This window comes from Polypterus senegalus, chromosome 10, assembly GCF_016835505.1.
Source record: "Polypterus senegalus isolate Bchr_013 chromosome 10, ASM1683550v1, whole genome shotgun sequence".
NCBI lineage: Eukaryota > Metazoa > Chordata > Cladistia > Polypteriformes > Polypteridae > Polypterus > Polypterus senegalus.
The window spans coordinates 150044001-150116089 of NC_053163.1; the positions used below are offsets into that span (position 1 = coordinate 150044001).

Consider the following 72089-nt stretch of genomic DNA (forward strand, 5'->3'; position numbering starts at 1 on the left):
ATGTTCTTCTTTCAATCCTCTATTCTATATACAGTACAGGTCAAAAGTTTGGACACACCTCCTCATTCAATGTGTTTTCTTTATTTTCATGACCATCTACAGCACTCCATCCCTCTCCTTCTTGGTCAAATAGCCCTTACACAGCCTGGAGGTGTGTTTGGGGTCATTGTCCTGTTGAAAAATAAATGATCGTCCAACTAACCTGACTTCTGCACAACACAACTGCTGGTCCCAACCCCATTGATAAAGCAAGAAATTCCACTAAATAACCCTGATGAGGCCCACCTGTGAAGTGAAAACCATTTCAGGTGACTACCTGCTGAAGCTCATCGAGAGAATGCCAAGAGTGTGCAAAGCAGTAATCAGGGCAAAGGGGGGCTATTTTGAAGAAACTAGAATATAAAACATGTTTTCAGTTATTTCACCTTTTTTTGTTAAGTACATAACTCCGCATGTGTTCATTCATAGTTTTGATGCCTTCAGTGAGAATCTACCAATGTAAATGGTCATGAAAATAAAGAAAACACATTGAATGAGGAGGTGTGTCCAAACTTTTGGCCTGTACTGTATATAAAATTCTTTTCGTGTTTGAAACGGAAATTACATATGACCACAGAACATATTATAATGCACTCGCGCACTCACGTTTGAAACAGAAATTACGTTTGACCACAACAGTCAGGTTACACAGAGAAAGTGAGACAGAAGCAGATCGCGAGAGAAGGATCAAACACCCGAACAACGTGCTGAACAGAATCAAATTCGACGGATGCAGTATTCACAGGGTACCACGTCACAAGGCGTCAGGGTCTGTATATGGAGGGATTCAATTATAACATTGAAAAAGATTATTGCCTACATCCTAAAGTTACAATAGGAGAAATCGACATCGCGTGTGAGTACTGCCAAGCACAGAGGGGTTACATTTGAATCACGAGGGATGTGCTGTTCAGACGGCAAGGTGAAATTAATACCTTTACGCCATCCACCTGAACCAGGGGTACGCAAAGTCAGTCCTGGCGGGGTTTTTGTTCCAACCCAGTTGCTTAATTACAAAACAATCCTTGGCAATACTTACATTTCATGGCTTGGTAGTGCTTTAATTCTTCTATGTCAAGTCATTCTCATATCCTAGATTTTTTTTCCATTCTAAGGATATCATCCAAATACTTTGAAGTGTAAAACGGATGGGTGATTCTCAGTCCTTCACTTTTTTCTCTTCTCTTTCCTTCCAAGTATTTAATTAAACGAAATAGTGCACGATAAATACACACAGGTGTAAAGGGTAACAAGCAAAATGGATAACTGCTGGTTTCTTTTGTCATTTGTATCTTATTGCTAATAAGGAGCAATTAAAAACTGAGAATGCGGCTCTTTAAGACTTAAAAAAGCAATAAGGGTTCAAAATCTAAACAGCTAAAATGAAGCAGAAGCATTTCTAGAGCAATAAGTTCATCTTATTAAGCAATTGGGTTGGAACAAAAACCTGCAGCCACTTCGGCCCTCCAGGAATGACTTTGCCCACCCCTGACCTGAACCGTTGTTGTCTCTTATTTCTGGTGCAAATCCACATTCAACTAATTTTCTACAGAACATTAGGAAATACAATTTGTGTTTTCAGATGACGTCGTTTGGCACCACGGCTGCTACCGAGGAGTCTGGCTTTATGCCGACATTTAAAATGCGGGGGCAAATCTATCATAGAATTGGGTCATTAATGCCGTTACCTCATGAGAGCCACAAATTTTCACTCAGCCAGTGAAACCACTGGGTAATCTCCTAGTAAATAAATAAGTAAATGATCTAATAAAACAAGTGATAAGTGGAGGTTTAAATGTCATCCATCCATTATCCAACCTGCTATATCCTAACTACAGGGTCAAAGGGGTCTGCTGGAGCCAATCCCAGCCAACACAGGGCACAAGGCAGGAAACAAACCCCGGGCAGGGTGCCAGCTCACCGCAGGGCATACACACACCCCAAGCACACACTGGGGACAATTTAGAATCGCCAATGCACCTAACCTGCATGTCTTTGCACTGTGGGAGGAAACCAGAGCGGAGGTTTAAATGTCCATAAATAATCAATAAAAATGAGGTTAAAACACAGGCAGTGTCCATTCTCTTAATGCCATCACTAGCCATGGTGCCCCTCTCTCTCTGTAATATCTTTGCTGTCACCAACCAATAGGTGTCCACAGCAAACAGAGAAGCCTGCCAACAAACGCAGTCATCCTTTATCCAGGCTTGGGTCCCCACCATCCAGCCCTTCGGTGACTTTGAGCCTCGCTCCATTTCCAGTCCACTATCACCTCACGGCTTTATGGTGGTTTATTGGTCCCTCCTTTGGGTGCTCAGCAGAAGAGTGACCCCTCTGTCTGATGAACACTTTTTAACCAGGTCTAAAGTTAAGAATTCATACCACTTTGGACATTTGGTGTACAACCACAACAAGGAACGGGTATCTGAAGCAGTTACTGAATTTGTGTTTATTTAATCTCACGCCTTTCGTTGTTTTCACAAACCCTTTTACAAGCCAACTAACAGCTTTAGGGTGTACTCACACTGGCAATTTGTTCTGTGCCAGAGCACGTTTGTCTGGATGTAACCTCACAAAGTCTAGTTAATTTGATTAGTGTGATTGCTCCATGCCCGGCCAACCATACTGTGCCCTGTCCAACTTGGAGGAGGTGGGCCCGATCACAGTTCAGTAGCATTTAGGAACAGTGTGATCGCTGAACGTGCCCGAGAGTGGAAAACAGACATGACGTCAATGATGTGACAAGTCAGATTGTAGTTGGCAGGAAAAGCTGCAAATTCCTTCCTCAACACCATTTGTAAATTTTCTCGTACATACAGCACGATTAACAGCAAAATGCTGCACTGCACATTAAATAAATCTGTCAGAGGGTAGAGTGTTATCCCACTCTACACGACTCCAAAACAACCACAAAATAAATAAAATCATTTTGACATGCATGGTGTCACTCCGTGTTCGGATGTTGTTTAGGCTTTACACGAAGTCGCAAAGTCATGATGAAAGTACGCCCAGGCCCAGAACGTTAAAGCAAAGTGTGAGTGCAGGCCAGCTGGGGTCTAGGGAGGTAAGACAGTCGGGCACGGTACAGAAGAAACATGCCTAGTGTGAGTACACCCAAAGACAGGAACACAAAAAGGCCAACACACCCAAAATGCAACACAGTGACAAAGGACGATAAGGCAATAATAGCATGACAAAAATTCAATAATTTCAAAGATAAGAAGTAGAAAGTCCTCGGACTGGAAGATAAAAATGTGTCAAGATGTCATCAGTCTTTCATTACACTATATTTTCCTGGTCACTTGGTAACTGAAAATGCCCACAATCTCTCAACTTTTATTTTGTGGCACCTTCCATTACAGAAGAACATAAAAAACTTGACAAATGAGAAGAGACCATTCACTCCATCAAGCTCGATTGTTTAGCTAATAGCTAAGCTGTCCCAACATCTCATCTCGAAGTTTCTTAAAGGTTGTCAAGGTTTCTTCTTCAACTACATGGCTCGGTAGACACTCTCGATCTTCTCCCGGGAACATAAATTGTAGACTTAAAGGCATTTGTTTTGAATCATTTTCATAATCCTCCACACAACAAACAGAAATAAATAGAAGCCCACAAAAGACGGCCCCAATAAGTATCGGATTTTCGACGATTGGATCCTGTTTTCTCGGTAGGCCGTGCGAATCACATAGACGCTGAAGGTTGTGTTGAGACTGCAGAAACTGCAATGAGAACAGGAGGAGTCATTCATTTTTATTGCATATAAGCACCTGCCGTGAAACGTCACATAACAATGTTAACATCAAGACATTTACAGAAATACAGTAGTGGTCAATATGGTGTGCTACAAGTCCCAAAGCCCATAAATCCCCAATAAGTTCCAAATATACTTCCAAAAGTGACCACTAGAGGGGGGTATACCACCAAACTCCAGGTAGATATTCACACACCGGCCACTTTATTAGGTACAACTTGCTAGTACCTGGTTGGATCCCCCTTTCCCCTTCAGAACTGCCGTAATTCTTTGTGGAGCAGATTCAACAAGGTGCTGGAAACGTTCCTCAGGGATTTTACTCCATATTGACATGACAGCATCACCCAGTTGCTGCAGATATTTCCGCTGCACATCCATGATGCAAATCTCCCGTTCCACCACATCCCAAAGGTGCTCTACTTGATTGAGATCTGAGGGCTGTGGAGGCCATTTGAGTGCAGTTAAACTCATTGACATGTTCAAGAAACTAGTCTGAGATGATTTGAGCTTTGTGACATGGCGTGTTATCATGAAGGAAGTAGCCATGCAGAACATGGTCAGCAACAATACTCAAGTAGGCTGTGGCATTTAAATGATTCTCAGTTGGTACTAAGGGGCCCAAAGTGTGCCAAGAAAATATCTCTCACACCCTTACACCACCAGCAGCCAGAACCATTGATACAAGGCAGGATGGAGCCATGCTTTCATGTTGTTGATGCCGAATTCTGACCCTACCATCTGAGTGTCGCCACAGAAACTGAAACTCATCAGACCAGGCAACGTTTATCCAGTCCTCGATTGTCCAATTTTGGTGGATCTTTGTGAATTGTACCCTCGATTGTCTGTTCTTAGCTGACAGGAGTGTCAACCGGTGTGGTCTCCTGCTTCCATAGCCCTTCAGCGTCAAGGTTTGACGTGTTGTACATTCAGAGATTCTCTTCTGCATACCTTGGTTGTAACAAATGCTTATTTGAGTTACTGCTGCATTTCTAGCCACTCAAACCAGCCTGGCCATCCACAAGGCCCAGATAACTGCCACTCACTGGATGTTTTCCCTTTTTCTCTGTAAACCCTAGAGATGGTTGTACATGAAAATCCCAGCAGATCAGCAGTTTTTGAAATACTTAGAGCAGCCCGTCTAGCACCAACATCCATGCCACGTCCAAAGTCACTTCAGTCACCTTTCTTCTTCATTCTGTTGCTCAGTTTGAACTTCAGCAGGTCGTCTTGACAATGTCTACAGGCCTAAGTGGATTGAGTTGCTGCCATGTGACTGGCTGATTAGATATTTGTGCTAACAAGCAATTGAACAGGTGTACCTAATAAAGTGGCCAGTGAGTGTAGACCCAGGCCGAAGATCTTCTATTCAAAATGGGCTACGGCCTACATAGTCACAAATGGGGAAAGCCCAGAAAGAAGACACTTCTTATACTTTAGAAAATCAAATTATTAATTAATATAGAGAGACCACATATTAAAACGTCTAGCACCAACAACCATGCCACGTCACCTTTCATCCCCATATTGATGCTCACTTTGAACTTCAGCAGGTGGTATTGACAATGTCTACAGGCTGAAAAGCATTGAGTTGGTACCATGTGATTGGCTGATTAGATATTTGTGCTAACAAGCAGTTGAACAGGTGTACCTAATAAAGTGTCTAGTGAGTGTAGACCCAGGCCAAAGACCTCACCGTTTTTACTTGTGTACCCCGCACCCTCATGTAAGACGCGCACCCTAATTTTTACAAAGAAAATCACGAAAATCGTTTTGCCCCGTGTATGACGCGTGTTGTGATTGTGTATGAAGCATTTAGAGAGAGAGCGCGCAAGTGAGCGAGAGAGAGAGAGAGTGCGAGTGCGCGAGTGAGAGAGAGAACACAAGCGAGTGAGCGAGCGAGCGAGTCCAAGCAGAAGAAGTAAACATTACAGAATTACATTTTCTCGTGTATGACGCGCACCTGATTTTCTAATGATAATTTTTGGGAAAAAATGTGCGTGTGGTACACGCTTAAATACGGTATATTCAAAATGGGCTACAGCCTACACAAACACAAATGGGGAAAGCCCAGAAAGAAGACACTTTTTATACTTTAGAAAATCAAATTATTAATTAATATAGAGAGACCACATATTAAAACGTCTAGCACCAACAACCATGCAACGTCACCTTTCTTCCCCATGCTGATGCTCAGTTTGAACTTCAGCAGGTGGTCTTCACAATGTCTACATGTTGAAATGCATTGAGGTGCTGCCAAGTAATTGGCTGATAAGAGATTTGCGTTAACAAGTTGGTAAAAAAAGCTTCATAATCTGGGTCTGTCCACATCGTTGTGTCTCAGGATCAGGGACTTTCCAAACCAACAGGCGTCAGGTGGTTAGAATTGGAGATTGTAAATCATCCACACTGGTTCTGAACACAGGCACTCACAGGGTTGTGTGCTCAGCCCAGCACTCTTCACGTTATTCACACACGATTGCTCTGCCATCCATGCCACAAATATGGTTGTGAAGTTTGTGGATGATGCAACCGTGGTGGGTCTCATATCAGACAATGATGAGACTCACTACAGAGAGGAGATACAACACCTAGCACTATGGTGCTCAGCCAACAACCTCATCTTGAACACCAGTAAGACCAAAGAGTTCATTGTGGACTATAGGAGGTCCAGAAGAACAGAACATGCTCCTATATTCATACATGAGGAGGCTGTAATGTGTGTGGACAATATCAGGTTCTTGGGTATCCATATCACATCAGATCTGACCTGGTCTTTGAACACATCTGACCTGATAAAGAAGACCCAACAAAGATTCTTCTTCCTCAGGCAGCACATCCCGGCCAACACATCCAAGACGCTAGATGGCGTCTTCCCTGCAGCATGGAGGTGCTCCGGATTCCTGCAGGGCACCATGGGAGACGGAGTTCAGCTTCACAGCCCTGCTGGGTGCCGCGGGTGCCATCGTGGAACACTGCAGGGAGGCGCTGGATTTTAATTTTCCCGGTAGCCCGGAAGTACTCCCAAGTCACGAGGACAGAGAAACTGAAGTACTTCCAGGCTGAAGAAAAATATAAGTCTTCATCTGACCCAGAGGTGCTATGGAATCACATGGACAGAAGGACAGGTGCACTTCCGGGTCAAGGACTATTTAAAAGACTGGTGCAGATCCAGGAGGCTGAGCCAGAGTTGGAAGATAGAGTGACGGAGCTGCTGGGAGGAGAGGAGGATTTATTGTATTTGTATTTTTGATTAGTTTATTGTTTATGGTGGTGGAGGTGCTTTGGGGCACTTTGGAGAAGAAAATTAAATGACTTCTTAGTGCTTTTAAAACAGTGTCTGCATCTGTCTGTTGGGTTTCACGGGGCAACAGCGACCCCTAGCGTCCACAACGTTGATGTTGGCGTAGTTGGCAGGATTCTGGCTATCTCTTTTAATCAGAAAACCTTTAAAATTAACACGGACGCAAACCCAACAGGCAGTGCTATACATCGGTCCGGGGAAGAAATCCACGAAGAAGAATGGAAAAGCCCACACGGAGCAGACTCTAGATGACAACGCGCGTCTATGGACATATCTGGTGTGAAGCGAGGAAGACAGGGAAGCGACCGACGCCGAGAGGACCCGAGCTTTATGACAGTGGGATGGTCATCAGATGTCAGACACAAAGGACAACGTCTACTTATTGGGAGACCTCTGTCGGAATCCTGAAGTATGTGCCGAAAGAGCGCCCAATTCGCTGGGACCTTATTTTAGTTATTTTGCAGAAGCCTGTCTCATTGAAACTAACGATGAGTCAGAAACATACTTCCCACCTGAGCAAGATGGTGGTGATGACAGAGTGTGTTGCCGATCTAGGAATCTGAACCTTGGGACCCTATTCGACCAGAGTAGTCACGTGGACTATCCTGCAGCAGGCTGGGGAAGACAAGATGATGACAAAGTCACCTGACCACGAGCGTTTCATTAAGTTTGTCGAAGCGGGAAAGGAAGGATTATGGGAAGGAGAAGGTCAGTGTTGTCCTGTAGGTGAGGTCGTCGTTTCCCCGATGGAACCAAAATCCGAGAAGGAGGAGGGAGAGGCGAGCGAAGCAACACCCACCACAAATGAAGGTAAAGATAGATGGGGTATGACTGAACGGGCTGCCGCTAAGTTAGAAAAGGCGGATCGCAATCAGCCGGTGGTGGCACCCCGGACTTCTGTCATTCGAAACTCCAATTCCCAAGAGCCTGTGTGAGTCCCAACGGAGCATGCGCCAGAGATGGGCATGCTCATTGGCTCACGGCCGGGAGGTGCGGCTGATGATGGCCCGAGCCCATCTCCAGCTGATTCAAATAATAACATTAATGTATGGCCCCTTTGGCACGCAGCATCTCTCTCGGATTTGCTCAAATAAATCGGTACCGCAAGTGAACTATGATACTTAGCTCGATGAGAGAAGTTGCAAAATCAATCGGAATGTTCAAGCAAATTTTAGAAAAAAAACCCCGCTCTAAATTCATTAAGTAGTTCTCTCGTGAAAAGTGGACAGACATACAGACAAACAGACAGACGTTGGATTTTATATATAGAGAGATGGAGACATTTGTGAGATTCGCTGCTCTTTCTCGACAACTCAGGTCTGCTGAAGAATGGTGTCTGGTGATGCCACCCCTTGGGTGGCCTCAAATCTCAATCCACATTCTGGTGGAACATGCTGTCTATAATTCTACATCATCCCCATGTGCTTAGTGACTGGAGTGGACTCTAAATTAGCGTAGTGTTACTGTGCCCTGCGTAGGACTGGCCTCCCACCCAAGAAGAGTTCCTGCCAGAACAGTCTTCAGTCCCCTTATGACCCTGTAATGGAGTAAGCAGGTTCAGAAAAAGAATGGATGGATATTTAAAACCTTCTCTTACCTGTAATCTGGATCCACCACAATAGCCTTAAAGATCAAGATTCCGTTGTATTTGGGAAACTTCACTTTATTCCAGTAGTCTTTCTTCAGAACTTCATAATGCACATCTGGATGAGTGATGGGAGGGCCGTTTGTGTTTCTGCAGTTCCTGTAATTCTGCACAATAAAAACAGCAAAAGTAGTCTTAGCCCTCTAAATAACACAAAACAAAAATTCAACAACTGATTTGTGTTCATCAAAGCACAGAATATGCAAGAAAAGGCCAAAAAAATACACAGATTAAATTAAAAGAAAATAAAACCTTGTGTCTGTGGGAGAATTGTTAGGTCTGTGTATACATAAGGGCATAGGGGCACTTCAAGTTGAACCACGTGTCTTTGACAGAGCCGCACCTATTGGCATATTTAGTATAGAGGGGGTTTTCCATCCAAATGTGTAATGTATAGTGCCTTTCATGTTTACCCATCTCACCATAAAGGATTATCCCTTGAGGGGTTTCAGCTAAGGGTCTGATACATAGAGAGACTGACAGATTGAAATGAAATCCACTATCTGATAGATAGATAGATAGATAGATAGAGTGGGCAACCTTGTTAATAGTCATCATTTTCCTGTATAAATCATTGGTTGTTACGATAAAAAATGTCAGTTAAATATACTATATAGGAGACACACACAGTGATATTTGAGAAGTGAAATGAAGTTTATTGGATTTACAGAAAGTGTGCAATAATTGTTCAAACAAAATCAGGCAGGTGCATAAATTTGGGCACCGTTGTCATTTTATTGATTCCCAAACTTTTCGAACTAATTATTGGAACTCCAATTGGCTTGGTAAGCTCAGTGACCCCTGACCTACATACACCGGTGAATCAGAGTATTTAAGGGGGTCAATTGTAAGTTTCCCTCCTCCTTTAATTTTCTCTGAAGAGTAGCAACATGGGGGTCACAAAACAACTCTCAAATGACCTGAAGACAAAGATTGTTCACCATCATGGTTTACGGGAAGGATACAGAAAGCTGTCCCAGAGATTGAAGCTGTCTGTTTCCACAGTTAGGAACATATTGAGGAACTGGAAGACCACCGGCTCAGTTCAAGTTAAGGCTCGAAGTGGCAGACCAAGAAAGATTTCGGACAGACAGAAGCAACGAATGGTGAGAACAGTCAGATTCAACCCACAGACCAACACCAAAGACCTACAACATCATCTTGCAGCAGATGGAGTCACTGTGCATCGTTCAACCATTCGGCGCACTTTACACAAGGAGATGCTGTATGCGAGAGCGATGGAGAGGAAGCACAAGCACATTTGGACAAGCCAGCTTCATTTTGGAATAAGGTGCTGTGGACTGATGAAACTAAAATGGAGTTATTTGGGAATAGCAAGGGGCGTTATGCATGGAGGAAAAAGAACACAGCATTCCAAGAAAAACACCTGCTACCTACAGTAAAATATGGTGGTGGTTCCATCATGCTGTGGGGCTGTGTGGCCAGTGCAGGGACTGGGAATCTTGTCAAAGTTGAGGGACGCATGGATTCCACTCAGTATCAGCAGATTCTGGAGACCAATGTCCAGAAATCAGTGACAAAGCTGAAGCTGCGCCGGGGCTGGATCTTTCAACAAGACAACGTCCCAAAACACTGCTCAAAATCCACTAAGGTATTCATGCAGAGGAACAAGTACAACGTTCTGGAATGTCCGTCTCAGTCCCCAGACCTGAATAGAATTGAAAATCTGTGGTGTGAGTTAAAGAGAGCTGTCCATGCTCGGAAGCCATCAAACCTGAATGAATTCGATATGTTTTGTAAAGAGGAATGGTCCAAAATACCTTCAACCACAATTCAGACTCTCATTGGAACCTACAGGAAGCGTTTAGAGGCTGTCATTTCTGCAAAAGGCGGATCTACTAAATATTGATTTCATTTCTTTTTTGTGGTGCCCAAGTTTATGCACCTGCCTAATTTTGTTTGAACAATTATTGCACACTTTCTGTAAATCCAATAAACTTCATTTCACTTCTCAAATATCACTGTGTGTGTCTCCTATATGATATATTTAGCTGACATTTTTTATCGTAACAACCAACGATTTTTACAGGAAAATAATGACTATTAACAAGGTTGCCCAAACTTTTGCATCCCACGATAGATAGATAGATAGTGTGAACGATAGGGGGGCGCTCTCGCTCCCTTGAACCCCTGTCCATGACTCCAGACACCAGGTAAAAGTCCAAATGTTGACTTTATTTTTCTTCCACAGTACACAAAGCACACTCTCCACCACAATACTCATATAAATCACAATAATTATCAATAAACCAATCCTCCAGCTCCCAGACGCGTTGCCACCCTTCCACCCAGCTCAGCTCGTTGTCTGGGAGTTCCCATAGTCCTTTTATACTCCCTGACCCGGAGGTGTTTCTGCCCAACAGTCCACAAGTCCTTATTCCTTCCGGGTCAGGGTAAATAGTCCTTTTCTTCAACCCGGAAGTCCGTCGCTCTTCCTATGACGAACCTCCGGGTCACAGGGCACGAAGAAGCCCTCGGTCCTCCCTGCAGCTCCCTCCTGTGGCCCCCACGGCATCCAGCAGGGCTTTGCATAAAAACTCCATTGTCCATGATGCCCTGCTGGTCTTCTGGGGACCTCCATGCTGCAAGGAGGGCTCCACCTGGCAGCCTGGGGGTATTGGCCGGGATAAATGGCCGGCCATCCTTCACAATAGATAGATAGATAGGAAAGGCACTATATACTTGATAATGCACTCTATGATAGATAGATCATATCTTATCTATCCATCCATCCATCTGTCAAAAATGAGAAAGACTAAAAAGACAAAATACAGAAGCAGATAGCCAAGCAAGACGTAATCCTGAATATGGCCTAATATGTTGTGGAAATTCAAAGAAATGTACGTCACTACAACCTAGTGGCCAATTTACTGGTGGGCAAAAAAGTTTATGTAATATAAACATGGCCCCCATGTATTGGCAATCTTCCAGAATTCATAGTCAAGTGTAGGTATTGTGTTTATTGATTATTACACACTGAACTTTATTAAATTTAAATAAAAGATGGTAAATGACCTGTGATCGTGTGATTACAGCAAACAAATGGCAAAACCAAGGCGCCTGGAGGATTATGGAGCCCTGGACTACAGCACTTTCGTCACAACCGGGAGTGCCATTGGAAGATCATTACGAAGCACGTGGAGCACATCTGGGGTGTTATAAAACAGGCTGCCTCACTCCATTAGTCGAGGCAGCGTCGGGGCAAGGGAGACGAAGCTTGCCAGAGAGGAGTGGAGGAGAAAGAAAAGATTTATTATAAGAATTGTGTGGTGCTGTGCTTTTTGGGACTGTGTTGTGCCTGTGGGTATGGGGAAGGCATTGCCCACAGGCGAAGAAAAGAGAATAAAAACTTGTGTTTTTATAAGTGTGCCTCTGGTGTCATTCTGTGTCAGGTTGGGTGGCTGGCACGCCCCATTGTGGTCTTGTTACGCTACACAGCAACATTTATCAAGTTGTATGGTTGCGAGTCGTATTCACTTGTACTTAGCATATTGTTATTATTTATGAATATTATCAATAATACATTATTTAAAATGTAACTCAACTCCTTCTTGTCTTTTACTACACCTAATCGCCTGAGGTTATAAATGTAAAAGGGAAGGATGGGAGAAGTTATATGGTACAATACCTGATAAACAGTGGTAAGTCTGTGAGATTTGAGGCATTCTGACAAAGGCTACACAATAAAAAATACAAAAGGGGAAAGTAGAGCAATATATTACTCTACCAAGACAAAACAGTCACACACCCCTGTGCCACGTGAGGTTTCAGTTACCTTTCTCGTCCAGGCGGTGTTTGGGTTGGGAAACACTTGTCTGTTCAGCATTTCCATCCAGTTCTGAGGCTGCGTCACACACTGAGATGTCCCGACAGTTTTCAAGTAGCCAAAATTGAACATGCCATGGGTCTCAAACAGCACAAAATCTGCGGGCACGTATTCGACAAACTTGTCGTCCTCCCACCTGCAACACAAACAGGAAGACGCCTGTCAGGGTGTTCGTGTTTCTGCTTCATTCTGTAAACCTGACCATTATTCAGGGGATGGGCAGTCCGGGTCCCGGAGGGCCGCAATGGCTGTAGGTTTTTGTTCCAGCCCAGAGATGTCAATTATTGCTGATGAAGATAGATAGATAGATAAAAAGGCACTATATGATAGATAGATAGACAGATAGATAGATAGACAGATAGATAAAAAGGCACTATATGATAGATAGATAGATAGATAGATAGATAAAAAGGCACTATATGATAGATAGATAGATAGATAGATACTTTATTAATCCCAAGGGGAAATTCACATACTTCTGCAGCAGCATACTGATAAAGAACAATATTAAATTAAAGAGTGATAGCAATGCAGGTATAACAGACAATAACTTTGTATAATGTTAACGTTTAGTCGCATAGTGTGGGGTCTCTTCAGTCTGTCAGTGGAGCAGGACGGTAACAAAAGTCTGTCGCTGAAGCTGCACCTCTGTCTGGAGATGATCCTGTTCAGTGGATGCAGTGGATTCTCCATGACTGACAGGAGTCTGCTCAGCGCCCGTCGCTCTGCCACGGATGTTAAACTGTCCAGCTTTATTCCTACAATGGAGCCTGCCTTCCTCACCAGTGACATTTTGATGGTTCACTTTAATGGTCTCACTTGTTAAGATTCCCCACCTTTAATGGCTTATTTCAGTCTTAAACAGCTGCATTCCCGGTTTGTAATGGCTCCTTATTAGCAATAAGCAGTTCTCTATCTAACTTGTCTCCATTTACACCTGTGTGGATGCATCCTGCACTATTTGGTTTAATAAAACATTTAAAGAGAAAAATGTGACAGACTGAAGATTATCCATTTTAGGCTTAAAATCATTTGGATGATATCCTAGGAAAGCAAAAAATAATCTACGATATAAGAACCGAACATTGCAGACTTAACAAGCCATTTAATTAAACTAGGCTCACCCGCCTTTTAAGGCGACCAACTTTTAAGCTGACCACTTCTTAAGGCAATTCAATATGTAGATCAATTTGATATTTTATACAAACGCATTAATTTGGTTATATTGCATTTGAGCGGTATTACTTTGATACTCGTAGTTTCTGTTATTTTTGTGATGAAATGTAAACTTTTTTTCTATATTGAGGTCGCCCTTTTGAACCCCCCTGATATTTACTACGCGGTGAGGCATTTGTACTCCATCAACATTCATTATTTCCAGAGACATAATTTTGTCTAATTTTCCAGCGCATCGCGCACAAAAGCAAGGGAACGATGGGAGCACCAGAACTCTGCTCACATCATGTCGCTTTGTACCGCAAGCTGCAAGTAGTAAGTCTGTGATAAGCGGAATACCGCTACGCTTTCCACCCCTTGGACGGAAGGACAATCCCGACTGCTTTTATATAGTAAGAAAGAAGAAGAAGATATCGCACAGTCTGGAGTAGAAAATCATCTTTTACCTGGAAAAACGAAACTACAAATCCCATCCTGCATTGCAAAATGGACGGGGCGTGTGTGAAACTCCGTGCCTGCGTAGCACTCACAGGACGGAAGGACAATCCCGACCGCTTTTATATAGTAAGAAAGAAGAAGAAGATATCGCACAGTCTGGAGTAGAAAATCATCTTTTGCCTGGAAAAATGAAACTACAAATCCCATCGTGCATTGCAAAATGTGTGTGTGAAAATCCGTGCCTGCGTAGCACTCACAATACGGAAGGACAATCCCGACCGCTTTTATATAGAGGGATAAGCTCTGAGATTGGCAAGGATTGTTTTCTAATTAACAATTGGGTTGGAAATGAAATCCTGCAGCCACTGTGACCCACCAAGGCCGAGATTGCCCACCCCGATATAGAAGAGGTCTGGCACCCTCTAGTGGATTCCTTTGCATGTCTCACCCAGACTTTTAAATGTGTTTTGCATAGCGCTCTTCATGCATGCAGGTGTCGTCAGATTTCAGGTTTGATGTCATTTTTATTCTCTTATGTACGTGGAACTATGTGCATCATTCTTTATGTTTGGCTTTATCCCTGTAGGTAAGCTGCCTTTGTTAGGTTCCATGTGTTTTGTGGGTGCCCCCCGCCAAAAGGTGGGTCCACCTGCAAATCACCACCAGGAACTTGTAATAAGTGTATATGTTTAATATGTCACTGTACTCTTTACGAATTATAAATCTACTTTTCTTTCTACTCACATGCACAGCTAACACAAAGCCAGATTTAGCACAGGGGCTCATCAGGGACAACTGCGAAATGGGCATTGCGTACTACTTCTGTGTGTCAAAGTCAGCATGAAACTGTCTCCTCTTTGCCTTGATTGGAATGGCATGATTCACCGAAGTGGGGTCCTGCACATGAAGAAAGAGTTTAAAGCCTTGGAACATTGCCCGGCACACCTTTGAAACCGATGGACGGATGGGGACTGGGCGGTCTCATGGTCTGGAATCCCTACAGATTTTATTTTTTTCTCCAGCCGTCTGGAGTTTTTTTTGTTTTTTCTGTCCCCCCTGGCCATTGGACCTTACTCTTATTCGATGTTAATTAATGTTGATTTATTTTGTTTTCTTATTGTGTCTTTTATTTTTCTATTCTTTATTATGTAAAGCACATTTAGCTACTGTTTGTATGAAACTGTGCTATAGAAATAAATGTTGTTGTTGTTGGAAGATGCCGTCATCCGATCCTGAAAATCATTGCAATGCAGTGACGAAAATGGCAGACTCTACACATCGGGCCCTCACTCCTGAACTGGGTTCTTGTCATGGCTTCCTTCGTCTGTTATGCCGCGTAAACCATCATTAAAGAAAGCAAAGTTATTTTTCCTATGTGATTTCTTACCGCCGTATCACTAAGGGAGGGGTATCACCTTTTTATATTATATATCTATATAGTCTCGGGTTATGTAACATGTCGCAATTAAAAGAAAACTCATTCCAACAAAGGAGCTAGTGCCCCCTGCTGGATACAGAATTGCCCTTTCTTCTATAATGTTGTGTTCCATTTGAAGTGCCGAGTTAGAATTTCGAAGTTCCTAGTCAACTGGTATCATCATCAGTCAGTCATTCTGTCATTTTCCAACCTGCTATATCCTAACACAGGGTCACGGGGGTCTGCTGGAGCTGATCCCAGCCAGCACAAGGTGCAAGGCAGGAATAAATCCCGGGCAGGGTGCTAGCCAGCCCACCACAGAACACCCACACACACACACACCCACACACTAGGGACAATTTAGGATCACCAATGCACCTAACCTGCATGTCTTTGGACTGTGGGATGCCCCCTCAATTTGGATTTCCAACTCAAAAACTCGAGGTTGGTCTGTCAAGTTCAAATTTGTCTGACATCAATCCAAAATGGCAAAGTACACCTCAAACTTTAGTGAGAGCTGTAGTATTAAACTGTTTATGAGCACTTCTGTCCATTTGTGAGTCGTACACACAGTGCGGTCTGTGGACATGCTGCTACTGTGTTTGGATTCGCACAATAGCGTGTACAGTAATATGTTTTCTGGTAGTGTTGGATCAGTAGTAAAAATGTTGACTTTTGTTTCGATACCAGCATTCAGACTTCAGTACCATTACCAAAATGGCTCCAAATCAAATAACAGATAACTCCAAAACCGCCATCTTACTCCAGCCTCACAACTGCCTGCCTGCCTGTTGCACTGAACCATTGCACCAAACTACACACCCCTTTCTTCTTTATAGCTGTGATGTTCCAAATGGCATCGAATCAAGAAAGTGTTGGGTTTCTTGTGACATTCTGATTGTTCGAACCATACAGTATTATTTCATGAAATTTACGAAATGGATATTTTTCCACAACTCGAATTGTGTGTGTTGAAGGGTTTGGAATGGGGGTGCAGATTTGAGAGGAAAACTGACGTTTACTTCTGGTAATGAAAATCCTGAAATGCTGGTACTGTACCGTTACTAAAATTGTAATATTTTTGGTACTTTTCCAGTACCTGCATACTGTACAACCCTAATTTCTGAACAGGCCAAGTCATGTCCTGACCTGATTTGTGGGACTTTTAGAGGCCTCACATCTGCTTGCTATTTTTGACCAACACTCATCCTCTCATTCTCTATCTCTCTATCTGTATAAAGTGCCTTACAGTTCCAGAAGTGGAATCCAGGGTATCTTTGAATTCACCAGAATGGGGCAGCCATATTTTGTGTAGTTGTAATACACAGATAGGTCTTCTGTAGCTGATCCACTACGAGAAAGAAACTCAGGATCATAGACGTTTCTGCATTAAAAAAAAAAAAGTCACTTAGTCAAAATGAATTTATACAGGGACTTACATAATTAAATCTATATTTCACCTTATACAACCCCAAATCAGAAAATGTTGAGACAGTATGGAGAGTACAAATTAAAAAAGATAGATAGATAGATAGATAAGGCACTATTTAATAGATAGATAGATAGATAGATAGATAGATAGATAGATAGATAGATAGATAGATAGATAGATAGATAGATAGATAGATAGATAGATAGATAGATAGATAGATAGATAGATAGATAGATAGATAGATAGAATGATAACAATGCAGGTATAACAGACAATAACTTTGCATAATATTAACGTTTACCCCCCTGGGTGGAACTAAAGATAGCATAGTGTGGGGTCTCCTCAGTCTGTCAGTGGAGCAGGACGGTGACAGCAGTCTGTCTCTGAAGCTGCTCCTCTGTCTGGAGATGATCCTGTTCAGTGGATGCAGTGGATTCTCCATGAGTGACAGGAGTCTGCTCAGCGCCCGTCGCTCTGCCACGGTTGTCAAACTGTTCAGCTCCGTGCCTACAATAGAGCCTGCCTTCCTTACCAGTTTGTCCAGATGTGAGGTGTCCCTCTTCTTTATGCTGCCTCCCCAGCACACCACAGCGTAGAAGAGGGCGCTCACCACAACCGTCTGATAGAACATCTGCAGCATCTTACTGCAGATGTTGAAGGACGCAGGCCCTCTAAGGAAGTATAGTCAGCTCTGTTCTCTCTTGCACAGAGCATCAGTATTGGCAGTCCAGTCCAGTTTATCATCCAGCTGCACTCCCAGGTATTTATAGGTCTGTACCCTCTGCACAGTCACCTCTGATGATCACGGGGTCCATGAGGGGCCTGGTCCTCCTAAAATCGACCACCATCTCCTTTATTTTGCTGGTGTTCAGGTGTAGGTGGTTTGAGTCGCACCATTTAACAAAGTCTTTGATTAGCTTCCTGTACTCCTCCTACTGCCCACTCCTGATGCAGCCCATGATAGCAGTGTCGTCAGCGAACTGTTGCATGTGACAGGACTCCGAGTCGTATTGGATGTCTGATGTATGTTGGCTGAACAGGACCGGAGAAAGTCCAGTCCCTGCTGGCGCTCCTGTGCTGCTGACCACAATGTCAGACCTGCAGTTCCCAAGACGCACATACTGAGGTCTGTCTGTAAGATAGTCCACGATCCATGCCACCAGGTGTGAATCTACTCCCATCAAGTATTGTGGTTCTTAAATGTACTTTGAGTTTTATTTTTATTTCTAGCCACATCACTAAAAATCTCTGGATCAACAAGAATGGCTTCTTTTACAGTCAGTTTCAATGAGTGATCATACTTTTCAGCTTCTTTTAATTATTTAAAAAAACTCCTGCTTGAATCTCTTTATTTGGACATTTACTGGTCGTTGATCTTTCACGCATAGGCGACGTCGCTTTGCTTTTGAAACTTCCATTTTGTTCAAGTGGGAATCAAAGTCTAATTCTTCATTTGAAAAGGATGATCCTGAGTTCCCAGTGCTTAGAGCTTCATCCAGTGGTGGTGCTTCAGGTGGTAGTAATCCCTTCATGTGAACTGCTACATCATAGAGTGCCTTTTTTCCATTAGCAATCTGGTCAATGCTCAAGAAAATCTGGCTCATTGGATCAACAGAAATAGCAGCTAACAAGATTTGACTATCCAGTAAGAGACTCTCTCTTTTCTTCATTGAAGATACAGTGCCATCAGCTATTAACCCTCTACTTTTGTTCAGGCAATATATCAAGCTCTTTCTTCAATTCCAAGAAAAATTTACCAGATGTTAAATCTTCATAAGGTGGCGCGGTGGGTAGCGCTGCTGCCTCGCAGTTAGGACATCCGGGTTCGCTTCCCGGGTCCTCCCTGCATGGAGTTTGCATGTTGTCTGCGTGGGTTTCCTCCCACAATCCAAAGACATGCAGGTTAGGTGCATTGGCGATTCTAAATTGTCCTGTGGTGGGCTGGCACCCTGCCTGGGGTTTGTTCCCTGCCTTGCACCCTGTGTTGGCTGGGATTGGCTCCAGCAGACCCCTGTGTTAGGATAATGGATGGATGGATAAATCTTCATATTGCAACCTCTTGGTGAAAGTAAAGGGGTAAGAAAGTAAACTTTTTAGTTCTTTTATTTGTGTCCACTGGCTTTCAGTTAATAAAACATTTTCATTGTCCAGTTCTTCAAGAAAGTCTTAGTTCAAGCAAACGCTTTACCATCAAATAAGTGCTTCCCCAGCGTGCTGTTTGATCCAAAATGGCTCCTTTTCCTGCACGTCTTTTCAAAATGGCATCTGTTTCAGGGGCCCTGGCTGCAACAGTTACTTGCCTCAATTTGACAATTCGAGTAGCTGCATGACGATCTTTCAATCCATCTCTTATTGCAAGATTGCAGAGTATGAACAGCACAATGCATATGTTGAATAGCAGTAAGCTTAGATGTTTCTTCAGCAATGTTATCCAAAATGTCACCATTCTCTTCAGTTTCACTTACTCCAATACTTGCAGAACTGTCTTCCTCTAATATGTTTGTTACTTTCTCCATCTACTTTATTCATTTTCTCAATTGTGCTTAACATATTAGAAGCATTACCTGTTGCAATACATAGAATCTGTTCCTTTTTAATTTCAAAATCTTCTAGAACAGGTGGTGTGCAAATTTATGCCAAAGTTCAGCCCTGGGTGGGAGCAAATGTGGAGAACGCAGACAGAACCCCTGAACACACACACATCAGGCCATAGCACACACCTCCACCTACATCATTACACTTGTTTATACTCAAATGAATTTGTTAAACGCATTATATCTGGGGCAGCAAGGTGGCGCAATGGTCCTCCCTGCGTGGAGTGTGCATGTTCTCCCCGTGTCTGTATGGGTTTCCTCCCACAGTCCAAAGACATGCAGGTTAGGTGCATTGGCGATTCTAAATTGTCCTGTGGTGGGCTGGCACCCTGCCCGGGGTTTGTTTCCTGCCTTGCGCCCTGTGTTGGCTGGGATTGGCTCCAGCAGACCCCCGTGACCCTGTGTTAGGATATAGTGGGTTGGAAAATGACTGACTGACTGACGGACATTATAGCCATCTATCCATTTTCCAACCCGCTGAATCCGAACACAGGGGTCTGCTGGAGCCAATCCCAGCCAACACAGAGCACAAGGAAGGAACCAATCCCGGGCAGTGTGCCAACCCACCGCAGGACACAAACACACCAAGCACACACTAGGGCCAATCGCCAATCCACCTAACCTGCATGTCTTTGGACTGTGGGAGGAAACCCATACAGACACGGGGAGAACATGCACACTCCACGCAGGGAGGACCTGGGAAGCGACCCCAGGTCTCCTAAATGCGAGGCAGCAGCGCTACCACTGTCCAACCGCGCCACCTGACTGACATTATATCTGAAATAAAATGAAAACACTTTTTTGTAATATACCATAATCCAGATTACAATGTCAGGTTGTTTAATCGCTCAGCTGAACTTCACACTAGTAGTAACACGACTGTGCACTGGGCTTTATTCTTACATCAGAGAAGTGCTTAATTAGGACTATTGTTTGTGAAATGGGACATTTGAATTTGCTGTATTTTTTTTCCATTACAAATGAAATTAATTAGGGGTTGGAGTCGGAGTCGGTACAGTTTTGCCAACTCCAACTCCGACTCCAGGTACCCAAAATTGTCTCTGACTTCTCGACTCCGACTCCACAGCCCTGGTTCCAGGTGTCATTTTGTCCCATTCTTCCTACAAACACGTCTTAAGATGTTTAGGGACCTTCAGAACACGACTTGATTTTTAAGAATTAAATGGAGAGGACTGGTGAGCTTTGTTGGGCTGAATAAATGGCCTGTCCTCATCCAGATTGTTTTATTGTCTTACCCGCCCTCCACTCAAGCTCCCCATTCACCCCATTCTCACTATGATTGCCGATACCTTGTCTAGATTGTTCTAATATTTTAAGCTTCAGGGCCCCTAATTCCAGTAGGGGCCCCTGAAGTGACTTTTATGGATTTCCGAAAACAGGCAACAGAGCACAGCCCCATCTACATCAGCAGCTTTAGGTTCCTTGGAGTCACCCTCACTGATGATCTTAAATGGTCGAGTCACACTGCGGCAGTAGTTAAGAAAGCCCAATAACGCCTCTACTTCTTCAGGAGACTGAGTAAGGCCCAGATGACCCTGTGCAGATTCTACAGGTGAACTGTGGAATCCATCCTGACAGGACGCATCACATCCTGGTACAGCAACTGCTCAGTTCAGGACTGCAGAGCCCTGCAGTGGGTGGTGAACACAGCACAGCAGATCACGGGCACACAGCTCCCTGCGATCCATGACATCCACACTACACGCCGTACCAGGCGGGACCCCAGCCACCCTGCACTGTCACTTTTCACCCTCCTCCCATCTGGGAAGCAACTAAAGTCCATTCGGACGCACACCGCCAGGTGCAGGAACAGTTTCTACCCAGCTGCAATCAGACTCATGAACAATCAATAAACTTGTGTCACCTCCACTGCTACCTGCACATACACTTCTGTCACAGTCTCTATTTATTCCTAAGATTCTGGTTTTATTTATTTACTTATTTATATTCATTTATTATTGTGTGTTTATTTTTTTTTTTGTCTCTATGTTCACTGTCTGCAGAGGCACACACAAGCAAGCATTTCATTGTACATGGTACTTGTCCTCATACACATGACAATAAAGAATTAAAATTTAAATTAATTTCCATCCCCTCCTAACTCAAAACCTTTAAGGTATAGGATATTTTTATTAACACTTGTGACTCTCATATGTCCGATAACCCAAAATGGAAATTCGGATCAAAATCAGGGATGTGTGGCATAGAAGAGAAGGCTTTGGACTTCAAACCTTAAGGTTGTGGGTTCAGATCCCACTATGGACACTGTATGCTCCAAATAGAAAACCAAAATAAATGTAGCCAACTGTTTCATAAATGTTGTAAGCCACCTTGGATAAAGGTGTCAGGAAAATGTAAATGGTTACGTTTGAAAAAAAAAATCATGGTGATCTATCATGGATAAAAAAAAAAAACCCTTTGAATAAGATAATGGTGGTTTCCCAGACATTGTGGTTGGTTGTGAAATGTCCCTCATAACAGTTCAAACTTCAAGACCCCAAAAAATGTAGGTCCGCCACTGCCTTTTACTGTATAAAATTATGAAAAATATAATTATGATACTCACTTTGAAATTGTGTAAGTGAAATTGTTGGCCAGTTGGTAGGGACTGAAGAGGTCCTTCTCGCACACAGTGAAGTTGCTATATTTTTGGTTATAACAGAGAACAAAGACAGTGTCAGCATTTCAATTTAAAAGCCCAGAAAACATCCATATCCAGTATCTATCTATCTATCTATCTATCTATCTATCTATCTATCTATCTATCTATCATATAGTGCCTTTCACATCTATTTATCTATTATATAGTGCCTTTTACATCTATCTATCTATCTATCTATCTATCTATCTATCTATCATATAGTGCCTTTTACATCTATCTATCTATCTATCCATTCTCTATACACACTGACATAGCACTATAAAAAAATAAATTGCAAATATTTCATCGAAGTTAGCGGAACACATGCAAATCTTATGGAAGTAAAAATGATAGGAAACCACGACACCGCACAAGTATCATACCTTTGTTAGTTGTATCATGGATTATTCTCATCGATCTTATATTATGCAGGGGGTGCAGAATTATTCCAGGTAGAAAAGTGGGGTCGCGAAATGCGAAAGTTTAAGAACCGCTGTGTTAGGCTCAGTCTTGCGACACTATTGTTATGTGCATTGGGATTTGACAGTATACGGGGTGCTGCCCCCAAACCTTTTCATTCTTCTTGCCTCTTTATTTACAATACATTTTTCCTTGATTCACATTGGCAATCCTCAATTGTCCCTGGTGTGAGTGTGTGTGTGTGTGCCCTGCGGTGGGCATGCACCCTGCCTGGGATTTGTTCCTGCCTTGTGCGCTGGGATTGGCTCCAGCAGACCCCTGTAGCCACTGAAGTGTAAGGTGAGTTCAAGCACGGATAAAACGCGTGCCAAAAGAAATCTCTTCAGTCCAAAAGTTCATTTTAAAATATTTAGTGAAAATTAAAAGAAAATAATCCACACAAGAATAAAGAAAAAAGTTGTTAGAATTAAGATTCAAAAAAAAGGAAAAATGTATCTTTTCGAAACTTAGCTTTTCTTGAGAAACTTTAGTTATTTCTGTACTTAAAAGTTCTTAAATTCTTCTTCTGTACGCTTTAAGCATACGGCGCGGCACTTAAAATTAAGTGCTTTGTCTTACATATTACTTGACACACAAAACACGCACACAAGGTATGCAATTCTTAAAAGGCTCGTAAGGCACGAAAGGCACAGTTTAAAACCGCGCACCCTCTACACCTTACACATGGCAAGGCTGATCACTAACTAAGAATAATGTTTAGTCAGAGAAATTAGAAACAGCTAGAATACTGTATACCAATTCTGTTCAATTGATGGGGGTTTTAGGAACTTCCCATAGATTATGCACTATCATTTAGTACAGTGGTTCTCAAACTGTGGGGTGGGCCCCCCTAGGGGGGCGCAAAGTAAAAAAAGGGGGACGCAAAGATGTGAAAAAAAGAAAACAAGAATCGAAAATATGAAAAATACATCTATTGAAACCAAAGCAAATTAACTTAAACTACATTCTGATACTAGAAAAATAAATATAGAGTTAGATAAACGTCAATTAAAATTAAGTTGGTATAATAAATTATGCATCTATGATATATCATTAATTAAAAAAGAACAAATTGGTATTAGTGGGCTCCTTTCAAAAAACGTGTGGGGGGGGGGCGCATTTAAAACTATTATGAAAACTCGAGTCGCAAATACTTAAAAGGTTGACAAAACGCTGATTTAGTAAAACATTTATGATTCTTATGTAACTAGGAAATGGCTCTTACAGACCCCGTGACCTTATGTTAGGATATAGCATGTTGGATAATGAATGACTGATTAAAGTGCACATTGCAGACTTTCATTTAAAAGGATTTGCGGACATTTCGGTCACACCAGGTAGAAATGACTATATGAATAATGCAAGTGATTTACTTTGTCAGGAATTTAAATCTGAACAATTTACCTTGAAATCCGGATGTATTTACTGGGTGGACATCCAATGCTGAATTGGACATACTAAAATCCAGAAGAAAAGAGACAAAAAAAAAGCTGTAAACCAAATAATGTAAAATCTGCTTAATTCAATTCAGAGATGCGGAGAGCTGGAGACCATCCTGGCAGTAGGGGGTCCTGTTCTGCTATTTGAACCAGCAAGTGAATGCAGTCTGGCAAAAAAGTAGCAACTGTGAGGACAACAGCCTTGGTGTCAGAGAATGGAATAAGGCAAAGTCGAAGTTAATAACAAAATAAAAGTCATAGCCAGAAGGAAAAAATCAAATCTTTTAGAAGAGCACTATGAAGTTTTCATAGCTGCAAACATAGACAGTGAATGTGCTCAAGAGACCAGCTTTTAAAGTGTTATGTTAATGACCAGTTGATCTACGCTCTGTGGCCACTAGAGGGCTCTGCAGCTCCTCAAACCCACAACACAAATGCTGTCACACAGTCATGTGGTTTTATTTAATCCAATACCTTACAAAGTAAGGTACCCATTTCGCAAGATTTTCCTCCATAATAAATCCTCCATTTCTTCTCCAAGCGAGCTCTGTCTACTTCCTCCTGACTCAGCTTATTTGGATGAGGTCACATGGCTCCTTTTATTTCAGGACCATAAATAAATGGAGGAGCAACTGAAGCAGTTCTTGCATTGTGATAGCTCATAGAGAAGCATCGAGAAAAACAGAAAGGCCTGCAAGAAAGGTGGTGTTTCTTGATTTGCAAAGGCTGATAATAGAGCGTCACGTCAAGAGGTCTGAAGTTGCATGTCCAGGATATGTATGAGGGAGTGAGCACTTGTGTTGGGATAACAGATAAGACCCCAGTCAGAGGAGGTCTGTACCAGGACCAGGGACATTCTCTAAGTCCTTACCTCTTTGATCTGGCTAGGGATGTGTTGAGTCCTGGGATAAAAGACCAATCCCCCTTGGTACTTCTTTTTGCTGATGACGTTGTGTTGCGTAGCACCAGAAAGGAGGAAGAAGAAAGGAAGTTGGAAGAATGGAGATGGGCTTTGGAAGATAGAGGATTGAAGATAAATAGGAAGAAAACAGAATATGTGAGGTTTAATGGTGATTAGGATTAAAATGTTAGCATGCTGGAGGAGCTATTGAAAATATGGAGAAGTTTAAATATCTAGGATCAGTGGTAGACCAAAATGGAGAATTAGATGCAGAGATAACTCATAGAGTGCAGTGTGGATGGAACAATTGGAAGAAGGTATCAGATATTGTGTGATCGAAGAATTAGGGTGAAGGTTAAAGGTTAGGAAGACTAGCAATGAACTATGGAGCTGAGACATGGATACTAAAGGGAGCAGCAGGAGGACGTGAAGTTGGATGTGGCAGAAATGAGAATGTTGAGTTGAACGTGTGGAGTTACAGAGAAGGAAAGAAGAAGAAATGAGACAATCAGAGGTAAAACAAAAGTAGGAGATAGCTAAGAAAGTCCAGGAGACTGAAGTGGTATGGCCATGTGATGAGGAGATACGAGGAATATGTGGGCAAAAGAGTGATGGAAATAGAAGTCCAGAGGAAGAGAAGCAGAGATGGATGGATAAAGGAAAAGAAGAACTGTAGAACAAGGGCTTGAATGGCAAGAAGGTGCAGGACTGAGCTGTTTGGAGAAGGTTGATCAAGCACGCTGACCCCAAATAGAAGTTGGAAAAGATAAATTGGAAGGAGAAGAAGAAGCCTTATTTATTTAGATGTTTTAAAGTACACATTGTCATAGAATGTATTATTTATGAATTATAAAATAAGTCCAACGAACTATCTTAACCTTCAGTCCAAATGGAAGGAGCTATTAGGCTGATTAAGTTGTGCTGATTATTGCCTGGTTTTATTGGTTCCAGCACAATACATGCTAATATAGGCAATACTGTACAGTAAATAACATACAATTCAATTAAACAACAACAACATACCATGTCTGCGTTTGTCTGAGTCTAAGTGAAGTGAAAGGAATCGAGTGATTCCATTTGGTGTTATCTGCTCTCCAGTTGCTCAGACATGGGTAGCACCTGCACCGTGCTGTTTCGGGTCAGAAATCCCACCATGGACAACCAAAAAAGTTCCATGGTTAACGTTCTCATTGCCAGGGATAGGACTGACCTACTGTCTCGCATTCAGACCCGCACCTTTAAAAATTTTCACGGTCTCTCTTTTAGTCAGTATTGCCATTTTACCTTCTCCTCTTTTTTACAATGAGCCTATTTCATCCTACGTCACAATCCAAACAGAGGATCCCATTTCCTGTAGTGTTAAATTTGAATTTTTGTGGGTCTTGACTTCTGAGGAATTCATTTATGACTTGAAATTCTCAACTGGAATTGAATTAACAGAGCTGTAATTTTTACTTTCTCGCATATGAAGTAAAGGGAAAGTATTGGAATCATTTAAAGATTCGATGTGAAGATTTTGATGAATCTCGACGTTTTAGACCTCCCCGACTTTCTCGTATACAAAGTATAGGGAAAGTATTGGAATCCTCCAAAAATTCCATTTCGAGATTTTGGTGAATCTCCATGTTTTAGACTTCCCTGAGTCCGAAAAAAACAACTTTTTTGGAATTATGTCTGTGTGTGTGTGTGTGTGTGTGTGTGTAAACACGATAACTTGAGTACGCTTTCACTTTGGTCAACCAAAATTTTCCATACAAGTATTAGGTACAAAATGTAGACTTCTATCAATTTTTGAGCTATTTCCGTTAACCAGAAGTGGCACTTTTTAATTCATGCAGCTTCAGTGTCCGATTTATTCAACTGTACATTTATAATAATTGTTCAAGATATTATTAATTTAATTTGATTTGTTGTTGATGGTTCTTTAATGTACATAATATAAAAATATAATCATTGTCTTGCAGTTTACTCCTCAGATATTCATCCCCATATGAGTATACAAGAAAGTCGAGGGGAGACTTGTTAAAGTTGTTGTTTTCTGTGTTTACACGATTGCGTTTGGAATTCGCCACTTGAACTCGCTTGTCACAATGGTTGCGATGATATGAATCTGGCAGCATTTGCACTGTGCATCATCCCTCACTTGATAAAAGCAGCCTTTAGCGTTACTTGGGTTATTTTTCAAGTTGGCCCAGCGGTAGGACAGGGCTGGCTTTTGACTTTCATTTTGCCTTCGACTCCTGATTATCGCATTGCCCTTTCATTCTCACTTACCCGGCACAGTCTCGACCTTCTGCTTTCCCTGAGCACATTTTGTGATTCATCTCCCGGTCCTTCTACTCTCACAATAAATCCTCAGAGACACATTTGTGTTTCTTAACATTTCCTGATTGTTTGCTTGTGGCTTTCTTCTCTGCATCAAGCATAACAGTCTCTCATTATTACCTTCATCTCTCTTAAAGCAACTTTTTGTAGAGCTTACCAAAGGCTGCTGCCTCAACAGCTAACTTGGTGAGAATCAGAAGAAACCATTTTTCAAACATCCATTAATCATGTCACTTACCTGAGGATAGGAATTTCTGCAGCGGATGTCCTTCTCTTTGAAGTCCGAGGTGAGGGTCACAAAACTTCCAACAATAGTGCTGCGGACATGACAGTCTTGTTAATTGACCTTCACCTCACTCCATCTACAGACACGTGGAATAAATGACCAAGTAGCATGGAGGAGAGCAGGACCTTAAGAGCCTACAAATCTCGACTTGATGTTACTTAAATGAAAAGGATGGACAAGCCTGTTGGCCTGTTCTCGTTACAGCTGTCCTAATGTTCTAACAATCATCTTGTTATCAGCTTGCCCTAAAATTAAATAAATCCAACCTCAGGTTATAAGCAACACATGACAGATTAGCCCTCATGTGCACAGGCCATGTGTGAAAAAGGACGGGAGGTCCGACTGCTGATTCTGTAACTTGGAGAACCAACCAATTAACAGCAGTGATTTAAAGCTACTGATTTCTGTACGTCTCCTCCATTATATTGCAGGAACGTTTAGCTGACTTCTCATTACACCACTTCAGCTGATCAATGTTTGGGGACTGCTTTGTAAGGGTCCCAAAGAGTATCTCAGTGGCGTTGAGGTCTGGCCACTTCAGATCTCTGAGTTGCAACCACATGATGGTCTTGCTTTGGATGAACACGGCAAGTCGGCCTAATAAGGCTGCACAAGGTGCCACGTGTTAGCTAATTAGATGTCTCTGCTCAATATTACCGTCAAGATCACTACCCACTCTGCCGCTGATCAAACAGACCCCCGTTACCTGTTATAAAGGCTTGGGTCCTTCTTTTTTTCATCTTGCTCCAAGGACACATTAATTTTCTGCAAAACACAAAACAGTCTGTGATGAAGGGGAATCAGTAAATGTCATAGTAATCGCAATTAAAATGGATGACTTGATGTCTTCTAGCAAATTTTGCACAAACCAGGCCCGTCGCAACAAGGCAGGCAAACCAAGCAATTGCTTGGGGCCCCGAGCTGGCCTGGGGCCCCAAGACAACGACTGGTTAAGAATAAAATGCAGCGACAAACTGTGTGAGCGCCTCATTGATAGTGAATGCAGTAAAGTGCAATGACACTGTTATCGGGATCCCCCTCAAGGGGGCCCCCCTCGCTGACAGCAGCCAGCCAACCACACGATCTCTGCTGCCGGCAAAATACAAAACTTCCTCGGCAGTCATGAAGTGGAATTATGCTTCAGGAAGCCAAAAAAGAAAGAAGAGAAAGGAAGAGGAGGATAAGAAAAAACAAGACAGTGGTAAGTGATAAAATACACACATCAAATAGCTTGACTTGTCTGGTACAAATGGTGCAATTTTGCAGCAGGTAGGCTAGCAGAAATATGTTTATGTATCATACATAAATGACATGACATTGCTATAGCTTTGTAATAGGTTTTGATGAAAGTGGCATAGCATGCTATACTAACTATTCCACTGTGATAATCTATTTAGGAAAACCACACAATAAATTCTGTGCATCAAACATTAGCTTGGGATGTTTTTAAGCATTGGTAGTCGACTCACAGCACTACTAATAATTAGTAAACATCCATCCATCCATTTTCTAACCCGTTGAAAACGAATACAGGGTCACAGGGGTCTGCTGGAGCCAATCCCAGCCAACACAGGGCACAAGGCAGGAACCAATCCTGGGCAGGGCACCAACCCACCGCAGGACACACACACGGGCCAATTTAGAATCGCCAATCCACCTAACCTGCATGTCTTTGGACTGTGGGAGGAAACCCACGCAGACACGGAGAGAACATGCAAACTCCACGCAGGGAGGACCCAGGAAGCGAACCCGGGTCTCCTAACTGCGAGGCAGCAGCGCTACCACTGCGCCACCGTGTCGCCCTAATTAGTAAACATTTAATTATAATTTCATTGTTTGTTAACAGTAAAAAGTTTATTTATATAGCACATTTAATACACAATGGCAATTCAAAGTGCTTTACATAGAAGAAATTAAACTAATAAAAAGAAATAAGAATAATTGGCCTCTGGTGAGAGGAGCTTTTCAGCTTTGAAGCTGATAAAAAATTACATGAGGTCCACGGCGGGCCAAGAAAGGCTCACAGGACTGGCACTTATGTCAATTGAGCGGGATGTTCGCCAGTCTTTGGACATGGAGGACATTCTGATTGCCTTTGCAGAAAACAAGGCTCGCAAACAGCAGTTTTAGATAATTTGCACATGTTTGAGAGAACTGAAAAATGTTAATGTGAGTATGTATGTGTGTGTGTGTTTTTAAGTATGTTGGATTTAGTTATTGTGCACTTTTTTAATGTATATTTGATTTTATGGTACAGTGGTGTTTTTTGCAAATGTTCAATTGCTGAAAATTTTATGCACTTTATATGCAACAGCAGTATTTGCACTCTAAACATTTTTTATTTATATAAAGTGTGAGTGAATTTAAACTGTATGGCTATGCTGTGGTTCCTTTGCGTGCGTGCGTGTGGGGGGCCTTCATGTCCATTTTGCTTGGGGCCCCCAAATTCCTTCAAACGGCCCTGGCACAAACATTAGGGAGTTTTTCTTGACATAAAGAATGATAGACACTTGGAATAAGCAACCAAGTAGTGTGGTGGACAGTAAGACTTTAGGGCACATCGCTCGCAAGCTACCGGTAGCTTACAACCCCTTTCCAAACAGCTCGCCAAGGGGTTAATGAATCCTACATAAATTTAAAAACTTGATTAGTCAAATTAGCGGTGGGCGATCTTTCCAAAAAATCATATCACGATCCTTTTAACACAAAATCACGATCCACAATCTGAATTGCAATCTCTCTTTTCAATGTAGCATAGACTTAAGAGAATATCTGGACTCAAACTCATCAAGACCTAAGTAACACTTTATTTTAAATATCAAATAAAGTTCAATTCAATTGTTCTCTCGTTTGCTTGCTAAGCGGAGTTAAGGAACACAACCCAAAGCTGGCGAGTGAGTGAGGAAGCCACCCCCGGATTCACACAAATAAATTGGTACGGCAAGAGAACTCTGATACATAGCAAAATGAGAGAAGTCGCTAAATATATAATGTAATAATATTCAAGCAAATTATATATTAAGTAGTTCTCTCGTGAAAAGTGGACAGACATACAGAGAGACATTGGATTTTCTATATTATATATTACTAAACTGTGGTGGGTTTGCACCCTGCCCGGGATTGGTTCCTGCCTTGTGCCCTCTGTTGGCTGGGATTGGCTCCAGCAGACCCCCGTGACCCTGTGTTTGGATTGAGCGGGTTGGAAAATGGATGGATATATTAGTAAACCTTCAAAGTAATGTGCAGCTAAAGTCTCAACAGCATTCTCAGCATTTCTGGAGCTTAGTAGAACCACAAAGCTAGAAGAATCTTCACCAAGCAGAGCTGAAAATGTCTGCTTTGTTTGGGTCTCCATACCTCTGTGAGTCTGACATGAATGTCATGAAATCAAAGTTCAGAACAAGACTGACAGACGAACATTTAAATGACTTCATAAGAGTGAATGTGAGTGGCTCTAGTCCACCAGACACCTCAGTGCCACTCACCTGACTAACTAAATAACACATCATACATGTGACTGGACCTGTGAATAAAGTGACACAGTGACATGTGACAAAATGACAAATGAAAAAGTCAGATCTGTGGATTTGGAATTGCATCATTTTGTTTTGACAGCATCCATCCATCCATTATCCAACCCGCTATATCCTAACTACAGGGTCACGGGGGTCTGCTGGAGCCAATCCCAGCCAACACAGGGCACAAGGCAGGAAACAAACCCCGGGCAGGGTGCCAGTCCACTGCAGTGTTTTGACAGCATTCATGTTTTAATCCAATAGTGTGAGATACACTAGAAAATGCATACAGACATACAAAATGCACTTGCAGGTGAACTCAATATTTTTTGTGATGTTTTAATGCAAAGTGTGAGTTGTGGACACCAACATTTTGTAAATGTTCAGGCAGAAAAAGCTTATTCAGTTTGTCTGGGTTGAAATAAGCGATGAGAATAAACGTTAGAAAACACGAGTAGCTCTCGGCCATTTTCATTTTGTTAAAGTAGCTCTCAGGGGAACAAAAGGTTGGAACCCCTGCTTTAGGGACTTTCAAAACTCAACTTAATGTATTTATTGGAAGAAATAAGTGGATAGGACTGGCGAGCTTTGTTGGGCCGAATGGCCTGTTCTTGTCTAGAGTGTTCTATTGTTCTAATGTTCTAACTCAGTCCTCTGATTTCCCATGAGGACACTCCATTACAACAAATTGGTACAGTAGCTCCTGTACTGTGTCAAAAAAACAAGTAGTAACCTACGAAAGAGTAATGCATCCCATCCTCGCTCTTGAAGTCCTTCTCCATTGCTGTGTTTGCTTTTAACACTTGTGGATTTGTTAAAGCCACCTAAAAGAAGACAAAAATACATTTATATTAATTTCATATAATACTGGACTTATCATAGATGCAGTCTCCCTCCTTGAAAAATCCATTCATGTGAGGGTAACTAGAAATGCTCAGAAAACATTAACTGACCCAAGCTTTACTCAGCTGTCACCAAACATATAGCAACAACAAGCATAACCTCAGTAACAGCCACTTCAAAAGTCTTACAGGCTATTGTTTTGAAGTGGGGAAACCAAAATTTTATAACTACAGACTCTATATGTAAAAGCAAACTGTAATCAGCCATACTTGTTTGCTTGGACAACTGTGATGAACTGCTTTAGGACTCCTGATAGCAATTTACGGCCTAATCACATCTGTGGATCCTTTCCAAACCAGCATTACTGACCCAGTGAATCCTTTCCTTTTTTTTGTTTATCTAAATACTTTTGTGCATCTTTTGAAATTAGAGACCTGCAGGAACAAAATCAGACAAGTTCTGGGGGTTTAGGGCTGGACTGGAGGAATGAGTTATGGCGAAACAAGGTTGGTCACCGAATCTGGAGAATCACCACGATGCCTCCATTGATGCCCTGAAATGTGAATGGAAGCCAAAGGCCTGCCATTAAGTTTGCTGTCTTGGTCTCCCTCTGTCTGTCTCTCTCCATCATCCCTTTATCTGAGGACCATGCCGAAGATGACTCATTGCTTGATCGAAAAGCCACCCGGGACAATATCCTCTTCTGACATCGCTGCAAATCTTCAGTGAGTTTTCAAAGACTATACAAGTCCAGATTTTTGTTATCCATTTATATTTTCTATTACATTTTCTTCTACTGGTTTCATTTTATGTTAATAAATGCAGGGAGATTCACTCGAAAGAGGCCCCAAATATTCTGTTGTAACTCCCATTAGGATGAAGCAGTTGAACCAAAAAAAAATTTGCTATATTCCTTGACGTATGTGTAATCGATTGCATTACATGTGTTATGGTGTATAAAATCTGTACATTTTGGTTTCCATTATATTTTGTTCAAGACAAGACAACAGAAGAACTAAGACAAATTAAAGCAGGTTTTCTTCCCTTACACCTTACTTTTGTTCATAGCTTAGTGCTAATTTGGTTTATTGCCTGGGAAAGGATGCTGAGCTGGTACCTCAGGCTATTGATCACTTTATGGATGGACATCTGGAACAACAAAGTTTAGTTTATAGCCTGGGACTGATACTTCAAAGTACATCAAAGGTTTTGTTGTGTGGGAAAACGGACATTGAATTAATTCATCAATCATTTTGACAGCCAGCCAATCAGGTGCATGTGTTGTGAAACCAAGGCATGACATTTCATAATAAATATGCCTTGGTTTGAAAAGCAAGAGAGAGAAGCAAAAGAAGAAGAAAGCGAAGCAAAGGGAGTAGAAGAAAGAAGAAAAGGAACGGACGAAGACAGCCCTGGTCGTCAGAAAGGCATCAAGAACATCGATTGCTAAATCAAACGCCTCCCTGGGACATTCATCCTTGTCATCTGTAACTTTTTCGTAAGCTTTTTCTAAAGACTATATATACTCAGACTTTCCTATCACTACCTATTTTCTAGTATTCTTTGTTCCAGTGGTATTATTATTATTCTTGTAATAAATACCATGCTGCTTTTAACTTTCAATGTTTTGTCTTAAAGTCTAGAGTGATTGAAGTAATAAGTTAGATTTCTTTGAGCACCTGGTGACAGCCGGATTTTTGCCATTATATCTGTGCTGAGGTTTATATGGCTGAGAGTGAAGAGCGCTATACTCAACAGAAGGGACAAATACGATAAAGAAGGTATTCTTGGCTGATGAATGGCCTATAGTCAAGAGTGCTGAGTCTTTGTATGTTTAAATGTATTCTTGTAGACCAAAAGTAATATTTAGGTCTGAGATATCACTAAAACATCGTATTGTTGTTCGTGCCAAAAATAAGTAAGTCTCTTGAAGTGCTGAATGACAGGCTGTGTTATTCCTATAGCACTTGTGTGGTTTAAAGTGCTAAGGGTTAATCAGCGTGTGCGTGTCATTCATGGAGCACTGTTGTGGTTAGGGTCTGTGTGTGTGTTTAGCTATGTATGTGTGCGTTCATCTTAAAGTGCAACAGTAGACCAACCCGATAACGAACTTGACGAGAACACTTACCCTTGAGGAAACAGGTAAAAGGGCAAGTGGAGGGAAATACCACGATAATACAACATGCGATGCTGGAAGTGGTTTGTGTTTTCTGTCAGACACATTTCGATTGCGCTTGTGGCGGATGGCCGGGGGGCCCTTGCCCAGCCGAGACGCCTCTTCTTTGAATAGTCCGGGGAACAAGCATGGACAGAACGGTACCTCCCCCGGGACGCTAGATGGCAGCCCCCATGGGTGGCAATGGTGCCACAGGGCTCCATAGGAGAAGGAAGTCTCTACAACCCTGTTGGTATCTGGGGGTGCCACCAGGAGGTGCTGCAGTGTTCGTGAGCCAAGTGTGGGTGGCTCTTCCACCACACCCTGAAGTGCAGCCGGAAATAGGTCATCAAACGCCTGGAGCACTTCCTCGTGGGCTATAAAAGGAGCCAGCAGCCATCACTCCGGGAGCCAGAGTCGGGAGGAGGAAGACAAAGCTTGCTGGAGAAGAGTGGAGGAGAAAGAAAGAGAAAGTATTGTGATTGCGATTGGGATAGTGCTTGTGCTTGAGTCTGTGTTGTGCCTGTGGGAAACGAGGAAGGCGTTGCCCACAGAAAAAGAAAAGAAAAATAAAACAGCTTATGTTTGTATAAGTGTGCCTCCCGTATCTGTCAGTATCGGGTTAAGCGCTGGTATAGTGCCATCCTTTGTCACGCGCTCTATGATCCTGAATGTACCGGTAAGCGACTCAGAGGGAATAGCAGAAATTTCACGTGATGTTTTCGGCTTGTTCCGATGGACTTTTCCTTTAAGCAGACCCCAAAGGGAGAAGGCTGGTGGTGTCAGATCCAGCAACCATGGTGGCCAAAGCCCCTTTGAAAGGACCCTGTTGCCAAAGAAGGATTCAATTTCTGCCGTGCTCCTGGCTAATGTGTGACACGTTGTTCCATCTTTCTGGAAGTAACCTTCCGTTAACTCACGATCATCCAGTTGACTCTGATATCGTTTAAACGAATTGGTGACCCAGTAAGTTTGCACCATGATGACGCGCTGCTCAATACTGTGCACCACCATCCTGATGAGAAGTCGAGTGACTGGGTGAAGTGGTCCGGGTGGTTTGCACCCAGAAGTTGCAAACGGAGGTTAAATGTCGCGACGGCTGTCTGGCACTTACCTCATCGCTCCGACTCAGGGCCATCCCGGCTTGTTCGAAGCTCCATATATTGAGGAGCAAACTGCACATTGTTTCATTCAGATTGCTTCATCCTAGCGAGAGTTATTACAGAATTTTCAGGGCCTCTTTCGAGTGAATCTCCCTGTACCATGTCCCATGCAGCTAGGATGAGAATCAGCACTTCCAGGTCTGAGGTCTTGGTTCTCTCTTGGAAAAGAGTGACTTGCTATCTCCAGGGATCTCATGTATGAAACTTTGCAAGAAAATCAGATTTTTAAAACCTGGTGTACACACATTTCTACACAATGTATCCTTTTAGATATCCAAGAGGACGGTTGGGTCTCCCGCTCAGGATGGAGGTGAAATCCTTACCCAGCCGAGATACCATAATGGAAGGATGGAATAAGTGGGGGCAATACCCGGCCTCAACGGATTAATGTCATTCCTTATGATGAAATGAACATCATTTTGATAAAGTATTATTAACTATTACTGTTAGAGAGACAAAATCTGCTCACCAAAGGAATCAAGTCAGTTGACAATCTGGAGACAAAGTTCATGGTCAACAAAAAGGATCTGGTCTTGTCGACATAAAGAGTACTTCCATAAAAATCACTTTCTAAATCATCTATCTGGAAAAAAAGAGAAACATTATTGGTTCATTTTTTAATTCCACTTAAAACCTGGGTTCAAAGATATTGTAGGGCTAGAATGGTCATCCCAGCCAGGGAGGAGAATGGTTTATTACCCAGATGGGACAGACGAATGGACGGACCAGCTGAAGCCGGGAGTCAGGAGCAGTTCAATCCCCCATACATCATGTGGCGGTGGTCCTCACATGGGAACCCAGTCGAGACACCCGCAGGGGTGTTTGGGATATGGAGTCCATAAGTGCAACCCTGTCAGGATCCCTACGTTCCAACAGAGGTGGCAGTCTGGGGAGGACCTCCCTATTTTCATTATGGCCCGGAAGTGCTTCCCAAAAGATGTAGTGTGGCTCCGGAAGCATTTTAGGGTACGGCCTAAAAGGAAGCCCACTGCCCACTGGATGAGTCGATGATTCCTATCCAACTATGAATGACGCCAATTTAACCCAGAGCCTCGCCTTTCAAGTTCTGTTCGGAGTACCCAAGGCTAAGATCGCCGCCTGATTATGTTGAAGTCTTGTCTACAACTCAGAGCCACAAACTCGACAATATACGTTATTTTATTATTAAATACTCAGCGCACATCACAAACAGGAAATTCAAGTCACATGGGAGAGCCTTTTTCAATTGGAAGATCCACTTCTATCCATTATTGATTGGTCCAGAGCACATGTGGGCAAAGTCAGTCCTGGAGGGCCACAGTGGCTGTAGGTTTTTGTTCCAACCCAGTTGCTTAATTAAAAAACAATCCTTGCCAATAATTTAATTTCATGTCTTGTTATTGCTTTAACTCTGCCATGTCCTGTCATTCTCATATCCTAGATTTTCTTCCCCTTTCTAAGGATATCATCCAAATGATTTGAAGTCTAAAACAGATGAGTAATTCTCAGTCCTTCACCTTTTTTCTCTTCACTTTCCTTTCAAGTATTTAATCAAATCCAATAGTGCACGATAAATACACACACAGGTGTAAATGGAAACAAGCGAAATGGAGAAATGCTGCTCTCTTTTGTCATTTGCATGTTATTGCTAATTAGAAGCAATTAAAAAACGAGAATACAGCTGTTTAAGACTAAAATAAGCAATAAGGGATCAAAATCGTAACGAGCGAGACAACTTTACTTGAGCAATAAGGGCTTCTTATTAAGCAACTGGGGTGGAACAAAAACCTGCAGCCACTGCGAACCTCCAGGAATGACTTTGCCCACCCTGGTCCAGAGTCTTATTTTTAATTGAAAGGCACGGTATTATGGGACTGCGGTGGGTTGGCACCCTGCCTGGGATTGGTTCCTGCCTTGTGCCCTGTGTTGGCTGGGATTGGCTCCAGCAGACCCCCGTGACCCTGTGTTCGGATTCAGCGGGTTGGAAAATGGATGGATGGATGGTATTATGGGAACACATTTCCTTTTTATGATGTGCTCTGATATTTCTGGAAGTAAAATTAGAAGTACAATTTTAGCAAAAAATGCATGTTTTTTGGCCTATTTTGAACTGGATGAAAAAATAAAGGAAAAGTGAAAATTACGGGTAGAAGCTGACGTAATGATACATGTTCCGCGATGGCTTATGGGTAGTTTGAATACGCACAGCTGTGTGTGATATACTGCAGTAGACAGGAGTAGCATATGGTGTTGCCCATGTAAGCTCTGGTCACTTAGTCTGCTAGTTTGGCTTCAGTCCGTTCTGATGTTTTACTTGCTCTGAGCCAGTAGGTGGCACTGGTGTGAAAACTGTAAACCACAGGGGAAAAAAAAACAAACACTGGGAACAGCCCCCCTAGGAGTCAAAATGTTTGGTTCCAAAGTAGTCCGTCTCGTCCAAATGGCCCTAGAGAGCAACTATGCAAATTTGGTCCTCATTGATGAAAGGGTGTAGGATGTTATAGGGAACAGACAGACAGACAGATGTTTTTTATACAGTGTGATGGACGGCCAGGGCCCTTACCTGGCCTGCAAGCCTTCTTAAAGGAAGGACCGGGGGAGCAGATATGCACAGTACCAGACTGCAGCGGGACCTTGGAGTTCCAAAGGGCTCCATGGGAGATGGAGTTTGGCACAGCTCTGCTAGGCTGTGTAGAGGCAGCCAGGGGGAGCTGCAGAACCTTAGTTTGTTGGGTTTCTGCTACACCTGAGAGTGTTTCTGGACCTCACTAGCGAGCCACCTGGAGTACTCCTGAGTGCAGCATGAAAGGAGCCGCCTGCCTTCATTCGGGGAGCCAGACTCAGGAGGAGAAGGAGGAGGAGGATGAAGCCTGCTGGAGGAGGAGTGGAGGTGAACGAGGCAGAGAGAGGAAGAGAAAGAAGAGAAGAAAAGCGCTGTGTGTATTTGTCTGTTGGTGCTTTGCTGTACTGTGTTGTGCAGGTGGGAAACAAAGGGGAAGTGTTTCCCACATCTAAATAAAAGCTGTGTTTGTGGTTGGCCACTCTCCACGCTAGTGTTTAGATGTGGACGGTGTATGTGCCCAAAAAGAAGTCTGACTGCATTCTCGGACCATTGCTCACCTACTAAAGTGTCAGCAGGCATTTTTTCGTGGCATTACACGTGTAATTTGTGAGTATGCCCTTGTCGATCAAACACAGGAAGCTCTGGAGTCTACTTGGAACTTTACGCTGTTGGAAAATAAGTAAATAAGTCAAGGTAAATAACATCTGATTTGGCTTTTATATAGTGTAAGTAACATATAAATGTTTCTTATGTAAAGACCATCACAAAATATAATCACAAACAGGAGTGTGCACGATACGTTGGCAAGCTCTGTAAGCCGTGCTGTTTCTTTGGAGGACAGGTGTGGGGCAGATTGATTGGCAGGATGACAGCGGACCTCGTCCTGTATCCAAACAGTGCCATCTTTCATCTTTACGTCTGGTGCAGCTGCATTGTTCTTATGTGTGAGTGGACATTTCTTGCGGAGAGGGCTTTTGTTCCCTTTCTCCGATCTGAGTTCACCTCTCTTATAGCTCGTCTTTATTTGAAAACAGCAGTGTCAGATCGGGGCGAGCGTGAACACGATTGAGAGAATAAAACTGAATAAAAAATGCTAACCTTTACAAGTAACATACATTTATAAATCAAATCTATGTTTTTCTCTGGTGGGCTGGCGGCCCCTTCCCGGGGTTTGTTTCCTGCCTTGCACCCTGTGTTGGCTGGAATTGGCTCCAGAAGACCCCTGTGACCCTGTAGTTTGGATATAGCGGATTGAATAATGGATGGATGTATGTTTTTATTGTATAATAGTAACAATAAAAGCAGCTCACTACTCAAAACGTTTATGTTGAGAAGCAGGAAGGATCAAACCAGCAACCCTTTGAATAGGAGTCAGCAGTTCTTACCGCTGTACTACCAAAGAAGTCACAATAATAAGCCACACTAACTTCGATTATAGTCTTGGAAATAAAGTGCATTTGTTCTGTTATATTTGTACCTTTTGTGAAAGTGCTTACTTGATATTTGGATTTCAGTCTTCACACATTATATACTTTACTTCATGTCAAAATTTTATTATTAATACTAAAACATGGAAAAAGTTTGTCTTTTAAGTATGTGTTCATCATTTCTGTCATCCTACACTTACATAGATCTTTGTAGACACGGAAGACACGTGAAATGCACGTGTTCCAAATAATTTATTTTTTTAGCCTATACAGGTACCTGACTCCCTGATAAACAAGGCTTGGGGACAGGTTTCTGCATTTTCTGTGGCGGTGGGAGGATGGGATAGTAGGCTGCTTGCTGCTTGGGCTTATCGACACATTTACAAGACAAAAGACGCTGACAGAGAGGTGCGAGCGGATTTAAGGTGGGCCGGATTTACAAGTTTTTTCGTAAACTTTGGTAATTCTAGTGTTAATCTTCTTGTTGTATCCTCACTTGCCCAATTCCATCTTTGGTTATGAACTACTGATGAATTGGTGATGGCCATGGCTGTGGGCACAGAGCGTCACAGTGTTCGTTCACTCAGGTTCCCATTCTTTAAAGCTTTGAGGCCATTCATTGTGTAAAATATGCATAAATCAGCAGGGTGGAGGGCAACGACAGTACTTTATCAAAACACACAAAAGTCCCTTGAGCCAAGATTATTCAAACAAACATTACATAGTCTTGTCTCAATTTGGTGATTCGTCCTCATCACTTACCAGACAGACGTCAGAAGCATTTCCCTTTCCAATACTCTGGTCAATTATGATAGGGCAGTGCAAGAAATCCACAACGTTATCCACAGGTGAAGAAATGGCTTTGATGATCAGGAGATCTCTTGACGGGGTGAACATTATTACTGACCCATCTTGGATATCTGGCTGATCTTGCAGCTGGGAACAATATTTATTGGTTATTAGCATCAGAATAAAGAAATCACTTCCATGGCAGATATCTTTGAGTATGGTTACCAGATACCTGCGAACCCAAAGGAGGGCACCGAAGGTCATAAAGGAGGACAAAGAAGAACGCATCATGTTCTATTAATGACACACAGTATGAATGAAAGCTTTAAAAACAACTAATCTGACAGGTCAGAAAAGGTACCCTTGTTTGTATCGGACACGTAAGAATCACAAACCAAGCATTTTGCTTCGCATTCAGTGCGTCCTTCACCAAAGCACGGATACTTCATTTTCATGTTGTCCGAGAATTTGCATTTCTTCTTGTTAGTGTTACTTCTGGACGACATTTTTAGATAAAATAAAACTGCATATTTGTATAGAGAGGTGCAGGGAAATGGGAAATTGTGGAACTAGGTGTTGGCGACCCTGGGGTGTCAGCAGTTGTTTGGGACCAACGCAACCTCATTTTGAACCCTCGCCATTAGTAATAATGGAGCAGAGGAGGAGGGTGCAATGAGCGTTCGCTGTGAAAGCCTTTTATAAGAATGGTGATAGTTTGACTGCTGCACAAAGGGAATTTCAGCGTCATTACCAGTTAGGACGTCATGATCGTATCCCCTCTGCTCATGCAATTACAACATGGGTGCGTAATTTCGAAGAAACCAGTTCAGCCTTAAAAGAGAAGTCCCCAGATGGAGCTACTTTGCATATCGATGGCAGGGCCACCGAGAGAAAATCCGGGCCCAAGTGCAAAGAAGGTGTGTAGGCCCTCGTGTCTCAGAACGCGACGACTACGTGATGTACTTGTTAGCTGGCTGATGACTTCTTTCTCACTGCGCCCGGAATCCCCTCCTCCTCGTCACTTCCCACCAATCAGGAAATACCCTCGTAGACCACGTGACTTCTCTCCCAGGGCGGCCTTCATGAATGTCTCTTACATCGTAAACTGTTGACTGCTGCTAAGTGCCCTGTGACCCACGTGCCTTTTTAATTTTGAAACTAAACAGACTTGCAAAATCAAAAAAAAAACACAATAAAAATTAACTGAACTAAAAAAATAAATGTTCAAATTATAATAGAAATTATGGGACGCATTGGGCTTAATGGGCCCCCTTGAGCTTAACAGGCCCCAGAGTGATGTACTGGCTGCACCCCCCTCCCCTCGGGCCTGATCGATGGCAGCGATTCGCCGACTGTTTGTAAGGCGCGTCATTTTACACAATGCTGACAATTCCTGGGCATTTGAGATCCCCAGATAACACTGTGCACACGTCCTGCAACCATTGCTGAACTAAAAAGGAGGATTGAAGAGGAAATCGCTGGCATTCCTCCTGACATGTTACCTCGAGCAATGCAGAATTTCCATAACAGGCTGTCAGAATGTGTGCGGAGAAATTGAAAACACCTTTGTGATGTTTTTTTCAAAACATAAAATGAATACTGATTGATTACCATCATTATTTGCATTTCATGCATAATACATTTCATCATTCAATGTATTTTGTAATGTGTTTTTTATTCGTGCATTGAACATCAATTGAAAATTTCCTGCTTCCCTACACCACCCTGTATAACAAGTACGAACAACTGTGGCGAAAACACAGAGATGATAGCGTGTGATATCAGCCAATAACATTTTCACCTGTGACGGAGGACACAATGCTGAAAAAAGAAAACATGTCCTCCTTTTTCCGGATGTCTGGTAACCCTAACTTTGAGAAACCTCCACCGTTCCAAGTGCCATAACCGAAAGAGGTAGAAGTTTAATCCCTAAGGTCCAAAAAGCTGAAAGTCTTAGGGCCTCAATTTAGATCCACTTCGCAGTGCCTAGCTGACTTGTGGTGTGATGTGTAGGGGCACTCATGATGCTGCGCCATTACTTAGACCCACAACACAGAATGGCTTAGATAAGAACATAAGCTACTTACAAAAACATAAGCAAGTGCTTAAGAGGTGACTGCGGGTGGCCTGACACTCCCTAAAGGATGCAATATGTTACTAAAATAAATCTCCAATCAAGGGCACATCTTCTCCTGAAAAGCTTTATTTAAGGACACAGCTAATGGGAACACGTTATCACACATGCGCATCAGAGGATCTTCATACAGGCTTTGTCAAGGCATGTAATAATACTTCAGAATGAGAGGGGGCGCCAGTTCTAACAATGTCATCTCTCTCTCTCCGCAGAGATGAGCAACTGACTCCGCCCCTTTCTGGTACACTCTCCTGCCGGAAAGGAGCTCCTGTCAAACTGACGAAGCATCGGAGGCTAACCAGTAGATATATTTGGAGAGGCTAGTACACCCAAGGACCTGGAAAACTTGGAAAACATTAAATGGGATGACCCACATTTCTCATTTTTTTGTGGAGCTGTCTTTACTGCACCCAGTTGCACCCTGGTTTGAATTGCCAAAGCGGGTGACTAGGTAATTGTAAAAAGAAGCTCAACTTTATTACCTGTGGAGTTTGTGCTCAAGTTTTCATACTTTACCTTCTGCTCTTATGCTTAAGGGCTGAAGCTGATATTTTATTATTCACAATGATAAATGCATTTTAGTTATTTACAGCAAAGAAAAATAAATATATCTTCTCATATAATATGCTACCATGGCTGTTCGTTTGTCTGTCCAGGATTTTAAATCACCTGTAGCTCACAAACATTTTGAACAATTGATCTGAAATTTGGTACACATACAGTGGGTACGGAAAGTATTCAGACCCCCTTCAATTTTTCACTCTTTGTTATATTGCAGCCATTTGCTAAAATCATTTAAATTAATTTTTCCCTCATTAATGTACACACAGCACCCCATATTGACAGACAAAAAAAGAATTTTTGAAATTGTTGCAGATTTATTAAAAAGAAAAACTGAAATATCACATGGTCCTAAGTATTCAGACCCTTTGCTCAGTATTTAGTAGAAGCACCCTTTTGAGCTAATACAGCCATGAGTCTTCTTGGGAAAGATGCAACAAGTTTTTCACACCTGGATTTGGGGATCCTCTGCCATTCCTCCTTGCAGATCCTCTCCAGTTCTGTCAGGTTGGATGGTAAACGTTGGTGGACAGCCATTTTTAGGTCTCTCCAGAGATGCTCAATTGGGTTTAAGTCAGGGCTCTGGCTGGGCCATTCAAGAACAGTCACAGAGTTGTTGTGAAGCCACTCCTTCGTTATTTTAGCTGTGTGCTTAGGGTCATTGTCTTGTTGGAAGGTAAACCTTCGGCCCAGTCTGAGGTCCTTAGCACTCTGGAGAAGGTTTTTGTCCAGGATATCCCTGTACTTGGCGCATTCATCTTTCCCTCGATTGCAACCAGTCGTCCTGTCCCTGCAGCTGAAAAACACCCCACAGCATGATGCTGCCACCGCCATGCTTCACTGTGGGGACTGTATTGGACAAGTGATGAGCAGTGCCTGGTTGTCTCCACACATACCGCTTAGAATTAAGGCCAAAAAGTTCTATCTTGGTCTCATCAGACCAGAGAATCTTATTTCTCACCATCTCAGAGTCCTTCAGGTGTCTTTTAGCAAACTCCATGCGGGCTGTCATGTGTCTTGCACTGAGGAGAGGCTTCCGACAGGCCACTCTGCCATAAAGCCCTGACTGGTGGAGGGCTGCAGTGATGGTTGACTTTCTACAACTTTCTCCCATCTCCTGACTGCATCTCTGGAGCTCAGCCAAAGTGATCTTTGGGTTCTTCTTTACCTCTCTCACCAAGGCTCTTCTCCCCCGGTAGCTCAGCTTGGCCGGACGGCCAGCTCTAGGAAGGGTTCTGGTCGTCCCAAACGTCTTCCATTTAAGGATTATGGAGGCCACTGTGCTCTTGGGAACCTTAAGTGCAGCAGAAATTTTTGTAACCTTGGCCAGATCTGTGCCTTGCCACAATTCTGTCTCTGAGCTCTTCAGGCAGTTCCTTTGACCTCATGATTCTCATTTGCTCTGACATGCATTGTGAGCTGTAAGGTCTTATATAGACAGGTGTGTGGCTTTCCTAATCAAGTCCAATCAGTATAATCAAACACAGCTGGACTCAAATGAAGGTGATCTCAAGGATGATCAGAAGAAATGGAAAGCACCTGAGTTAAATATGAGTGTCACAGCAAAGGGTCTGAATACTTAGGACCATGTGATATTTCAGTTTTTCTTTTTTAATAAATCTGCAACAATTTCAAAAATTCTTTTTTTGTCTGTCAATATGGGGTGCTGTGTGTACATTAATGAGGAAAAAATTAATTTAAATGATTTTAGCAAATGGCTGCAATATAACAAAGAGTGAAAAATTGAAGGGGGTCTGAATACTTTACGTACCCACTGTATACTATGTGACAGACACTATCCGCTATCAGGGGGATGATTGGCCACCTTGGTTGTGTCTCTTTTTATTTTTATTTTATTGTAGAATCAACTCTTGAAAGCCGGCCAGCAGGGCGTATAAGCGCCGTTCTCATCCCTACCACCTTCCCCTACCTCTTCATATCTTAAATCATTCTTGAGGCAGATTGAAGACTTAAGCGCCAGCATAAGTGAAAAATTAAGGAAAACATACTAAGTAATTACAACACAAACCCTGACAATCGGTTTTAATGTGAAAAGATGCCGAGAAAGATGACAAGTGGGCCGCTGGGATGGAGAAAAGAAGAGCTGCTCAGGAAGCAGCAAGCACATCAACCTCTGAGCAAAAAAATGATAAACGTACAGAGAAAGAGGATGAAGACTAGGAATGCTCAAGTCAAGTGTATTCACTGCATGATATTGTGCAGTGCACCGCTACTGGTATATACATATTTATATCCATCTATCCATCAATTATCAAACCCCCTGTCCCCTAACACTGGGTCACGGGGGTCTGCTGGAGCCAGTCCCAGCCAACACAGGGCACAAGGCAGGAAACAAACCCCCGGGCAGTGCACCAGCCTACTGCAGGGCACATATTTATATCTCTATATTATAGTAAAAAAAATCCTGGGTCAAGACGTGATTTTCTCGGAGACACTGTAATGTCCCGCGAGACAAGGTAGTGAGATAAAAGAACAGCTGCTGTATAGGCATTTAAATGTGCAATGCGCTGTGTGACATGCAGATCACGCAGCATGGCACAAGCAGCAGTAGCAGGCCAGCTCATTGAGCATAGAGGAGGTAAAAAAAATGTTTGTGTTTCCCATTGTATCACTGTTTAAGAGGGGGTTTTGGAGGGGCGACTGCATCTCCTTAGCGTGCGTTCAGCCCCACTCTTCACAACGCGAGAGGCAGAGACACAAAGTGGCCAGGGGGTTAGCGAGCAAAGCGAGTAGCGAGCAAAGCCCCCTAGCAGAGAAAAAGAAGAAGAAGAAAAAGAATTATTAAGAGTCAATAATGACAGATCCGGTATAGAAAAAATAATCCAAGAGTGGGAGCTGAGGCGCCCGTCAGATGTGTGACCAGAACATCATGTGTGGGTGGGCATTTGGCTTGTCGGGGGGGGGGCAAAAAATACCCATCCATCCCCATTTTTGTAGGGGGGTCAAATAATAATAATAACAACATAGTTTTATATAACATATAAAAGCAAAAATTGTGGCATAAATCATAACCCATTGTTCCATAAAATTAACAGAGGCAATAGAACTTGTATTATTTTTTGTGAACAAAGAACTACATCTGCAAGGTAAATATCAATAAAGTCAAATGTATACAACATATGCGAGCTAAAGGGTGGTGCAATGGGTAGCGCCGCTGCCGCGCAGTTGGGAGACCTGGGTTCGCTTCCTGGGTCCTCCCAGCGTGGAGTTTGCATGTTCTCCCGGGATACTAGACGCGTGTTTGTGGAAGCCGCCACCGTCTTTTTCTAAAGCTTTTTTCCAATTAGTGTAGCCGTGTTTGGTGAATATGCCCTTGCAGTCCAAGTTGTAACCATTAAATATGCAGTAGGCAAAGCAAAAGCTGGCATCACGGACAACAGAATATTCAAGCCATGGTTGAGACTGATACCAGCTTGCACTAAAACATATGAGTGCCTTTCCGAATGCGCGCTTGGAGTAATTAATTAAAATGGGCTGGGATGGGCTATGCATATTTAAGTCAGGCACACCGGACTGTATATTTTGTTGAAGGCAGAGGTTTGGAGTACCCGACACGGGCGTAGAGCTGGAGGATTGTGTAGGCTCATCTACATCTTTTGGAGTTTCAGTTTCCGACGTGGGTGCGCTCTGCTCCGTGTTGGTAGCAGCGGTGCTGGGCTCGACCGTGGAGCCAGCAGCTTGCCGAGGGACAGAGGTTGAAGATGTCTGCCTTTTAATAAGCCACCTATGCATAGCCTTTGGTGTTACCAACCAGAAAATAAAAGAAGAATGGAACGTATATGCTGTTTTAATTAAAGAATGCGGTCAACAGTTTCAAGACGTGCTGCAAAATGTGCTGCGAAGTGAACTGTGAGCACTGCAGCACGGTACCTGTCTAGTGGAGGAGGCACTGAAGGAGACACCCCAAATTCAAACGGGCCAATTGGAAAGCAACTCAGTTTTGAAAATCAAATGTTATTCTTCCCCAGAGTTTTCATTGGACAGACAGAGCATTTCGCAGGGTGGGCAAGGCTTGTCTCTGGGGGCAGTGCCCACCCCAGCCCCCAAGTGGTCATGCCTCTGGGCGCCCTTGTTTTTTGATTATACTGGGTGTGTACTTTTTTAACATATTGAGAATGGTTTAATCTCACTTCTTCCTGAATATTGTCTAAGAAACCGTTGGGAACAACCTCTGGATCTTAGGGAGCAGATTAATAAATGAGTTGCCTGTTGTGTGTCAGAATGCAGAGTAATAATCTGCATTTGTCCACACCACCTGTTTTCAAAAGGGGTGTATAAAAATTCCAGGAAAGATTTAAAAGGAGCCCGATCTTCACAAATAACACAGGACAGACACATAGAAAGATGAAGCTGGAGATCATTGCTGGTAGGAGGACTGGGATCAGTAGACACAGTTCTGGGATAACTCACCTGAATAGTGTCAGGGTTCAGACTGATGTGTCCATAGATGACCAGCTTGTTACGCAGCAGGATTGCAAATTTCACCAAAATCATCTGCAAAATGAAGAAAATGTAATACTTAAATTGTGAAATATCAGGCAGTCACATGCAGACACATTCAAAGTGGCTCTCTTTTAGAAAATTTAAATCTGGGGGTCAGAGAAGAAAACACACCCCTAAATTATGATTTTAAATATCTGTTATCACACACGCTATGTAGAAGCATCATCAGAGCTCCACGGAGGTACAGTACAGTGGCATTGAAGATTAGGGTGTTGACTATGTTTTCCTCTAGACCGGAAGAAAACAAACAGTAACTTAATTTCTTCTTCATCCTCGGAAATCCCATTTAAGAGGACCAAAGTCTACAAGTCAGTGTTCAGTATTTCAATTCACTTATACTGATTCAGTTCTTTTGAACTACCAAATTTAGTGAATGAATTCTTTTGATTCGTTTACATCATCAACAGCATTCGATGTGGGAGAGTCCTTGTCTCCTTTGATCACATCAAAAATATATATAACTTAATAATTCATACATTATTATGTGAAATATATTGTATACTTAACTTGCTGATAGACGTGACTTTTTGAAGAGACTTTTTGGGAGGAAATCCCATGAGACGGAGACTTTTACCATGAGATTCTTTCAAGTCACGCAATAGTTAACAACCTGGACAGTCACCAATCCATTAAAGGGATTACTTATGAACACACACACACACTTATGAAGATCCAGTTTAGAATCACCCATTTGTCTAAATATTGTAGCAAGAAATGATGAAGTCAAATGAATTAACGTGAAAATTGTTGATCGGTTACACGGCAAATTGGTTAAATGCATGTCAATAGACTCTGCTGAAGCAGTTGGTGGTGATGGTGTAGAAGATGAAAACATCAACTTACAATATCACGAAGAATATCTACAAGCGTTAACACATTCTGGTCTTCCACCAGCTGAATTATTGTTGAAAGAAGGATGTATCGTAATATTATTGTGTAATTTATGTATGAGTGATGGACTACACAATAACATAAGATTAATTATATTCAAAATTGGTCGAACAATTCTGACCTGTAAAATTTTAACAGGCGATAAGAATGGTAATGTAGTACATATTCTGCAAATAACATTAGACACCAAAGGAGCTATTGATATGCCATTCGTATTAAAACGTTTACAGTTTCTCGTTAGATTAGCTTTTGCTATGACAATTAACAAATCACTGGGACAAACATCCGAAAAAGTCGGTTTATTTATTAGAGAGAAATAAAGAAAATTCACTCATTGTCACGATGTAAGTCCAAACACGGAACCAAAATTCAATACGATATTGACAAAAAAGTTAATTCCAAATATTGTTTTAACTGAAGTTTTAAAGTAAAAGTGAAAATAATGCATATGTAACAATTCCCATGAGAATAACAATCTCCTTAAATTGTATATCCGGTTAACAAAACCCGGGGGTTGGCGAGCAAAGTGAGCAGGGGGCAGAGCCCCCTAGATAATTTAATATTGTGTTTTGTAACAAGAACGACACTTAGACATCACTAAGGTTTGGGGCAGCCACCTGTATAATGTGCCTTGGCTGCAAAAAGGTTGTGAGTTGTTCACTCGACTTTGTCTAAAACAGAACTGCAATATTGATTCAAAATGGTGGCTTTAAAGGCCAGTGTAGTGAATGACATCATCGGGGCCGGAAGTGGAAGTGTCATCATCAGATGCAGAACCGGAAGTGACATCATCGGAGGCGGAACTGGAATTGACGTCATCAACGGTGACGAAAGCGGAAGTGATGTCATCAAAGGCACCAGAACCCTGTGTGATTTCCTGAGAATGGTCTGCAAGGGATTGAGAAAGACAGTTAGTGTACCCCATCACCTCCCTGGTCGGTCATGGAATTGCCATTATTCAGGCCCTTTAGTTGACTCCTACTTACACGTGTGTGACAGTTTATATATTCTGTTTAAACCAATTCCAATAACAAATTGTACCATAAAACATTTGTTACAATCTATTACGTGTTGTTGTTGTATTGTATTTGTATGACAAATGGGAGAATCATCACTGACAGAGTTCTCATTCTCTGGTAATGATTCAGCTCAACCTCATCGGAATCCTAAGCCGAGGTAAACGAGAATCATCAATCAGACGGTCCCCCACATGTGCGTTAAAAGTCTTACTGTGAAACAAAATACACTGATGGCATCATGCATGCGCTAGAGCACTCTTGTTACCTTCCGCTTAATCAGTTTGTTTGTGCTCGCAGATCAATTCATATGGCTCACTGAAAAGAGTTGTTTGAAAAGAATGAAGTTTTTCATGAGTCGCCCATCACAAGTGTTCAGTATCAAACTCACAACTAAATATGACGATTTTCTGAAGAGGACCACGAGATGAAACATCACTCAAACCAAAAAGGAGTCAAAACCGTCAAGACCAGGCTTTAAACACCAAAGCCTAATCGTAAAAACCAGGAATCAATGTCAGATAGAGAAATGGTAGAATCGTAAACCAGAAACTACAGAAAGAATTCGCGTTTCATTTGATGGAGTTTTGTTTTCCCAATCACGGACACTGATTGAATCTTTGCATCTGATTTAAATTGTCACTCAGATGACACGAGGTGGAGTGTTGTGCTACATGGCAAGTGGGAGCCGTGCACTGGTAATTAGAATAACAACCTGGAGGCATCCGAACGAAAAATAAAATAATGTGGCACTGTAATCATCACATTCAGGAAAAAAAATATAAATGTGAAGAACCCACCTAGAAAGCTCTAGAGAAAAATCAGCCTAAATTCTTAAGTAATATATCGTAACGGCACTGACAAGTTACATTAGCCAGAGATGAGCCACCCAAATATGAGCTGGCATTACATCACCAGTGGCAGGGGCACCTATATAAATGGCAAGCCTGCAAAGCCACACACTTTTCAAACTATTGTGGCAAGAAGGCGAGCAGTCCTTTTAAGGATAGCGAGCCACCTCACAGAGCCATATCAAGCAGCAGAAAATCCATTCATTGAAGCCCTGGTGTCAGAAGTAGGATGAGAAGACTTACAGTCTGTCTTAGCAGAGCGCCGAGTGTCTTGGAAACCTAAAATGGACCTGCGTGGCTCTTTGGAGGAGTTGCTGGAGAGTCTTGAGGCTTAAACCTGTACAGAGGGGAATGACAGCTGAGAGGCTTCTACCTCTGCAGCTCCACCACTGCTTCTCTATCTGCTATGGCCCATTGGTCTGGTTGCATGGAAGCCAGCAGTGCTTCAGGCTCAAGGAGCTGGGGAAAAGTTTGGTAAATTGAGTAGCCACTGACCCCAAGTGAGCTGTGAGAAGCACAGCCGGTGGTAAAAATTCACAGGCAAAGGATGAGCCAGATTGTAGAGGCAGCGGAGGGAGAGTCTCAAAGCTGACATCAAGACCTGGTATGTGGTCGGCGGTGCTAATTCAGTGAAGAAAAACAGGCCAGAGACCGAAACATCTAAATCTCCACAAAAGGAGGTTAGCCTGCTTGCTTACTACTGACCAGCGTTGAATGTGCTCACAACCCCTGCTGATGTGCCCCGCTCACCAGCCATATGACTGAAGCGAGAGAGAGGAGTACATTGCTGTTTCAATGCGGCACCAGTGTTTTGTTTGTGACCTTCCTGTGTCGGTCCGCAACTGTTTATATTGTCCCCATTGTCTCCTTGAATATGACATGCTGTAACTAAGAGTGGACTAGACCTCATCTGTCTTGAAATTAGATCAAATAACCTTAGATGGCAAAAACAGCAGATGTTACTATTCAAGAAAAAAATAAGCCAACATGTAGAAGCCAACTATCAAAAGAAACCATTAACTCAAGTGGTGGCCATCTTTCCACCAACATATTCAGAGGTGCCTCCTCCGTTACTAACCCAAAACACTACTACTCCTTTCATTTTAGAGAGAGACAAAAATACAAAATCTTTTGGTCGTACTTGTGGCAAGCATCTGAATAGTGGTGCCGCTGGCCTGGAAATTAAGTTTTGTCAAGACTTGTCCTATTAAAAGAATAAAGAAAAAAAAAATCAGAGGAATCCATGAAATTTAAACATGTTGTCCTAAAATACACCTCTATATACCAGCACATTACAAATACACTAATTAAATTACAAATATTCTATCTACAGCTTAGTAAATAGATAAAATGTGTTGTACATTTAAAACATGAAGACATATTTGAACATATTGAGACATAATAATAATAGTATTAATAATAATAATTATTACTATTAAAATTTTATTTATAATGCACTTTTCTTAACCTAAAGTGTTACAAGGCATACTATAAAAAGTAGTATGAAAAATTGAATAAAATAAACAGTAAATAACAAAATGAAATAAAAAAAAACCAATATGTAACCTAGAGTAAAACATACAAACAAGGCAGGATAATAAAACATGCAATAAAAAGAGAAATTTTGAAAACTTAAAAAGTAAAATGAAAAAAAGCTTAAAAGTTGTTAAAATCCTTAAAAGCTATGGAGAATAAATGGGCCTTCAGTCATTCCTTAAAACAGTCAAATGTCAGAATATTTCTGGTGGCTGCTGGCAGGGCATCCCATAGCTGAGGAGCACAACAAGTAGAAACGCTCTCTCCTGCATGGAACTAAATTTGCATCTCTATCTATTGGGGTGGCATGGTGGCGCAGTGGTAGCGCTGCTGCTTCACAGTAAGGAGACCCGGGTTCGCCTTCCTGCATGGAGAGTGCATGTTTTCCCCGTGTCTGCATGGGTTTCCTCCGGGTGCTCCGATTTCCTCCCACAGTTCAAAGACATGCAGGTTAGATGCATTGACGATCCTAAATTGTCCCTAGTGTGTGCTTGGTGTGTGGGTGTATGAGCCCTGTAGTGGGTTGGCGCCCTGCCCAGGATTTGTTCCTGCCTTGCGCCCTGTGTTAGCTGGGATTGGCTCCAGCAGACTCTTGTGACCCTGTAGTTAGGATATAGTGGGTTGGATAAAGGATGGATATCTTTCTATGTATTATATAGTGTTTTTCACATCTATCTATCTATCTATCTATCTATCTATCTATCTATCTATCTATCTATCTATCTATCTATCTATCTATCTATCTATCTATCTATCTATCTATCTGTCTGCCTATTTGTCTGTCTGTCTAATATAGTATAGTTTCTCCCATCACTATAATATCTCCATAATATCATATCTATCTATCTATCTATCTATCTATCTATCTATCTATCTATCTATCTATCTATCTATCTATCTATCTATCTATTATATAGTGCCTTATCTATCTATCTATCTATCTATCTATCTATCTATCTATCTATCTATCTATCTATCTATCTATCTATCTATCTATCTATCTATTTGTCTGTCTGTTTAATATAGTTTCTCCCATCACTATAATATCTCCATAATATCATATTTATCTGTCTGTCTGTCTGTTTAATATAGTTTCTCCCATCACTATAATATCTTTATAATATCATATCATATCTATCTATCTCCTTATGATTTGTCCTAAGGGTGCTGAACAGTATAGGCCCCAGATCAGAAACCTAGGGAACACCATGGTGTACTGGGACAGAGTAAGATTTATTATTATACATGAGGACAAACTGTGAATGGGCTGATAAACTGGACTTAAACCAGTTAAGCTCTGTACCAGGTAGTCCAAGCCTCGCTCTCATATGTTCAATTAGCAGTTCATGGCAGACCATGTCAAAGGCAGCCCTGAGGTCAAGCAGCACTAAGATCGTGGATGTCTCTGAATTAACCAAGATAAGGAGGTCATTCATAACTCTGACTAGAACAGTTTCAGTGAAGCCAGACTGGAATGGGTCCAGCAAACTAGGAAGAGACAAACGGTTGTATGATTGAGCAGAGATAATACATTCAAGAATTTTAGCAAGAAATGGGGTGTTAGAGATGGGTCTACAGTTGGAGAGATCACTAACATCATGATGTGGCTTGTTATGGACTGGTGTGATCGCAGCAGTGTTTAGTTTGGAGGCAACAAGTCCAGTGGTCAGAAATGTATTGATAACCACAGTGATAAGGGGGCAAATGGGGAGCTTGAGTAGAAAGCAGGTAAAACATTTGACATTAGAACATTAGAATAGTCTGGACGAGAACAGGCCATTCAGCCCATCAAAGCTCGCTGGTCCGCTCCACTATAGTCTTCCAAAATAACATCAAGTTGAGCTCTGAATGTCCTTAAAGTCCTCCTATCTAGACTACCTGGTCACTTATTCTGTGCGTCTTTGGTTCTCTGTGTGAAAAACCTCCAAATGTTTGTGTGGAATTTCCCCTTCACAAGTTTCCAGCTGTTTCCCCGTGTTCTTGATGAACACATTTTAAAGTCACCATCTCGATCCACTGGACTAATTTCCTTCATAATTTTAAACACTTCAGTCATGTCACCCCTTAATCTTCTTTTGGCTTAGCTCTTTTGATCTTTCCTCATAACTCATCCCCTGTAGCCCTGGAATCAGCCCAGTCGCTCTTCTCTGGACCTTTTCTAGCATGTCCAAGTCCAAGGCAGCACCACACTATTACTACTAAACCCTGGCAGTGACAGCTCCATGGCAACAGCAAACTGGGGGCGTGACCATGAAGTCAACACTTTTGAATGATTTGTTTGGTGGTGACAGTGACTTGGAGGCTTGGCCAGGCAGCAATCAGCCATTAAAGGCGTATTTGATGATGAGAATCGATACTGGCAGCATTGCATAACAAACCAAAAACAAGTAACGGGTCTCACCATTATCTGTGGAGAAGTACAGAGTGTTTGGAGTCCACAACAGTAAATGTCCTTTCAATCCTTGCACCTGAGTCACTGTAACAGCGGTATCTTGTGGACTCAGGACAACCTCTTGGGAGGTCACTTCAGTCTTTGTCATTATGTACCTCAGGCGTATCTGAGGAAAACAATACATAAGCAAAATTATACATTTACTACACATACGGTCACTGCTTGACCAGCGTCCTTGGTCACAGTTTAGGTGTGGCACAGATGCAAAACACTCATTTATAATACAGAGAACATTCTTGATTTCCTTTCACTATACTGTATACAAAAATCAGAGCACCCTCTAGCAGTCACAATCCATAAAAAATAATATACCAGCTAAGAGATTCAGGCTCCGGTGAAGAAACCAAAGTCCTGACCTCAACTTCTTAGAAACGGTGGTACAGAGTGAAATTTTCAGTCCATCATCAGTAAAGCGAAGTGCTGGAAGAAGCCTACCAAGAAGAGTAAGAAGACACTAACTTCCTAACAGAATTTGGCTTCCTAACAAGAACACAATTACTAGCTAATCAGAGTCTACCCTCGTCCACATAGCTCTAAACATCATCAAAGTGGGGACAGGGCTTCTGCTACGAACGAGGAAAGTTTCCAAGACTGAGTGGGGCAAAAATAAAAGCAGGGATTATCATTGGACCACAGATACGATAACGTCTTAAAGACGATCACATTCTCAGTGATGAGTTAAAGTCTGCGTGGAACTCTTTTAAACACATTTGTCCAGATTTCCTGGGAAACAAGACAGCTGAAAGCGGCATGAAATTCTAGAGAGGCTGCTGCCATCCTGTCACAAGTTGGGCTGCAGCATGTATTTGGAAATTCACTTTCCTCACTCCCAATTGGACTTTATTCCTGAAAATTGTAGTGCAGTGCATGATGAGCATGGAGAACTTTCCCACCAAGAAGTCAGAGCAAGAACTGAAGTAGAGCAGTGCTTGAAGACTACTGTTGGATTGCGACAAGAGATGCTTTAGAAGTTGGCTACAAATGCCAAGAAAAGAAGAAGAATATTTCTGGGCCTGGCAAAGGACTTTGTTATGGTTATGAAACTATTAACTTTAACCTGATTTTAGCAAAAATTCCATGTATACATAATATACATTTTATGTTTAACAGTTAGACAGATGTGAAAGGAGCTATACAGCAGTGTAGCAGTAGGCGGCGCTATCGCTCCCTTGAACCCTCAGGTACCACGCCAAACACCAGGTAAAAGTGCCATAATAATTATTTCTATTATTATAATAAAGTGCACAAAGCACCCTCCACTCTACACTACTTATAAATAACACAGTACAATAACAATAACCAATCCTCCGACTCCCAGACGCGTTGCCCTCCTACCACCCAGCTCAGCTTGCCGTCTGGGCTTTCTAGAGTCCTTTTATACCCCCTGACCCGGAGGTGTTCCTGCCCCACAGTCCACAAGTCCTTACCACTTCCGGGTCAGGGTAAAAGTCTTTCTCTTCAACCTGGAAGTACGTCACTCCTCCCGTTCACATGACCAGGACGCACTTCCACGTTATAGGGCACATAAGAGTCTACAAGCCTCGCTACAGTGACGCCTTGTGGTCCCCAAGGTATCCAGCAGGGCTGTGTATAAAAACTACAAAGTCCATGAGGCCCTGCTGGAACTCGGGGCACGTCCATGCTGTCGGGAGAGCTCCTCCTGGCGGTCTGGGGGTGAGGGCCGGCAAGTCTTACCGGACATCTATCACAGCAGATAGATAAGATAGATACTGTAGGTAAAGCACTATACAGCCTTACACTCTCACTATACAGATAGATAGATAGATAGATAGATAGATAGATAGATAGATAGATAGATAGATAGATAGATAGATAGATAGATGTTAATGGCACTATATAATAGATAGATAGATAGATAGATAGATAGATAGATAGATAGATAGATAGATAGATAGATAGATAGATAGATAGATATGAAAGGCACTATATAATAGATAGATAGATAGATAGATAGATAGATAGATAGATAGATAGATAGATAGATAGATAGATAGATAGATAAGAAAGGAACTATATGATAGATAGATAGATAGATAGATAGATAGATAGATAGATAGATAGATAGATAGATAAGAAAGGAACTATATGATAGATAGATAGATAGATAGATAGATAGATAGATAGATAGATAGATAGATAGATAGATAGATATGAAAGGCACCATATAATAGATAGATAGATAGATAGATAGATAGATAGATAGATAGATAGATAGATAGATAGATAAGAAAGGAACTATAAGATAGATAGATAGATAGATAGATAGATAGATAGATAGATAGATAGATAGATAGATAGATAGATAGATAAGAAAGGAACCATATAATAGATAGATAGATAGATAGATATGAAAGGCACCATATGATAGATAGATAGATAGATAGATAGATAGATAGATAGATAGATAGATAGATAGATAGATAGATAGATAGATAGATAGATAGATATGAAAGGCACCATATAATAGATAGATTTTTTATTCAGCTGTGTTTGCACGAGAAAACATGAAATTTGCTTTCTCGGTTTCAACCAATAACAGTCAGAAATCAAATAAAACAACAAATAGAGATTAAAGTGGATAGAACTTGCAGAGAACTATTAAACATATTTATATCATTTGAAAAACCTAATCTATACTAACTACTTCTAGCAGTTTGGCTGAATGTTTTTACCTAAAATCATTACATGATACATGAAATTATACACTTCTGGATTTTTTTTACTATCTTTGATATTTTTTATTAAAAAGAAGTATGACAATGAGCAGGAAGGAATGTCTGGAGCTCTATGTGGCTTCTTCAAAGCGACTCTCCTCCCTGATTTACTGAAGTTAAGCTCTACCCACTAAAGGTAAATCGTAAAAAGAGGACTGAATGAAAAGTAATGAGACTGATATTTTGATTCAGAATTGGATGACTCCAAATGCTTGGAATATTCATTGAATATAAAGTATATTCCAAGTATAGTACAATGTTTCAAAAATGATTAAAAGACAAATAACAGACTGTTTTGGAACATCACTTTTTAGATGTTTTTAGGAAAGCCCAGAAATCACACAATGCTAAATTCCCAGGCGTAATGCAAAATTCAATCACACACCTGTGCCGTATACTAACAGGAACGTCTTCCTCACCTGTCTGAGTTACAATTGGTGGTACCATAAATCGAGGAGTCAGAGCTGGAGTTGGACTTGAAGTCGGTTGTACTATAAACGGAGGAGTCTGGAATTAGACTTGGGGTCTACCATAAACTGAGGAGTTTTAGTTGGTGGTACCATAAATTTAGGAGTTTGAGTTGGAGTTTGAGTCAGAGTTGGTGCTACTATAAATCAAGGAGTCAGAGTTGAAGCCAGAGTCAGTGGTACCATAAATTGAGGAGCTGGAGTCGGAGTTTCAGTCACAGTTGGTGATGCCATAAACTGAGAAGTCAAAGTTAGAGTTTTAGTCAGTGGTACCATAAATTCAGGAAACAGAGTTGGAGCCAGAGTCAGTGGTACCATAAAATAACGAATTGGAGTTGGAGTTAGGGTCAGAGTTGGTGGTACCATAAAATGAGGAGTCAGAATCGGAGTTGGAGTCAGAGTTGGTGGTACCTTTAACACGAGTAGTTGGGAGTCAGAGTTAGAATCATTAAATTGAGGTGCTGGAGTCGGAGTTTGAGTCACAGTTAGTGGTACCATAAATCGAGGAGTTGGAGTTTGAATCGCTGGGTACCATAAAGTGAGAAGTCAGAGTCGGAGTTGGAGTCAGAGTTGGTGGTACCATAAAGTGAGGAGTCAGAGTTGGTGGTACTTTTAACACTAGAATTACCAAGACTTACGAGAAAACTCGTAAATCCGGCCTACCTTATCCAATCACAGTTAGAGTAGGAGTTGGAGTCAGAGTTGGTGGTACCTTAAAATGAGGAGATGGGAATCAGAGTTACAGTCAGCATCAGTGGTACCATAAATGAAGGAGTTGGAGTTGGAGTTTGAATCTCAGTTGGTGGTACCATACTGTAAAATGAGGAGTCGGAGTTTGAGTCAGAGTCAGTGGTACCATAAACTGAAAAATTGTAGTTGGGGTCAGATTTGGTGGTACCTTAAAATGAGGAGTCAGAATCGGAGATGGAGTTAGAGTTAGAGTCAGAGTCAATGGTACCATAAATTAAGGAGTCGGAGGTTGTAGGTCACCTTGGATAAAGGCATCAACCAAATAAATAAATGTAGATGTAAACATTCATACTCTTTAGTTTCTGAAACAGTTGGTGAGGCTGGATAGTGTTGAATTCTGAAGAAAAATCCAGAAATTGTTCTCTGACATAAGAAACAAGGCTAATCAAGAAAAGTGCAGACTATACAGCAGAGCATCTACTACAGTTTGCACAGTAAGCAATGTGGTGTTCATCTTGAAAGGAGTTTGCCTGTCATTAAAAAATTTTCCCCGAGTGCTCAAGGCAATGGAGGTGAGTGCCACTGGCCTGTAGTCACTCAGAGGAAAAGTATGGCATTATGTTGTCTTTTTTGCCCAAATCCCTGCCATCCGCCCTCTTCTCCTGCATCTAACGAACCAAATATTCCAACTGAAATACTGTGAAATTATGCTGGACACGTTTTCAATTGATCAATGAATGATTCTGCTTACCTTGTTTCCATCTTTCAGCACAAGTGCAATGGCCGATATTGTTGGGAGGTTGATGAATCCTTCAACAATGTGACTAGAGATGGCCTTTTTGAAAGAGAAAACCCAAAACAGCGTGTTATTGACATTTTGGTACTTGATTTTATAATCTAATGTATACATTTACATCACGTTTTAACAATAATGCAGTGAAAGACAAAACAATGTAACATTGTGTTTACCCAATGACTATGGGATGAATGTAAACCTTGTGTGTTTGTTTAACTGTTTTTATTATTTCTGTTGTTTTGGAATTATTAGTTTTCATGTAATTTTTGTTAGTATTAGGCATATTTATTTTTTAGCATTTCTGTATTGCATATTTATGCTGTTCACACACAGAATGTTTGGGACAAAGACACGTGTTTCATTGAATCCCCCACTCCACAGTTTAAAGTTACAAATCAGACAATTCAGATGTAATTAAAGTGCACATTGCAGACTTCCATGTAAGGGGATGATCGGTTACACCATGTAGTGATGACAATACTTTTTTTACATAGTCCTGCCGTTTCAGGACACCATAATATTTGGACAAAGCGATAGCAGGTCTATTAAAGTCGTTGTCATATTTAGTTCTTTGATGCGTATCCCTCACATACAATGACTGCTTGAAGTCTGCGATTCACAGACATCATCAGGTGCTGAGGGTCTTCTCTGGTGATGCTCTGCCAAGCCTCTCAATCAGCCGTCTTCAGCTCCTGCTTGTTTCGGGGACTCAAGTTTTCTCTTCAGCATATGGAAGGCCTGCTCAACTGAATTTAAATCAGGCGACTGGCTTGGCCATTCAAGAATTTTCCATTTTTTAGCTTTGACAAACTAGCTGCTGTGTACCTCAGCAGTACGTTTGGATCATTAGCACCGTTCAATGAATTTACAGGCATCTACTGGAGTTTGAGCACATCAGATGTTGCTCTACACCTAAGAATTTATTGTGCCACTGCCAATAGTTGTTCCATCATCAATTACATGCCCAAGCCACCATGTTTAACACATGAGGTGGTCTGCTTTGGATCTCGGGCAGTTCCTTGTCATCTCCACACTTTGCTCTTGCCATCACTCTGATCAGGTTCATCTTTGTCTCATCTGTCCACTAGACCTTTTCCCAGAATTCTGCAGGCTCTTTGAAGTTCTTTTTCACAAACTTTAATGCGGCCTGTAATAAGTTTATATGTTTAATATGTCACTGTGCTCTGTGCAAATATTTTAAATCTGCTTTTCTTTTCTTCTCACATGTACAGCTAACATAAAGCCAGATTTAGTACAGGGACCCAGCATTTAGAATTGTTAGGCAAGCATCTTAAGACAAGACAAGTTAAGGACAACTGCAAATGGGCAACCCACTAGTTCTGTGTGTTATAGTCAGCGTGATATTGGATCTTATTTTCCTTGTTTGAAATGGCATGAGGTCCTGCACATGGAGAAAGAGTAGAAAGCCTTGGAACATTGCCCGGCACACCTTTTGAAGCCGACAGACAGATGGGAGATAACGTCATCCGATCCTGAAAATCCTTCCAGCGCAGCAACGAAAATGGCAGACTCTACACAAGGTCTTGTCATGGCTTCCTGTCTGTTATGTCGTGTACACCATCGTACAGGGGCAACTGGGTTACAGACAACTCAGCAAAAAGCCAACTGGGCGACAGACAACTCAGCGAAAAGCCAATCGGCGAAAGACAATTTGGTGAAAACACAACTCGCTGAACAGACAACTTGGCGACATCCTTTACCAGTTAGGTAATAGTTAGGTTCAAAGAGTTTTTTTAATGATATTTAAATGACAACGTAGGGCGCTGGAAAATCCACAGAATCACCTGCTTTATGAGAGTCCCAATACGTTGAGAGTAAAGATATTCCTTAAGCCATACTAGCAGGTCACCTTTTGTATTCTAAATAACGTTATGATACGATTACAATCAATACAATTTATGTAAAGGATTAGCAATTTTGGTTGCAGAAGATAATGTAAAATAGAGTTTGTTCCATCTGCAGAATAAAGTTCATTTGTCAATTATATATATTTATTTTCAACATTTTAAATCTTGTTGTCTTTTAAATATAATTAAAAAATCTCTTTGAACCTAACTATTGCCTAACTGGTAAAGGATGTCGCCAAGTTGTTTCTTTCGTCGAATTGTCTTTCGCTGACTTGTTTTTTCGCCGAGTTGACTGTCGCCCAGTTGCCACCGAACTGTACACCATAATTCAAGAAAGCTAAGTTATTTTCACTTATGTGATTTCTTACCGCCGTATCACTATATTGCCTCTTTATAACATATCTATTTCGGTTCAGGCTACTTAAGACGCCACAAGTAAAAAAGAACTGATTTCAACCAGGGAGCTAGCGCCCCCTGCTGAAAAACATGGCCATCCTTTTTTTGTGGCTAATTTGTGGTTGCCATCTTGCAAAGTGGCCTCTGTGTTTCTGTTCATCAAGTCTTCTGCTGATAGTCGTCTCTGACACACACCTGAAGACTGCTTCTGATCTGTGGGACAGGCGTTTGGGGCTTTTTCTTAACCATAGTAAGGATTCTTCTGTCATCAGCAGTGGAGGTTTTCCTTGGCCTACCAGTCCTTTTGTGATTACTGAGCCCACCAGTAATTTCTTCATACTTCATTAGTACTATGGTGTTGTACCGTGTTAGCCATTATGAATGTAGTAAGAAGTCAAGCAAAATGACACCTTTTATTGGCTAACTAAAAAGATTACAATATGCAAGCTTTCGAAGCAACTCAGGCCTCTTCTTCAGGCGAGATGTAATGACTTCTCACATTCATACTTCATCATATTCTAGAGAGTTGATTTAAGTCATCCTAAGATTTTACTGATGTCTCCAATAGTTTCATTCTTGGTTTTCAGCCTCCTAATGGCTTTCTTTGACTTTCATTGGCACAGCTCTTGTACTCATGCAGAACAATGCCAACTACAAACTCCAATGGGTAGAAGCAAGCTGAGGTATCTTATAAAGCCATGAAACCCACCTGAGGAATCACAAACACCAATTGGCTCAAACATTATGGTGTAATTAAATGGGAGGACCACGTTGAAAAAGTGTTATGTGACCGAAATGTCTGCAAATCCCCTTAAATGAAAGTCTGCAGTGTGCACTTTATTCTCTATGTCTGAATTGTATGATTTGTAATTTTAAACTGTGGAGCAGAGGGGGAAATGGAAGAAAAATGGGTCTTTGTCCCAAATATTATGAAGGGCTCTGTATGTCACATTCCTTAGAAGTAACCAACTGATAGACATCCTTGTTGTAAAGTGTTCACACATCTGGTGAATTTTACATCTTACCGTGAAATTCATCTGAATTCTTCTAAATGCAAAACCGCCATTAAAGGATATCCACAATCTCTTCTGATTCAGAGGAACCCCATTCTCGTAAGTCAGAACAATAGAGCTGACATCCTGTTAAGAAAGTAGACAGCAGCTCTAATAAGAAGACAAAGTACATGTCATCTTTTGGTGGGCGATTCCGGGTATGCAAAGGCATGGGGATAATGGCGTTACGTGTTACGATAAAGGTGTTACATTTAAGTTCAAATGCTTGTGTACACCACACATGACATTCGCACTTGGATGTCCTGAACAAGTCAAAGCTACAGCGAGGTCTCACCCCCATCTTTGTCTTCATTTTCCAGGCAACACATTATTCAGCTGATGTGTTTGATGAAGTTTTCTTTCCTTTTAGTCATTCTGGTGTAAATGCATTTATTTCTTTATTTACTTATTGTTGTATTTATATATTTATTATGCTTCAATAAAAAGCCATATTTCAAAGGTAACAAATAAAGTCCTATCTATCTATCTATCTATCTATCTATCTATCTATCTATCTATCTATCTATCTATCTATCTATCTATCTATCATATATTGCCTTTCACATCTATCTATCTATCTATCTATCTATCTATCTATCTATCTATCTATCTATCTATCTATCTATCTATCTATCTAGATTAGTATAAGGTGGTCCAGATCTAATTATGCAATTTTCATTATGCTATAATTTATTAAGTTTATTACATAGAAAATCCCGGACCATCGTGGACCTTCGAGAAGTGTGCGAACTGCTGACATAAAGAATCATCTTTGCACCGAACTGGAATCATCCCCACATAAATCAAAGTCATCCAGATGGCCTGGATCTTCATAATTAGATCTGGACCACCCTGTACAAAGAAGTTCCTTTAGCAGTACCCTAACTTAGAATTTAGCATTTAAGTAACTAAAATTTAAGAAAAAAGAGGATAGCTACTGTATAACAAAACTTTCTAATCTGTTTGTAATACGGTTTGTTGACAGGTTGAGGTCTGATGCGAACCACTAATTTTACTAACTTTTACAGTGATGCTAGGATGGTTTATATTCTGAATACTAAGGTTGGCAAACCAACAAATAAAAGAAAATGTAACAATCCACCTTAATAAAAGGATAATCTTTTTGTGTTTCTGTCATTCCAACAGATTGCTCCTCACAAACATTAACACTGCTTTTATGAATTTCATAGTACATGGCATATAACAGAGGTATATGCATTGCCTGGTGTCGTGCAAACTTTAACGCTGAGGCCTACGTTGATACCTTAAATTTCAACTCATCTTAGACAAGTAGCACAGCTAGTAGATTCCATAAAAGTACTTATGAATCAAAGTCATTATCATTTTGTCCACTTTTAAAACAGTTGTGTTTCCTAAAATATGGAAAGCCATGTCTGCCCCTTCCTACAAATGTGTTCTTAAAGATCAAAGATTAGCCCATTATCAATTATTGTCCCCAGATATTTGTAATGAGCGACAACAACAAACCCACAGAAGAATAGAAAATACTAAATACTAGAAGATAATTAAGAATCCAAAATCCAAACCAACCAAGCCAATATTCAATAAAAGTGTGAAAAGAGCTGAAAAGCACAACACATCAGATTACCACCAGAGTCCAACATGGCCGCATCCCCTAACAATACACAAGGTGGGGGCTACTGTGAGAATGTACGTGGTTTTACACCAAGTTTAATTTTTAAACACCTGAAAGTGTGCGAGGAAACAAGCGTGCAAAACATTTCTGTGCATATGCACCATTTATACATGAGGCCCCAGGACTTCATAAAAATGCAATGTTTATTTAGACAAAACTGTACTGAAACAAAAGCAAGCTCTGTAGAACACAACAGGCAAAGGAATCACCTGGCGCAATCAGGAAATTGAAAGCGAACAAGTCCCAGTGTTGAAAGAACAGTCAAAAAACAAAAACAATTGAATGAATCACAAATCCTACAAAACATACAAAAGCGTATGAACTCACCACTCCACAGCTCATTCAAAATGAACCGTCAGGAACTGAGAGAGATCCTTCTTTAGGATTAATAGGGAGGAAGGCAGATCCTGGCAGGTGGCCCCACCTCTTGGGGGACCACCCACAAAACACATGGAACATAGCACAGGCAGCTTACATACGTAAACAAAGTCAAAACAAACAATTGGGTCTGATTGGGGAGCATACACTGGTACAGCAAATTGCTGCACCCACCATTTTGGTCGACAACCAAACGTTCTTAGGCATACACAAACTACGCATCCACGTATGGCCCCAATTGTGAGGGGGTGACCCCAGTCTGGCCCTTTTGTTGGGCTGTGGGCCTAGGGCCCCTGTCATGTCCCTGGCACTGCAGTCATCTGTGCCAGTCCCTCACGTTGTGTGTCATGATACCCTCCTCATCCTAAATTTTATCGATCTGAGTCGAATTCAAAGAGGACGGGTAGGAGCAGGGGGCAGAAGACAGGGAATCGGGGGCATGGCCGGGGCCTGTACATCCGAGGCCTGCACATTTCTGAACCACGTAGGACCCCCAAACTGCGAGCTGAATCACCCTCAGGGAATTGTGCCACATGGCCGCAGTATCATAACTGACGCTCATTCACAATGCAGGTAATGTGCCTCATTTGGGACATGAGCAACACAAAGCCAAACCAGCAGTACCCCAGGATTCTCTGAAGAGACACAGTACTGAAGGAGTCCAGTCTTCATCTCAGGTCACTAGATAGCGCCCACGTCTCGCAACCATATAGTAAGACAGGAAGCACCAGGACTCTAAAGACTTTGACCTTCATCCTTTTGTAGAGATATCAGGAGTGCCACACACCCCTTTCCAGAGACCTCATGACCCTCCATGCTATCTGAATCCATCTACTGACTTCATAGGAAGAGTCACCAGAGACATGAACGTCACTGCTGATGCAAGTAAACCTCTCAACGAGGTCGACCCTCTCTCCGCAAATACACATCCTGCTGATTGCTGTGCCCAGGAGGTCATTAAAGGTCTGGCTCTTTGGTTTTTATCAGGTCACTCGCAAGCCCAGACACTCAGACTCCTCTCCTCACCTTCGCAACTTTTAGATAAAATATATATACCCAGAAATCCACCCAGAACTCCTGCTATGGTGGTGACGATTAACTTGATCTAGGAGTTTAATCTGAGTGAGCTCTACGATGTCCACTCTAACTGGTTATCTGTCTGCCACACAGAACAATTATTGTGTATGCCATCCCACAATATACCCACCAGTGGTAGGGTGATCTACTTTGATGGCCGGGGTGGTTCCCTGTCCCTCACTTCTGAATTACCTATCCACTTTTATAGGATGACACTCTGCCTACTGTAACTTGAAGTGATGCCTTCTACTTTCCAAGCAGAACCTCTGTGGCTCCTCTCTCTTATGCCATCGGACGTTTCATTCATGGTAAGGGGCACACACCTTGTGAGTGACCGCTTTTGGGTCATATTGTAATGAAGTAGTGGTCTATCTCTCTCTCCATATTGTCTTGAAGTGGTGCTCTATCTCTGTTTCTCTCTCTCTGTCTTATTGACAACCCTATCAATGCTGTTCAACTAAACAGTACCATCATTTTGGAGCCTTCACCCTTGGCAGTCCCCTATGACCAGGTTAGCCTCCACACCAGGTTTTGTACCAGATTTCACTCCTTTAAAAATGTTTTGGATTAACATGCTGCATTGAATTTAGAACCTACCAGGCAGGTCTTGCTGATAATTGTGCAGCACTGAAGTGAAGAGACGTGTGTCGTATTGAGATTCACACCTGGGGTAGACAAGAAAGAGAGAGAAAATTGTCACAGGATGAAGTAGCTGAGACTCAGGAAAAAAAAATAGTATGGTACTGGTCCATCTCTACCAGGGGGTGCTTGCTCCCTGGGATTGTGCAGTTTAGAGACTATATATATATATATATATATATATATATATATATATATATATATATATATATATATATATATATATATATATATATATATTATATAAAAAAAATCCTGCAACAAGAACTTTTTTGAAGAGATTATTTCAAGTCCCATGAGATGAGACTTCGGCCATGAGATTTTTTCAAGTCATGCACTCCTCTCAACCATATTCAACCACGCACACAGTAATCTCACCTCTCATCCGTGTGAATGCTTTTGTCAGACACAGTTCCTGCTCTCTAAGCTCTAATAAATTTTAATGTTTTCCTCACTTCAAGTTCCCAATTAAAAAAGACATATTATGTCCAAATCTTATTGAAGAATTGCATCCTGAAGGGTTTTCAACAGAAGAAATGAGTACATGGGCAATCCTAGCACCGAAGAACGATGAAGTCAAATGAATTAACGCAAAAATTGTCGATCGGTTACACGGCAAATTGGTTACATGCGTATCAATAGAATATGTTAAAACAGTTGGTGGTGATCATGCGGAAGATGAAAACATCGACGTACAATATACTGAAGAATATCTACAACCATTAACACTGTCCAGTCCTCCTCGAATTGTAAATTACTGTTGAAAGAAGGATATATCCAAGAAAGGTAATGTAGTACATCTTCAGGGGATAACATTACACAACAAAGGAGATCTTGATATGCCATTTGTATTAAAACGTTAGCCATTTCCCATTAGAATAGATTTTGAAAAAAACAATTAAATCACAGAGACAAACATTCAAAGAAGTCGGTGTATTTATTAGAGAGAAAGAAACCAAATTCTCTCATGGGCAGGTATATGTTGAGTTGTCACAATGTAAGTCCAAACACAGAATAAAAATTTAATGCAATATTGATGAAGATTTAATTCAAAAAATCGTATAATGCAATAAAAAACTCGAACGCAACATGAAACATAATTTACTTTCAAATTATTACTCTTTTTTATTATGTTTAATTACTTGCTGTAATGTAAAATAGTTAGTTCTATTATGCATATGTAATAATTTCTATGAAAATAAAATCTGTTTAAATTGTACATCTGCATCCCCATACGCGAGCAGCAGAACCACAAAGTGGCTTGAGCGTTGTGCCTGCCTGGGGGTTGGCAAGCGAAGTGAGCAGGGGGCAAAGCTCTCTAGTATATATATATATATTTATATATATATTGTGGACTATGCCCGGCAGTTTATCCCGGCCTAGTCCCCCAAGCCGCCAGATGGAGCCCTCCCTGCAGTATGGAGGTGCCCCAAAGACCAGCAGGGAGTCATGGACTATGTAGTTTTTATACATGACCCTGCTGGATACCACAGGGGCCGCAAGAGAGAGCTGCAGGGAGGACCGAAGACTTCTCCGTGCCCTATAAGTTCGTCAGAGGAAGAGCGACATGCTTCCGGGGTGAGAAGAAAAGGACTTGTACCTGACCCGGAAGTGATTGAGAGTCACATGGACTGGGGATTGGAACACTTCCGGGTCAGGATATATAAAAGGACTGTGAGAGCTCCCAGACGGTGAGCTGAGCTGGGTGGTAGGAGGGCAACGCGTCTGGGAGTGGAGGATTGATTTATTATTGGAGTAGTGTGTTTATTTATAAGTAGTGTGGAGTTGAGGGTGCTTAGTGCACATTATTATAATAAAAATAATTATTGTGGCACTTTTACCTGGTGTTTGGCGTGGTACTTGAGGGTTCAAGGGAGCAATAGAGCCTCCTAGTGCTACAATATATATATATATATATATATATATCACTTTTTGTATATTGTTCCTTACTTTAAAATGCAGCTTACACTCCCAATATACAATGCAGTATAATCATTTATACAGTTGATGTCGGATGTTTACATACACTTCATTTAATAATCTAAATCTCACTTTATAACGCTACACAGATTTTCATACCATTCAAGATGTCTTCTTTGTGCAGGGCTAAAGTCATTTTTTGCCAACAGTGATCACAGACCTCAGAGTATTTCACTTTTTGTTGTCCAGATCACAATTCCAGCAGGTCACAAGTTTACACACACTTTGTTAACTGTGGCATTAAACAGCTTGGAAATTTTCAGAAAATGATGTCAAGCCTTTAGGCAATTAGACAATGAGCTTCTGATAGCCAATTAGTGTAACTGGAGTCAACATGTGGATGGATGTTAAGGCCAACCATCATACTCACTGCGTCTTTGCTTGACATAATGGGGAAATCAAAAGAAATCAGCCAAGACCTCAGAAAAAAAATTGTGGACCTCTACACATCTGGTTCAACCTTGAGAACAATTTCTAAAAGCCTGAAGGTTCCGCATTCATCTGTACAAACAATAATAAAGTATAAACACCATGGGACTACACAGCCATCATAGCGCTCAGGAAGGTGACACACCTAGAGAAGAACGGACTTTGGCATGAAAAGTGCAAATCAATGCCAGCAAAGGACCCTTTTAAAATGTGTCGTATTATTAAGATGGGGAATATGCAACACTTGGATATAAAAGCACCACAAATGTATTTGCATGTCGGTATTTTCCTTCACCACATCGAATCGTTCATCAAACATCGAAGCGGGCACATCAATCCTCAAAGCAGCTTTCTGTAACGTGTAGATATTACACAGACGTCATGTTCCGACTTTTATCACACTGTGCCCAACCGACATTTTGCAGGTACTGCAACTCGCGCATGCGTCGCATTAATTTCTGAGGACCTGCTCAGAGGATGCGTTAAATTAACACAGGGAACGCGCGGCAGCCATGATGCGGGCGCATATGCATTATGAGCATGAAGTAATGGGTGTCCCAAAATTCACTCAAGATTTGAATTTGGCGCCATTTGTGCGGTAAAGTGTTGCCAACGAAAAAAATAGACAGTGTGACAGCTCACAGTTCAGGGTTATTAAAAATGAAGCGCTACACGAAAGAACAATGCGTTTTCATTGTTGAGCAATATTTTAAAAATAATGAAGGTCTGGCAGCTACAGTTCGCAATTTTCGTACAAAATATGGTCGGAATAGTGATTTAACTTCATCAACTTTTTCGAACAAAATCATCTTCAGCGATGAGGCTCATTTTCATCTTGATGGCTTCGTTAATCATCAAAATTGTTGCATTTGGGGTTCAGAAAATCCACGAGTGATTGTTGAGAAACAAATGCATCCACAACGTGTCACTGTTTGGTGCGGATTTTGCATCATCGGACCATTCTTCTTCGAAAAAGCGGCTGGTCAGGGAATAACAGTTAATGGTGCTCGCTATCGCGACATGATAATCCAGCTTTTTGTGCCTAAATTGCAAGATATGGATGTGGACGACATGTGGTTTCAACAAGACGGTGCCACATGCCATACAGCCCGAGAAACAATTCAATTACTGCATGAGTCATTTCCTGGTCGTGTAATTTCCCATTTTGGTGATCACAATTGGCCGCCCAGATCATGCGATTTAACACCATTGGACTTTTTTCTTTGGGGTTTTTTGAAGTCTAAGGTTAATGCCATCAAGCCCACGACCACCCACGCCTTGAAGGAGGAAATTGAGCGCTGTATCAACGAAATTCAGCCACATTTATGCAAAACGGTCATGGAAAATTTCGACAAAAGAGTGCGTATGTGCCAGCAAAGCCGTGGAAGCCATTTACCCAATATGCTATTCCATATATAACCCTATACTGTATACTTTATGAATCAATTAAAAATGTACAGTTTTTAATTAAAAACCTGTGTTCTCTATTAAAAATTACTTCTTGCGTGAATTTTGGGACACCCTTTATAAATGAGCCCTTAGGCTCACAAATCAAAATTATCAAGTTATTTTCAATTTTGGTTACATAGGGGACACCTGCTCTTTCTATAGACTCATGGAGTAAATTGCCAAGTAGTGTGGTAGAGAGCAGAACTTTAGAGAATACAGACGGACAGACAGACCTACTGCAGCTCTCCACCTTCCACTTTCTAATCCATAGAGATACACTTTGCCATTCACAATCATGATAAGGTTGCTGGTGGAAAATACAGCAGACGTCACATAGGCAGTTGGACCCTGAAAGGAGAGAATAATTACAATGAGACAGGTCAGGTCAGGTCAGGTTGAGAAGCATGCACTGGTACAGCGTGTTGCTACACTCACCACACGACGAAATAGATCAGGATGCTGGTTGGCAACACCCCAAGGCAGACACGCTGTCCAGTCCCACCCTCTGGAAATAACCCTCTATCAGCCACAGCCAGGTGTTATGTGGGCATCCCCTTGGTCTGGTCCAGCCACTTGGGTCCTCAACATTGAAGATCCTGTGAGCTGGATCACCCTCGGGGGAACTGAATCTCATGGCTGTAGTTCTGTAACTGACACTCTCTCACAGGTAATGTGCCTCGTTTGGGACTCCTTGAGGAACCGCTCATCCAATACAAAGTCAAACCAGCGGGAACCAAGGATTCTCTGGAGAGACACAGTACTGAAGGAGTCCAGTCTTCGTATGAGGTCACTGGATAGTGTCCATGTCTCACAACCATATAACAAGACAGGAAGCACCAGGACTCTAAAGACTTGGACCTTCGTCCGTTTGCAGAGATACCAGGAGCGCCACACACCCCTTTCCAACAACCTCATAACCCCACATGTTCTCCCAATCAGTCTAATGACTACATAGGAGGAGTCACCAGAGACATGAATGTCACTGCTGAGGTAAGTAAACCTCTTAACGAGGTCGACACTCTCTCCGCAGACAGACACACTGCTGATGGCCGTGCCCAAGAGGTCATTAAAGTCCTGGTTCTTGTTTTGTTTTTTTATCGGGACAGACTCCCCACTCATTCTCTAGAGACCCCTGATCAGAGCCTCCATTGATTCCGCGAAGATCACAGCATCTTCAGCAAAGTCAAGATCAGTGAATCTCTCTTCACCAACAGATGCCCCGCAGGACCCCACGACCCATCCAAACACCCCAGTCCATACAAGCACTGAACAGAGTAGGAGCAGAACAGACCACTGACGAGCCCCAGAATCAACTGGGAAAAACACAGAGGATCTGTCTCCAATCTGTACAGCACTCACAGTGCTAGTGTTCCTGCATTCTACAAATATATATTTGGGCAAAGGCAGGTACTTCTGTTTGTTAAAATTTAAAATGTATCTCTGCAAAGTGTTTGAATATTACTGTGAAAGTGCTCTGTGTTCTGTGAGTACACACTGATAAGCATGAATGTAAGCTACTCTTGGTATCAACCCACCAGAGAAACAACACCACCACAGTGTGAAGCCACCAGAGAACTTCACAGTTACCTGCACCATTAAAACTTGTCTTATACTTACTGAAAACCTTTCAGGAATAAGCATTGGGTAGTGAGAGCCTTCAAAATCATTTTGAGTTAGGACCACCTTTTTACTGAAAAAAAGAAAAAGAAACAAAGTCATCATACTGAGCTGTTAAAGTACAGGAAAAGCCACTGAACTGTAAAGCATAAGGTTGTCTATTTTATTGTTAACTTATCATGTCCACTGAAGCAGAAGCATGGTGGGTGGCCCAGAAGAAGGAGACTGCAGAGGTCAGTCCAGCCAGCTTAATGCATTTGCAAATCTCATATAAAATTTTAAAACATCTAAATATATATATATAGAGAGAGAGAATGCAAAGTTGATTGACAGAATAAATGACTCACTCACCAACTCACTCACTCACTAACTGACTGACTCACACATTCACTGACTCAATGACTGACTGACTGACTGACTCACCCACCCACTAACTCACTCACCCACCGACTCACTCACTGACTAACTGACTTACTCACTCACTCATTCAACCACCGACTCACTCACTCACTCACTGACTAACTGACTCACTAACTCACTCATTCACTCACTCGATGACTGGCTCACTGACTGACTGACTGACTCACTCACTTTTTCATTCAATCATTTCATCACTCCTCTATTCACTCACTGACTAACTGACTCACTCACTTGCTACTCATTCATTCACGCAATCACTCACTCACCCACCGACTCACTCATTTACTCACTGACTAACTGACTCACTCGCTACTCATTCATTCAC

General features: G+C 41.8%; 1 protein-coding gene across 1 annotated transcript; it reads right to left on the bottom strand.

The window, feature by feature from the left end:
* Positions 1-2473: 2473 nt before the first annotated feature.
* LOC120537828 (cation channel sperm-associated protein subunit delta-like) lies at positions 2474-54216 on the bottom strand. Its single transcript, XM_039767054.1, has 14 exons — positions 54064-54216; positions 51268-51330; positions 47276-47359; positions 40123-40296; positions 35861-35974; positions 31968-32054; positions 28422-28480; positions 27668-27746; positions 24169-24221; positions 22231-22305; positions 16867-17001; positions 12536-12722; positions 8692-8846; positions 2474-3761 (listed from the first exon to the last, which is right to left on the bottom strand). Exons 3-14 carry the CDS (start codon positions 47357-47359, stop codon positions 3587-3589), a joined length of 1377 nt encoding a protein of 458 aa, XP_039622988.1. The 5' UTR covers positions 51268-51330; positions 54064-54216; the 3' UTR covers positions 2474-3586.
* Positions 54217-72089: the final 17873 nt, after the last annotated feature.

Excerpts from the sequence above, each read along its gene's own strand:
- LOC120537828 (XM_039767054.1), bottom strand. The coding sequence starts at position 47,359 with ATGATTTTGGTGAAATTTGCAATCCTGCTGCGTAACAAGCTGGTCATC. Across the intron at positions 40,297-47,275 it reads TGAACCCTGACACTATTCAG|CTGCAAGATCAGCCAGATAT; the intron begins GTGAGTTATCCC and ends TATTGTTCCCAG. Across the intron at positions 3,762-8,691 it reads GTGGTGGATCCAGATTACAG|TTTCTGCAGTCTCAACACAA; the intron begins GTAAGAGAAGGT and ends TTCTCATTGCAG.